Genomic DNA, 53,091 nt, shown 5'->3' with positions numbered 1-53,091 from the left:
ATATCAATGTATAAATTTTGAATAACAGGCACATCTAATTGTACTCCACACTAATGGGGCTATGAGTCATGTGCACATCTCTGAAAGTGCTGGCCTGATTTCGATGAAACCTGGGTGAATGATGTGTCTTCCCATTGAGATCTAGCATTTGCATAATTACACTCATTGGCTTTGCTATAGCAATTAAATGAAAACTTTTAACAAGTACATCTCCTGCCTTTATGGAGCAACTGTCACTAAATTTTATTCATATCAGCAATTCATCACAAGAAACAAGTTTTTCATCAAGACAGCTCCTTCAATTACACTTTCCAGAAATTAATAATTTTGCCTTCCATGTAATGGAAATTTTAATTGTTGTCACTGATTGGACCAAAAGGACACTGCATCATTCATGGGGCTCCAAATGTTTACTGAAGGTTAGTTTAAAAAAGAAATCAGCCTCTACACTAAATTCTCAAGGGCAAAAAAAAACATCTTACTCTTTGACACCCAACAGGTTTGTGATTATGTCTTTTATAAATTGTTCTAATTCTATTTACTTTTACTTTGCTATAGTAAGTGAGGAGGTGCCATCAATACATCTTAATGGTTGTGGTATGAACTTGCCATTAAAACACTTGACCATAGTGGTATTTGAGTCTAGTCCTTAGATGGTATTTGAGTCCTTTCAAAGAAAGCCATTTCCTCTGTGTGTGTGTGTGTGTGTGTGTGTGTGTGTGTGTGTCACCACCATTGCCTACATCTATAATTCAGGCTTCTTCTGCCTCTTGGGGGAAAGGCATCGAGAGAAACATTATCATGTATTGTCATTATTTTCTGCCCTCAACACAGAGACATAAAAAAAGAGAGAGCGATATTCCTGGCAAACGACAGGGTATGATCAGGGGAATCAGGTGAGTTTGGAATACCATATGGCAAAAGTAAGCAGCTTGTCAGAAGTAAGAATCTCTGAATGCCCCCTAGGATCCAGAGACGACGTTCTGTCTGTTCTCCATCCTGCAGGTAAGCCACAGGTGGCTGAGGGGAAGCAGTCAGTGCTGGAGGGCTTATGGGACATCAGGCACACAGAAAGTGGGACTATAGGCAGCCAATTCTCAATTGAAAATGAATTAGAAATCCTGCCAAAGATGAGGCTTCTCTTCATTGGCTATCTACGACGAACTGACAGCATTGGAAAACACGTTTTAGCAGAAAAACAGTTTTACCGGAACAATGTGTGTGGGTGTGAGATTTGTGTTTACCACACAGCAAAACACTACACTTGTGGATAAATGTCACTGTTAATTGTTTTCTATGAGGATGTTTCTGAGTTGTAGCTCTGTTGCCATAGTTACAAGTCATAAACCGCATATTTTCACATATCCCTAGACATCAGACCATAGGTGAACATATAAACTGAAAAGGCCTGACAGAATCTAATTGCTTGCGGATGCAGATGCAAGTTTAATCTTTGCCCTTTTTATGTCATGCTTGAATGCTTTGACCTATGCAAATAGACTGGCTGACAAATATATTTGTTTCCATGTACTGTGGTCCATGTGTGGACTAAAAAAGCCTTATGATGAATAAAGTTATAACTATGGTGGAGCTAAAATGCATTTTTATACTGTGCAGGTACTTACTGACTACTTATGGTTGCTTAAAATGAACCAGTAATATGTAATATAAAAAATAAAATGCAAGGAAATGAAAGATTCTTTCACCTTTAACAAATGTAAGTATTATCTGCGTAAACAGTGATTTTCTAACACTGTCCACATTACAGGTACAATGTCAAAGCTTCTCTCAATTGATGTGAGGCTATCTTTCTGTTTCTCAGTTTAATACAGCAAGTTATTAAGATGGCCGGCTTCTTTTCAGCAGATAAAGGAATGAGGCTGAATATTACAGCTTTCTGTATCTGCCACCTGGATCATCAAGGGCTCACTGGCTGAGCAGCTAGGGTCTCACTACGCTTTTTTCTCTGTAGGGAAATTGTTACATTCAATAAGTATGAACAACTGAGAGGATGTAGACATTGTGACATTTTATCTATTGCAATTTAACCGGGCTTTGACAGTGACAGATGAGGCTCTATAAGGAAGCCTAATAAATCAGATTAAACATTGAAAATGGGTATTGACTGTATAATCTGCTGTAGGTTTAGTGTATTTGTCTTTTGCTTTCAGTAACTTTTTCTGAATTTAAATCTGTTTGCCTCCATAGGCAGACTGTGAACATTATTCCCTTTTCTCTCTGAAGCAGCAGCGATTCACTCGAATGACAGCAGTTGTCAATGAATACGTTTACATGGACAGCAATAATCCCACTATTGGCCTTATTCTAAATAAGACAATATTCCGATTAAGATGTTTACATGGGTTTCTTATAGAAGTATTCCATTCATATTCCTATTTGCATGCACGGTCCGATTAATAAGGCAAAGGAGAAGTCACTGGAGCACAAAGGACAGTTTAAGCCTTTATTGAAGGTGCAAATAGACGTTTTTATACCCACAGCATCTTCATCAGAGTCAAGAAAACACAAAGGTAGTGGTAAGTGGTGACAGTTTCAGCCTCACCTCAAAAATGTTGGGACGTTTTTTTTCTGGTGTCAGTCATCTTTTTACTCTGTAAACAAGTTTGCAACCTCTGGAAGGCAGAGCGAGCGTCGTCAACAAGTTGGATTGCTGCTTGTGTTGCAAAAAGCTGTGAATCCTCCGATAGAGAGCCATAACTCGATTAAGGTATACATGTTTAAAATGCCCTTCAATAACGCGACTAAAAGCTGAATACTCCACATGTCTTAAAGCGATTATGCTTACTCCGACTATGACCTTATTCGGTTAAGGTAATCAGAAAATGCTGTTTACACTGCAATTTCTTATTTAGACTATTGTCTTATTCGGGTTAATATCGGATTATTGCTGTCCATGTAAACATAGTCAATGAATCAATCACTGATTATAATCTTACTTAGTTTAAATGAATGCTGGCTCAAACCTGCTAAATACATCAGCCTAAATGAATCCACCCCAGGTGGCAGTGCAGGGACTCATGTCCCTCACACCTCGGGCAGCGGAGCGGGTGTAGCTGCTATTCATGACTTAACATTCCCCCTCATGCTTATTCAGGATACCAGTTCTCCTCATTCAAGCTCTGGTTTTAGACGCTGGAATTAGATTCAGTCCACCTGCATGCTACAATAATTTCTGATCGTTACTGCATACAGACCCCTGGACTTTGTGACACCTCTCTCACTGATTTTAAAGATTTTCTGTCCTTGCACTCTTGTGCTTAAAGCAGACAAAATTCAGACTGTTGCTGCTTGTAACATTCTAATGCACAGGCTTGCAGACCCTCCCTCCAAAATTCATCTTCACCTAGATTTTGGACTCCACTGTATCTATGACTCAATATGTATATGTATACCCATTCACTCCCATATCCAGTCTCTTAAGCTTGGTATAGATATCATCAGTCTCTATGTATCACCTCATAGTGCTGTTTGGTCTGATCAATACCTGGTTACCTTTGTACCAAAAGCAATGAATAAAGTAAAATCAAAATTGGTATTTACAGTTAGTTCCTCCCTCAAAAGTGACCAATGGCAGCAAACCTATCCTGATGACGGCAGCTATGAACACACTGTGGCTCTGTGAATGCCTGGCTGTGTCAGTGAAGCACCGTCAGGAAGATTCTGAGACAGTAATGCAGGTTGATCAAAATTTAATTACAACTCAAAGGCTGATTCATTTTGTGTTTGTCACAGATAGGTTAACAATAGGACAGATGTTAATGGCTCATTTTGGAATTATAATAATAGTCAGCCTCCTGACCCCTCGCTGAAAATGTCCAACCTTGACACCAGCGACCTGGAAAATTGCGAACCTATCTCCAACCTGCCATTTTCATCTAAATTGCTAGAGGTGGCTGCAGGGTCCACCAACTCACATCCTACACACACTCTAACAATATTTAATCATTGCAGTCTGGATTTAAACTCTGCCACTCCACTCCCACAGTGCCACACTGTTGAGAAAGACATCCTGTGAGCTTCGGGGCAAAACTCCATGTCTGTTCTTGTCCTCCTGGACCTCAGCGCTGCCTTTGATACTATCAACTTCAAGATCCTCCTGAACAGACTTCTTCATCGTGTAGCCCTCTGCAGCTCAGGATTATCCTGGTTTAGTCCTTCCAATGGATTTAGATCTAGCCTATAGATTTCAGTTTGTCCAACTAAATAAAGAAACCCCAGCTACACTCAGAAATCATGAACTGAACTGAATTCCTCAAGGTTCAAGTTTCTTCACCTAATAAGTTCCCTCATGGTAAAATAATCCATACATTGAGGATTTTCATTGTAATGCAGATGATACTCAGTTATACAAATCCATGAATCCTAAAAACACATGAAAACTCTCCCACCTTCAAACATGTGCCTCAGGCGTAATAAAGACAAATCATTTTCTACTCCTGAATGCAGATAAGACATGATTATTATTGATGATTGATTAATAATTGATAGGCTTCCAGAAGCCCAAAAACATCATGTCTGACATATCTCTTAATCTAGCTGCAATGTTGTCCCAAGTGCCAATGTTGAACATCTTGCTCTGTCTTCTCCTCATGCATGCACATGCAAATATTTTCAAAAGAGTATTCTCCCAACTTATAAATTTGTCAAAGTTCAGGATCTCTCTTGCTCTTTCTGTATATCTGTCTGTCTCTGCCTATCTCTCTCTGTCTCTGACTCTCTTTCTTTCATTCTCTACATAGTTTTATTACCTGTGGTACATTTATGTCAAACTGGAATTTACACGTCTATATTGGCTTGAAGCATGTCTAGTCTAATCTACTCTCAGTAAAAGACCTTATTATGAACATAAAGCAGCATGTTGAGTGTCGGACAAAATGAGTTTGTCACAAGAGACTAATATCTGTGTCAGAAAACAAAGCGACCTTCAGTATGAGATAACACGCCTGTCTTAATAAAAAGACATATGTTTTACACAGCTGAAGAAAAAATAAAAATTGCATTTGAAGTGAAACATTAAGTTTAATTACGTTAGAAGGAATCTCTCATATTGTCTCAGTTGAACCCCACTTGAGAGTTGTTTTTATGATACCATGTGTTTGATCTTAGAAACTACTAACAAAGACGCTGACCTAGATGCAAAATTAATCATTTCTGGCAAACAGCATCTGTCAAGCAGATGGAGACCAATAATCCAATGGTATGTACTTTCGAAGGAGAGAACCTCATTTCTATGACCACCTGGCTCTGAACTTATCAGGGCTGCACACAACACAATAAGCTGAAATCCTCAGTATATTGCAGGGGAAAATCCATCAATAGCCTATTTCTGAATGGCCTTAAAGGGCTCAATTAGACGAGCTTCATAAAACAGATTGCTTGCCATATTAAAACTCACAAATGGGCTTCTGTCTAACAGTTTGGCATCATATTTACTTTTGAACCTCTTTTCAGTTTATTCCATGACTTTTACCGAGGCACAACCATGAAACAGCAAACCCTCACCAGTTCTTTTTATGGTTTATGCCGCAAGTCTTTAAAAATCCACTTTCTGTGAATCATACATTTATTGACAAAAGAGAGGCTACACATCATTTGAGAAATGGAAAAATATGACTGCTCTTTTATTGCAGGCGTAATCTTTCTAGGGAAATATTGCATAACCAGCACACATTTTTGGAGCCATGTGATCACTACAGAATTATTATAACAAGCCTGAAGATTATGTTGTCTTTACTTGGCTCCATCGCCCACTTGGGAATCACCAAGCAGCTAATTTGTAAGCATGAAACAGTACTCAATGCCAGAGGAGTGAACAGCAGACTTGCACTGGACAGCTGATACAGTGGGTTTAAGTGTTTGACTGCGACTTGTGAGAATCCATTAGCTCAGTTGTGTGGAGCACAGAGGAGGTCCAGCTCCCCATTAGAGCATGACAGTTTTCTCAATGGGGGGGTTGAGGGTGAGAGGCAGGCCAGGTCAGATCACTACCTGGGCTGATGTTTTCATGCAGCTGAGCTAAGGTTTACGGTAATTGGAAAGTGAACAGGGAAAAGTCAAGAATGCGTTTGTCAGCGAATCCCTGTGGTCGGTGTCAAGTAGGGATCACAGCAATGATACGGGGTGAAAAGGTGTAGAAGAGGGACACGCCCCCGAAAAGAGCAAAGACAGACAGTGCACCAAGTACAGCTATAGGGTTCAGACAGTGATGATCAGCCCTCGTCTACAGAGGTTTAACCAGCTGCCACCAGCTTATCTGTGTCAGCGCTACGACTGCAAAAGTGAATTTGCGGACTTTCGAAGGGGAATCGATTTTCTGTTCTAATTTCTGAAATTCCAATCACAAAAATGGGTGAAACTAGGTCACTAAGTGGGAGTTGTTTTTGTTTTCTGGTTTAGGTTTGATATCAGCTCCATGCTATTACGCTCTGCAATACAGGACTTATCATCCTCACCACAGTAAAGTAACTGGAACACAGAACTTAGATTAGAGCAGACAAACCTGAATGCCACAGCCGTTTTTCCACACTAGGCTACCACAGCTTGGTGCAGGGGAGGGATGATGTCGAGAGCCTCATGATGATACATGTTTATGATATGACAATCAAAAACATTATGAACTTTTCTTACTTGCTGTCACATACAAAAGGGGCCCAATTATACAAATTTACATCTTCCTATATTTATATAGCAATGTGATCAAAATTGTTTAATGAAGATGCTGTAAAAATGTCATATTGTTTCACTGATTTGATCTTAACTTCAGATACAACTATAGACTAACTCCCTCCCACTGCAACTGTATTAAACGTACCAAAGGTGGGTTGCAGCATATGAGTTCCTTCTGGATTACCTCCACTCCAACAGGATTTCAGCATTTGAATCACAGAAGCTGGGACTGTCTGCCAATCAAGGCTCAGTATTTTGATGATTCTGCATGTGAAAGTTTATTCTTCAAATTCATTCGACGTTTGCTTGCCGGCTAACTGCAACCCCATAAACCATGATGTGTGTGCGTGAGTGTCCCCTCAACTAGACCAGTGTTTCTCAATGTGAGGTGCGGGGACAACCAGGGGTCCTTGAAGGGGTTCCAGGGGGTCCCCAGCAAAGTGATGAATTGTTAAACTTAAGCATTATTTAATTTACAAGAGGTTAACAAAATTAGAGTATGTAGAAGAATGACTATGTTGGTCATAGTTTCACTGTTATTGCTCTACCTACAATACAGATAGTCATGGAATTCTGAACAAAATCATATCTAACAATAAAAATATTCTCAGATTTGGGTCCAAGAGAAAATCTCATCAAATGGGGGTCCGTGGCTCTAATGTGGACTAAATTTGGGGTCCTTGATATGAAAAAGGTTGAGAATCACTGAATCAGACTCAAAAAAACACAATTGAAAAGTAAACCAAGGCTGTAGAGTATCATGTCTAATGTCCCTGCACCCACATATGTTTTTTTCTGACAATGCCACCTCCCCCACCTACTCGCCTGCTTTGCATACTGCGCATGAAAAGGTAGATCCCATCGCATTACGGAAGGAATGCAGACAGCAAGAACACAGAAAGAACAGGTCTAAATACAAAGGGCGTGATGAGAATGTTGATTATCGGGATAGTATATCTGGACACAGATCGTATTTTAATACCAGGTGTAAATGGGGCCTGAGAGCCAGCTGGGACACCTCAAACAAGAACAGAGAACAGAGGAGGGCAGAATCATTCAGTCAGCAGCCAGTGCTTTAATATGTCTCTCATTTTGCCATCCTCACTGAAAACAGATAACCCGAGCAGCATGGACTGTTAGCACAGAGCATCTCTGATCTTGTGTCCCTGTAAGAAGAGATGTGACAGACTGTTAGATGCTGAAATTGTTTGAAATGCTAATGATGTCTGTCAGGAAAAAACAGGAGGCAAATAGAAGCCTGATTGGTACTGCTCAGGCTCAAAATCTCTAAAGTCATGTGCATTGATAAACGCCCACACGAGTGCATGTAGAGTATGCATGCACAAACTCAAATGCACATACACACACATGTACACACTCACACAGGCACAATGCCCACAAGCACACACCTAGCATAAAAACTGTGCAGATGAGGTCAATAGTTCGGATGGCCACAATCGAGTACACTAATTTGAGACTAAAATGAGTGCAGATGGAGAATGGCCACCTGCGCTCTCTCAGTTTGAAACATAACTGAGGGCATCGACAGCATGACAAACCATTATATGAGTCAAATTTGCATTTATGGTGAACAGTCTTACTTGCCACCATCGAGTGCACTACTTAGTGACTGAAATGACTACAGAAAGTAGGGCCATGCTTCAAATTATAGTGTTTCCTTTTGGTGACAATGGATTTGAGACATATGGGCAAAATCAGGGTCTATTGACAAACCTAGGGTTTCCAAGCTGCATTTATGACTTGGAAATTGTATTTTTTCTAAATAGGAAGCTCATATTTTCAATCTTCTCCATATGACATGAATGCAAGTTTAATCCAGTTATTTTCCAGAATAGTTCTGCCCAGGAATGTTTAGCCTGACTGTTGCTCATTAGTTAAAGCAGCACTAGCCAAGATTTTTATGTAAAACTACACCCGCCTTATGAGCCCAAATCAGTAAGTGGTGCCTCCCTAATTGAGACTCTGTCGATTTGCTATTTGCCTAAGTGAAATTCTGGTCTTGTGCATGGTCAGTGGCAGGAGATATTCTCTGCACACAGGAAGTGACAAATCAAAACGTACCAGTGAAATACAAAGCTGTCTCCTACAAAGCAGCAAGCGAACGCTTATCTGTCCAGAGAAAACTGGACTCACCAACAATAGGTCTGTTGTCTTTCTCATCCCTTTGGTATCATTTGATATAAAGCAATCACAGACCGAGCATGCTGTGGCAGTTTATTGACATCAAATTCATAGCATGTGAGTGGAGCAGAGCAGAGGCTGAGTGGGGTCTGGAGCGGCCACATATCAACTCATATATAAAAAGTTTAAAACATTGCTGCTCCGACCCGCTCCATTTCACTCCAGTGCCGCCACGAGCCATCTGCCTCCTGCAGACATTCCTCCGACCCGTGATGCCCCATGCAGAGGCCAGCTAGCCAGCAGGTGAAAGGATGGAGTATGAAGAGTATTCTGTGAAAGTTAGTGCCAAAACTTAGATTCAAGTTATTGAAAAAAAAAGCGAGGAGCAGGAGGAGATAGAGAAAGAGTGCAGCAAATGTAATGCCATCGATAAAGACTTGTAATGTATCTGAAAAGACACATCTTGAGAAACTAGGATGCCATTTATGCATGCATGCCAGAGGTTAAGAAAAAGGTAGGCATAAGCTTGATTGGGTTACCGTTGAGCTCCAGCGCTGCGTCGAGTTGCTATTGTTGTGCCAATGTGACGTTCTCCCTGCTCCACAGGGTGCGTGACGTTGTGAATGGATACACCAGAAAACAAACAATATCAACTTTATTTCTCTTTATTTCAATGAGGGAGAACACATGCATCAGCCATCGAGAATTGAACCTCGGCAATTGTTTTGTTTGTACGTAGCCATCCAACACAACACAACGCAAGCGCAATGCGAGCAATTTAGCATCTTTCAGTGCTTTTAAAGGAATCATTCCTTTGATGGCTGACAGCCGATGGCAGTAGTGGAGCAGGGCCGTTAGGCTAGCTTAATTTGAAGGATGCTAGGTTTTCATTAACTCCTTAATAATCTAAATGCCAACATCTTCAGTAATGTTGTTGCCTATAGGCTATAACTGAATCACAGCCAAGGTGGCATGCACTCGTTTGACAAACGTTGTCTTGTACTTGGTTAACAGTTAGTGGGTTATTGAAATGAGAATCTGTGAACATCTAAAGGCTGTTAGATTGTAAATTTTGTAGACCCTTTCTGTCGTGAATGAGCAGACTGGAATTTGTCTTCATAGAGAAAGAAGCACAGCAGGGAAAAAAGGACAAATTTTAACATTACATTTTCTGAGTCCATTTTCTCAGTCGGTGTCCAGTGAGAGGAAAAGAGATCTGAAGGAGGCTTTTTTCAGAATGAAATATAACTATTATGAGCGAGAGAGGGTATGAACCACTTTGCTAATGCTGCCCAACCTGGCTACACCACACCTTGCTACAACACAGTATGGGACACCTTGATGCCAAATGCTCTTGAGGAGATTGAGGGCAAACTGAGACGGCTGCTACAGCTGCTACTGGCTTTGTGTTGTCACTCGACATATAGATTAGCAGAAGAAGACACAGTTTTCTGGCCATCACAGCTGTATGTTCACAGCTAAACCAGAGAGCGGAGAATATATTCCAGAAATATACAAAAGTATTTTTTTTTAAATTGTGCGGCAAAGGGTGATAATGGCGGTGACACACAGTGCCAGTATTCAGCTTCCTGGATTTGCAGAAGAGACAGATGAGACAATGGACAAGGAAAGGAGGAGGAGAAAGGCCCACCTGCGCTCTCTCAGTTTGAAACTCAGGGCATTGACAGTATGATAAACCAGTATATTACAGTCAGATTTGCATTTATGGTGCCCGGTCCTTCAGCTTGCAAGGATGCCATTCACACGCATAATGGTGTGGATAGATTGCTCCAGCGCACAGCCTGACAGCCTGAAAAACTGTCAGGAAAAGCACGTTAAACACACAGGAGGCCAACAGACTGGGTGTGCGGCCCACTGTAGCCTGTATTATAAGTCAGTTAAAAATGATGGAGTCTCTGCTCAAAATGCTTCAGAAGGGCCCACTGTGGCAGAACAAGCTGGCAATACCGAAACATGGAAAATTGACTTTGAATGACGTGCATCAGCTCCAGGCTCTGGCTGATGTGCTGTCACCGCCGGCAGATCTAACGGCTCAGATGCAAAAGGAACTTGGCAACCTTGGAATTATTCGGCACGCGTCGACCGAGGTAAAGCATGTTATAAACCAGTGCGGCCAAGACCCTGCACATCTCCACCGCTGCTTTTGCCGAGACATTATCAGCTAATGTTGCCGCTCGCTTCATCTAGCGTTATACTGACAAAACATCTGTTTTTGGCAGGTATACTGGATCCTCGATTCAAAATGGAGCGGATCATTAGAGATGAAATGGTGCGCAACAGACTCGGGGAGATTTGTGAGCTCCTGATCGAAAAGCTGATTCATGCAGCACGGCAAAGTGAGTGGGCGAGGCCGAAGCAGCTCCAGATGAGGTCACAGCTTTAGAGCCAACTCCACACAAACAGCAGTGATGCCAAGGGGGAAGTAGAATAACGGCTCAATGAGAAAGAATCCCCGGGAAGATGTCATTAGGTTTTGGAGGGACAATGCAAGTTCTTTTCCCCGCTTAGCCAAGGTTGCTCACAAAGTCCTCAGCAGGCTTATACCCAGTGGGTCTGTCAGTGTTGTGTTCACTGCAGCTGCACAGCTTTCTGGGTACCATGAGCCTAAAGCCCCAGGTTATATCCAAACCTGTGTTCATAAGAGAGAACTCTAAATCTCTCCAGTAGGCCAAAACTATGTTGTTGGCATGGTTTGTGTTTTTTGAGTGGCAAGTTTTGCTCCTTAGTAATTATGCTGTTGTTATAGTGTTGAATAAGTTTCTGTAGAGTTTTAATTTATGCACATGTTTTGCATTGAAATTTCACTGAGAACTGCTCTCATAATGATCTTGCATATAATTTTGATTTTGGAAAGTGACCAACAGCATGTAATTAATTTTGACAACAGTTTGCATTTGGCCTAAATACGCTAAAAATGTACCCAGCACAAGTTATGTTAAGCTTTTTCTCAAACAAACACATTTTGGAAGGAGCCATCAAAGATGCCATGGTTTATAGATTTTACTGTTTGATAAATATTTGTTAAAATCAATAACATTTCTAATCAAATGACATTTCTTTTGTGTTTATTTAAACAGCTATTCTTGATATTAAAAAAAACAAAAAGTTTGCAGTAACATTATCATCCAACCATCTGCCTGTCAGGCATATGAACCATCATGACCAATATATCCAACACCTGGAACACCCACTCAGTCATGTGGAAAATGGTTTAGCCCAGGCTGCAGCGTCTGCCGGTGTTTAAATTACCTTTCGCAGGAGAGACGACTCTGTCACAGCAGGTGTGATATGTTGTAATGGGGCCCACAATTTGAAGCAGCCCCGCTTGCCGTGTAAACACGATCCAGTAAAGATGTACTTATCACAAACAATATAACTATATAGCCAGGATCCAGTCACAGAACTTGAATGGAGAGAAAAGACACTTCCTAGTGTATCATGGTAATTTCCTTTGGGTCCACCTAACATGGCTTCCATAGAGATTTAATGATGTTGTCATGTGTGGACAGAACATGAGGCTCAGAAAATTAGAATGTTCATCACAACTGACAATGGAATGTTCATCCAAATGATGTTGTTGCCGTGGTAACACATCAGCTTTCTGAGTAGCATGCACCAAGTCAACACTGATTTCCATGACATTATCAAGCATTCTGTGGCAGCCATTGTAAGTGTAGTGCCAGCCAAATGACCGTTCAAGGGTGTAGATTTGAATGAGAATGACTGTTCTATTTATTCAAAGTCTGTGGATCAGATATTTGTCCCAGTCCTTAGCTTCTTGCCAGGTTGACACTGCAACAGCAATATCTGCAATTCTGTTGGAATATTACCCAAGATTTGTCAAGATCAAGAGTAGCTAACAGTTTGAGGATAATTATAGTGAGGTTTTGTTGAACCAATAGCCAGGCTGGTGAATTCCAGTGCCGTATCAAAAGTAGAGGAGCAATTTGCCCAGTTGTCTCTCTAAAGAACAGAATGAGGATTTGATAAGCCTGTAGAGTTCGGTTATGGCAGTATGAGTGCTATGTATCGAGTGCGGGACTGATCACAGCCGTCTTACATTTCCATCCAAGTTCAGGATTTGTTGCTGCACTCTCAGGTGTTGTGAAATAGGAGTTCCTTCCACCTTTTTTATTCCCCCAAACTCCTTTTTCTCCAGTTGAAGTGTCTGGTGAGAGAAACAGACAGCAGTCTCTCTGTTTCTGCCTGCTCCACCGCCAGGATGTCTGCAGGCATGGAACATCTAGAAAATCAGGCCACTGCCAGCGGTATGACAACTCAGTGCCACACCACTCCAGCAGTATAACACAGTGCCTGGGAACAACTTCACATCCTGTCAAACACTGTGCTGTACTAACTGAACTCAAAAGGATGAGTAAGACAGAGTCTGGCGCGGTTTACTTGATAGCTATCAAAAGTGACACAAAATCTTGCCTTGCACAATAGCGTCATTGTGAACCAAACACAATAGCATTGATCTCAGGCTCACTGTATCTTGTATGACAACACCACAGCCCACCACAACTCCCCATTGCATGCTTTTTCCTCAGCACAGCAGCATGGATATTAATAGTTGCTCTCTGTTCACTTCTCACCAAAAAAAAAAAGTTCTTAATTGCAGCTTCCTAGACATTTAGGAGTAACTAAACAATATCTAATGTGATATATTTAATGACATGAGATAAGTCACCTTTTTTTTCCAGAGAAAGAAGCCTAACTCTTTAGGAATTTGATTCTGGAAGCAAATTGAGCATATTCAGCACTTCACTGCACAGTGTAGAGGAGAATAGTTGAAGACAGGCCACCCAAGAAGCAACACCAGAAACTTCTCTGCAATCTCATTTGAATGTAATGTTAGTGCATATCAGTCATAATCCCAAGGAAGCAAAACCAATGGAGACTTGGCAAAGCAAATTGAGCTGAAAGAGAGAGGGGAGAATGAACACATTTATTCACTTTTAGTGTCCCATCAGGTTGAATAATTGTTGAAGTATCCCTGACTACAAAGAGTGCTACATAGCAAGTAAGCTGATGTCATGTCTGAGAATACAGATGAATGGTTCTCCTCAAATTTGAAACCCTGAACCATGAAAGAAAAAAGTCGGTTACAATGAGGGGAAAGATTTGAAATATAGTCATTCGTTAATTCTTTGTGTCCTTTGTGTGAAGTTAGAGATATCTGTGTAATTAAATAACTAACCATTGTGAAACAAAAGGATCACATTGTCACTGTGAGAGAATAATTGAGCACGAAAATGTATCTTCAACATCCCGGTTACCTTTATAAGCAGAATTCAGAAGTAATTTAAAGGAAAAAAAGACAAGTTAGTGTATGTATGTGGCAGAGAAGTCTGTCCATTGTGCACTGAATGACAGCTTAATGTACTAAAGATGATAGTCGCATCTATGTGGAAGCCAGAACAAAGACGAAATAGTGGATAGTTCACGGGAGGTAGAACACAGTGTGAAAGCACAGATAATTTGTAATTTCAAAAATAGCAGATAATGTGTTTTCTTTCATCTGCAGGGGTTTTCTCTTTGTTTCCTTTTGTTGTCTTTGTGCTGCAGTTCCCATTTTTTCCTTTGTGAATGTTGTTAGACCCATACAAATACCTTTTATGCTGTAAAACAAGCAATCTTTTGCGACAATAACTGCCATGCATTCCACAGTATCTTGTGTTAACATTAGTGTTAATGTTAGACACTAGACATAAAGACATTAGCTGACTCTGAGAAATTAGTCATTATAAACCCAAATTGTCCAAGCACTGAAAGCCAAATCCTAGTTGCCTTTGTGTTCAATGAGTCTTACTTTTAATATCTCCCTGTCATTCATGTCTTGAGATCACTGAACAGTGTTTTCCCACGAGGTGATGCTGATTTATGTTGACTCTACAGTTAGTATTAAGGGAAACAATTGAGTTACTGCCCAAGTTACTGTAGCTGGACTGACATTGAATCAGTCCAGCTACAGTGAACATCAACACATATAGACAGGGAGGGACAAACTGAAGATCTGAGTCTGTAGATGTGGAAACGATTGTCAGAGTCTCCTTGATTATTTAATGTCAGTCTGATCTTAATGACTCAGCCATTTAGTGATGACAGAAAATCATTTGATATGAAGCTGGAAAGTGGTTATATGCTGTACATGTCATATACTCTAGATAATAGATAGAATTTTTATTTAATCACATCACCTGTGATGTATTTTGTGAAACAGGTTTTGAGACTTTTTCCCCTTCATGTGTGGTTGTGCTGTAACCTTTGACAATAATTCCCAACCACAGCAGCCCTTAAAATAATAGCAGGTTGGTTATGTGTTTTGCTGGGGCAAAAAGTAAATTTGGGTCCTGATCTCAAGCTGCTGTGTTACAGCTAAATCTCTGAGGTTCCAGGTAAGTTTCAGGCAGGGCTACAATGACTCTGATCTGTGCTGACAGACTGCAATTGCAGCGGGGGCTAAAGTCCTTCCCAGAGCGGACTGCGGGAGCTTTAGCGCACAGGCAGACAGACAGGCGCTCGACTCCCCCTGTGTCGAGCAGACGGTCTAAGACCCAGTCACATTACCTCAGCTTGAACGGAGCTTGTCCCCCAGCTGCTCAGCTGAGCTCTCACCCTGCCACTCTACTCTACTGGGATCTATCCCTGTCTGAGCCTATGCTGGGTGACATCTGTCAACATGTGTAGCACACTCCAGGAACAAAACTGAGCCCTGTGCCATGTGGGAGTCAGCTATCAGTGTCAATACGTCTCAGCCCGCACAGAGAACAAGGGTGGGTGATATGGAGAGAGAGAGAGGATATGCAGAGAGGGAGGGAGGCATGGAAGGCGTACAAAAGATTAAGGAATAAATGTTGAGGTAGTCTAGTTATTGCCATGAAATGTTCACATTATTCTTTAGAGGTAATTCAAAGAAATTCCATAAACTACATAATCCTAATCTCAACATAACAGACATTTAATAAATTATATGATTATATGAGTTTAATGTCCTTAGAGGGAGAACATCTTTTTCACATTTTAGTACAAATTAACGTAAATACATGTACATGCAAGGTACAATAAACACTACTGAGAAACAAAACAGCTAGTGTGCAAGGTTTCTGAACTAATTTTCTGAAAGTGGATAGGGAAACGGTAAGTGTATAACCTAGCATATTTCTCAGTAATGTCAAATATACAAATTGAATCCAGCGCTATTTCAATCCTGCCATATACTAGCATCAGCATTATTGGTGATTCCAATGTGTGCTGTATGGATAATGAATATTCAGCAATTTGGTGAAAAGACCTTCCAAGAGAGAGGGGAGGGGGGTGATTGAGTAATGATCTGACCCTGTCAATGGCCTGAAATCTCAGCGCTTTTTGAAAAAGTTCTGCCCGCTTCTATATTAGTTAATGCTGAGTGGTTCAGACATTTGATGACGTAGCCTGTGCCAGATAGGCAGAATAAATGACAACACATCTAATTAATTGGCTGGTGTTAGCACAGGTACCTCGTCCAGAGCAGACATGCAGTATAGACTTACCTGTTGTACTCTACTTTCTCAGATGCCTCACTCACTGGATAATGAGCAGCAGAGAACGGTATTGAACAGTAGTTTCCCATTATTAATATTTAGCTGTTTGATTAAAATGCTTAAAATCTGTGAGCGGAGGCACCTTTTCCTTCTCAACAACACAGATTCTGAGAGTTACACAAGCACACAGAGTAGGGCTTTCTACATAAAAAAAAAAAACTATGAGTACACGTCTTTGAATGAATAACACTGAGCTTCTCCATGTTCTCCATATCTACTCCGGAGTAAAGTTTACTCATAAGTGGATCTAGGGCTGATGACTCACCTCGGCGTGGAAGCAACTTGACCGGGCTGTCAAAGTAAAACCCTCAAGTGTTTGGGTTTTTTTTTACCTTATGGGTACTGTGGGAAGGAAACACTGCAATGCCGATTTTTTTTTTTAAATCACCAGATATATTAAGTACTCAAGTATGGGTGTTAAAAGGATGTAAATGAGGAAATGGCGCTGCTCTGGGGATCTGATGACCTGGAGATTTTTCATCTTTCCGTAGTTTTTTCTTATTTGTGGTTCGTTTTTTTTTTTAGATGTTCTACAATTTTTTCAAGAATGCAAATGATCTTATATGAGAGCTGCTTGTTCGGGTACAGTCCATTAATTCTTCATGCCTTTTAATGCTCTGAATGCATGTGACATATTACTTCAAAAACAGATTTCAGCTCTACACATCCTGTGGAATCAAGCCAGGTTTTTTTTTTTTTTATAAAATCCACCAAGTTGAATGTACAGTGACCTGACCGAGTAAGCAGCAAAATAATAACAAAAACACACTAAATGTACAAAATATTAGGGACAGTTGCTATTTTCATGAAATAAACTGATGAGGTGAATCCAGGTAAACACCATTGTCCCTTATTGATTTCCCTTATTAAATGTCTAGGGAGGAGGTGTAGATAAAGAGAAGCAGACGAGTTAGAGAAGGATTTTTAATGTGTGAGACAACTGAGATGCAGACTGTGCAAAAGGAGCTGCAACTCAATATCAGTAAGAAGTGCCTAATATTTTGTACATTCAGTGCGTATAATAACTCTCATTATGTGCCACAGCGAGCCATAAATCTAGCTCTCAAATATGTTACAGTTATTATAATAGTTTTGAAAGTTGGCTAGAATTGCCTTTGTTATGAAAGGGGATTTGGTTTTGCGTAATTAGTCTCTTAGAGAAATGCAAGAAAAGGTGCAAAATCCCATCAATGATTTGCATTTAAGGAGGGCAGTGCTGAGGGCTTAGGCAGTATATCACTGAAAATACAATTAGCCATTGTGACATTATTAAATACACTAGACGTATTAAGTCAGGGCATGACAATATATAAACTCTGCATTCTCTTAAATGTAGACTGCTTCCTCTATTTGCACCGTGCCTTTGTTGAACCGTCATAGGAAACTAGCAATAAGCTTTCATTACGAACCTAATACACCTGTATTCCCCGCATCCTGTTCAGACTCAGAATGGAGCATCTAGCTTCACTGCCGCTGCCACTGAGTGATTTTGATAAATGACTTTATTACTTGTTCGGAGGTTGAGGGAAGATGTTTTTCAGTGGCCCAGTACATTTGGTCTTTGTCCTTACGGAATGTTTATGCCAGCAAAGAGTTCACCCAAGGCAGACAGTACATTACACTGACTGATTTCACACAGAAGAAGGAGAACCTCCTCTGTTTTTCTGGGCCCAAGGAAATTGTCTGTCACACAATGATGCCTTGGGGCTATGTGCTGTGCATTGTCAACCGGATTAGTGGGTTATGCTATTTCAGGAATAAGCACTAGGCCACCTTTTGGCTGCAGGATGGCTTGATGGTTAAAGAAACTGTCCCAAAACTGTAAAGGTAAGACCCACATGACATGTCAGTGTCCATCCCTTTCAAAATGTCCTTGAGCAAGACTCTCTACAACTACTCTGGCTGTCGCTGCACTATGGCCCCTCTAGGGAATCACATATACTGTACATGAAAGATCCATGTGTTTAATTGAGTGAGTTGATCAAATGAGCAGCCAGTTAGATAGGTACAGATACATAAACAGGTGTATAACTGCTGCTTGTATTCTGTATGTATTCCATTAGCTGTTTGCTAAAGCAGCAGCTACTCTTCCTGCGGTCCGTGCAAAAACTAGAGACCACAAAAATCAAACATGAAGTAGCAAAAAATACATACGAACATACAATACCCACATACCTACCTACAAGACAAGATTGCATTCAATTAAAAAATAGACAATAAAAAACAAAGCAATATCTTAAAAAAGGAAGCAATAGTACATGACTACACAAAACATGCTTTTTGTTGCTGCTGTGGTGATGTGATGAGAGTTCCATTCAAACTTTGCTTTACACATAACCACCTTTCATATTGTTGGTCTTTGTTCTGGCTATTGTTGTGGCCATTTGTTGCATGTTTTGTTAAAAAAGTATGAATACTATCATTGAAAACGAGTTGTTTATACAGATAGTCTGGTAACTGTGACTCACAGATGTTCCTGAGGGATATAATAAGAGAGCTTATCAAAGTTCACTTGATGCAGTTTAAGGTGAGAAGTGCGGCTCTGTTTGATATCAACTGAAGCCTTTTCAGATCGTTTTTTGCTGCACTTGAGCTGGGCAGTAGTCAAAACTAGGGATAAAACTAGTGTTTGAATTACATTTACAGTTGCACTAGGTGCTTAGAACGTGTCTGGTTGAAAACACAGCAATGAGGGAGAAATAAAAATGCACTTACACTCTGCAACAAGAACACCTAGATCTGGGCCACTGATAAACATACTAGAGTGCATTATACAAGAAATGGTTTTGTAAAGTAGAAGATTGGATGTTCAGTATGTGGTCTCTTTTACTCTTTTGTCTTATTACAGAGATAAAAATTTAACTTCACCCCAGGGAGCGGTCTCTCCCTGTTCTCCAAAAAATCTCATGCTAATTCCATCTCCAGCCCGCTCCCCCAGGTGGAGCCCAGTCAATGTGTAAGCATAGCTGGAATCAGACACAGGGCTTGTCACTGATGACTCAGACAGTCCCTCAAGCCCAACACAATTTGGCGCGTCAGACAGCCACCATTGCTCTGCCTCAGCATATCCTTGCAGCGTGTGCACAGAATGTTAAACACACAATCAGCATGAGCGAGGTTGGGAGTCCCATATGTTAATCAGCAATAATATCTCAGTCCGCACACCCGCTCTGCCATACAGCTTAGCATGTATGAGCCACATCAGCAATCAAGATGAGCCAATTAGATGCCCCGCAAGGCAACCCGCATGTAGTGAATGAGAGACATGTGGTGGTCTTGGTTTAAAGGTGACTCTCTGTTGAGAAGCGCTGCAGTGGGAGCCAGTCAGGGGAACGCTTTGAGTTTTCAACACAACCTACATGGGCAGGGGGGGGGATTCAATAGGCAAGTATAAATGAATAATTCAGCTAAGCTACGTTTGTTCTTAATGTGATTCATGTTCTTTATGCTGAGAGTTCAGTCAATTAAATTTGCATTCCAAAGAGGATTCTTCCCCTGCTGTCCCGATTCCTTAATGGATGATTTCTGAACTTGTTGACCCACTCACCATGGAAAGTACCGGGCTTAACCCTGAAGAGTTTGTGTAGGGACGTCCCGAAAATGCGCGCGTGTGGTGTGTATGTGTGTGCCATGGAAAGGGGGGCAAAAGAAACAGAAAGGAGAACGAAATATAAATTTACACATTGGTCCATTGAAACAATAATTTTTAAGTTTTTCCTGATCGTCAGATGGTTCTTTAGCCTGAGAGCAATCTAAATAGCAGTGAAACTGGAATGCATGGTTACATCCCGCATTCACAGACCTGTACTGTGTTTGTGTGTGTTTGCATGCGTGTGCGTAGGTTTTTCATGTGTCTGTCTGTCCATCAACTTATCTTCACAGCATTCCAGGAACAGAAAAGCCATGAAACAAATACCAGTGGGTCAGAAATGAATCCATTACCTAACCACAGTTGGACTAAAAGGGTCATTATACTTGAAGATCACATTTTAACAATTTATATGGTCATAATTTCCATGCTGAGGCTTGAACCTGAACTTGGCACATACATACACAAGACATTGCTGTAAAAATGTGAATTGGACAATTAAATTCTGCCATGATGTGTTATCCATCACTTTGAATTTTTAGAAAAATGGTATTTCCCAATCCAAGCCAAAATGTGTACGTACCATTTTTGGACAGACGTACACACATTTTCTAGAAATGGGCCCAATCTGACAAAATGGCCCCATTAACCAGATTATTTGAGAAAGGGCATGGCCTATCATAAAATTTGGTGACTCTAGGCAGGACAGACAGGATGTCTGCAAAAATCTAAAATCTGCACCACAAATTCCAAAATGTGTATCTCTTCATCTGGTCAATCAGATTTCATCAGATTTGGCACAGGTTCTAGGGTTCAGTATTACTCAAAATGTAAAGTTTAGTTTTCATTGGGGAATATAGCCATGATTTATCACATAATGGCTCATAACTCAAGGCGCGGGTTTGGACTTTGAGATATAAGTCAGGACCTCTATTTTGAACCTGCATACTAAATTTCATGCATAAGTTACAAGACCTGTGGTTTTTGTAGTTTACTGATGGCTTTGTTGGTGCTCAAAATTCATATTCAAAACTCAAAACATACTCAAACTAATGCAAAATGAAAGTGACTCACATATACATGAGCCATACAACAAGCACAAAGTGTCACAAAGTCATGCTAATTTAGTGTAAAACAAAGTGTTATTGATTTAAGGTGACTTGACTTGACTTGATTATTATGCATCAAGTTGCAGATTCCCAGTTATTTTGCATTAGATGATAAAATGTCGCTGATGTTTGTGCGGCAATTAAAAGAGAGGCAAAACATGCATCCCAGTTCCACATGGCTCACAGACTTTCATGCCAATCTGAACATCATATAAAAACAGGAATTATCCATATTGTTATTATAATCCTTTAAGCTTACTTTGTGTGTAATCCAATGATAAAAGACTGCAATTTTTAAACGCAATAGTCACTGCCATAAACAACAGTGACAGAGTCTTTATTTAAACAATACAGAAAGTCCTAGGAAGCTCTGTAGCACCATCTACTGGCATTTTGCTAAGGAACTAATGCAGGTATTCAGTAACACACAACAAATTTCAAATTTCCATATTATGTCACTTGGTCATTCCTACTAGCTCTTTAATTCTTTTATCAATGGTTTTAGATTTTCTGTGCCTGGGCTTGGCAGAGGGAAATGGAAAAATAAACTGTCATGCATTTACCTGGATACCAACTTTTACCAAGATACCAACTTTAATATTGCTCTCACAGTACTTTTCATTTTTCTGTTATGGCAAAAGTAAAATTCTTAATTTATTCCTTGTCACAATTTATGCATGAATTCTCATGGAAAGTTATATGACAGTTTGGAAAGTTATATGACATATAGCCTATACAGTATGTCTATTCCTGCATTTCTGATTGGAATGTGCAATGCCTTCAGAAAGCATTCAACTCTCTTCACTTTCTCTGCATTTTGTTGTGTTGCAGCCTGAATTATAAATGAATTATTTTGTCAGCAATCTACAGAAAATACCCCGTATTGGAAATGTGAAAATATGTCTGCAGAATGTTTTGCAAATTTAATGAAAAAGAAGTATAGGAAAATGTATTATATCTATCTAAATATCTATCTTTAAATGAGTAAGTCTGGGCTTTGGCTGGGCCACTCAAGGACTTTCACATTCTTGTTCTGAAGCCATCCCAGTGTAGATTTGGCTGAATGCTCAGGGTCACTGTCCTGCTGGAACATAAATCATCACCCCAGTCTAAGATCTTTGGCACTCTGAAGTATGGAGTCTACTTAGGAATTTGCCTGTATTTGGCTCTATTCATTGTTCCCTCTGTCGTTACAAGTCTCCTCGTCCCTGCCGCTGAAAAACACCCTCAGAACATGATGCTGCCACCACCATTAATATTAGAGTATTATAGAGACATCTTATGGATATTCAAAGGAATTTGGATGCACCACAAAATCCTAATTTAATCAATTTTGAATTCAGACTGTAACACCACAAAATACAGAAAAAGTCTAGGGGGCTGAACTCTTTGTGAAGGCACTGTATCACTATCCAAATAATCAATTATTCAACTATAACTATTAGGTGGGTAAGTTTGTGTGCCCAATTCTTCTAAATGGCCAGTTTTGCTGTAAATAACTTGAAGCTAAATAAACAAAACTCAAATCTCAGCCAGGCAATGGAAATGTAGTTTACGCTCATTCATAATGCCCCAAGGCAGGATTTTTCAAGTGTGTAGATTATGAATATATGTAGGAGGAGGACTAGAAGTTACTAATGCAATATATTTGCAACTCTCAGATTCCAGCCAGAGTGCATATCCATTTTATTCCAATATTTACAACACAAATGTAATCCAGCAGTTGACAGTCTCAACGTACATTTAAAACTGTGGCATTTTAGCTGTCACATACTGTTATACTTTGTAACAAGAGCTCAGTCAATACATTTGAATGAGAAAATGTCTTTAAGATAACACAGACAGACATTCTAACCCATTCATTGAGCACCATAATCTAAGATTTTTCACATACCATAAATGCACATTTAGTCCAATACTGAAACAAATAATGTGTAAAATTATAATTTACTTTCAGTATCTGGCTACTGAATATTAAAGGCCCTAACAAGGTCCAAACAACATTAATAGATTGCTGAAGCCTTTATCAAAGAGAAACAAAGCATACCACTGCAATGTACTAATACTGACTTCTCATCAGCTCCAACTGGAACTATACTGCATCCACTTGTGTGCAAGGCTAGCCTACGCTGGCTTTATTGGCACACTGGGCCTTATTAGCTTGGAGTGGAGTGTTTACTGTCAGACAACTGGCTTCATTTTGCTTTTGATGAATGATTGATGCCCCCCAGGGGTAAAGCAGCAGGAGAGTGAGGGCATAGAAAAAGCTCTACCACTCCCTAGATGAAAAGGAAAACGGAGTATGATAAAATAAACAGACTATGGAACAAAAAGCTTTGAAGGTAATGGGATTAGGTATATTAGTCGGTGTCAATAAGAATAACGTGAAAGAGAGATTTTGTAAACTTCACTAAAAGTGATAAGCTAATGTAGACCTAATGTGTAGATGCTCACTGCTCCATATGAAAAGGTGCTGAAAGGACAAGACAGTCTCTCAAAAAGATTGCATCCTTCATTGATTTCATTCAATTCTTATTCTCAGAATGTCAAGTCTATCGTCATCTATTCTAGTAATAGTGGACTTTTGGGCAGTGAAGTTTTCATCAGACCACAAGGCAGCATCTATCAGTGTGGAATAACTCTTACTCAGACTGACTTCAGTTCCCCAGAGGTCTTTCCTGTTGCATGATACATGTTCACGGTTTTCATATCTGCAAAATCCACTACCCACTGCAGCTACTTTTAGGTGATGTTCCGCCCAGCAACATCACCACTGAAAGGACTCATAGTGTGTGCAATCTGATGAACAGAAAAGATTATATGAAGCACTCTTCCTTTTCACTGTTTGTGACTACCGGTTGTAAAGGGACTCTTGATTGAAGTGTCTTAGGTATAACTTGCCAGGACTTTGTGAATGGATGAAATGCAGCACTCGGAAGAGAGATTATAACAAGTACGTGAATGTACAAAGTATTAGGGAAACTTACTGTTTTTATGAAGTACACTAATGAGGTGAATGCATGGTGAAAGCCATTATCCCATATTGATTTTCCTTATTAAATCGATACCCAAATCACAAAGGAGGAGATGGAGATAAAGAGAAGCAGATGTGTTAGAGAAGTATTTTTTAAGCTTTGAGACATTTGTTGTGGGTTGTGCAAAAGGGGCTGCAACTCAATATCAGGAAGATGTTCTTAATATTTTGTACATTGTGTATTTCACATCAGCACCCAGCTTCTTCTTGACACATGAATATCCTACTGCCAGACATAATGCAAAAACAAAACAAAAAGTGTAGAGAGAGGTCTGCTATGCAAGACTAACCATGTGACAATTCAGTGGAAATGCACTGGCTTACAATTTCATGTTTTGTATCAGAACCATGTACTCCTAGCATTGCCTTTGCACTAAAATTACTCATAAGCACTATAATAATTTATAAGTTCCACCAGCAGACTTTGTCAAACCATTGTAATATCTTAATATCTTTGTCAAACCACGATAACACCAGATATCTTTGTCATGATAGTGAATGTTACAATATCTCCTCTATTACATAATGGGTGTATGGGTCTCAGTGTAACCTGAGCCACAAAGAGGCGTTGCTCTTGCCCTACAGTCATTTACTGGCAGATGGAGGAACTGACTCACTGTGCCAAATCAATGTGAACAATAAGATGGTGTCACATTCTCAATACACACGATCCAGGGAACTTCCTTGTAAAATACTCAGTAGCCCCCCCCCCACAACTCCGCCTTCTAGTCGACTGTGAAATAGCCTTGGCAAACTTAGATGTGTTTGGTAACTTAAGAACAAGCTGAATCAGATTATGCTCTCACAGAGCTCCATGAAAACACAGGGCCTATAGTGAGAAGTTTTTTACAGCCTGTGTGTTGAGAAGGAAAGAAGGAGAAAGAAAGGTGAGGACCAGGTCAGAAGTAGAGGGTTTCATTATTTCATCTCTTGTAGGTTTGCATCAACAATGTTGCCTAGCATCCCGTATTAATAACCACACGTGTCCATAAAGTTAAAAATGGGGTGGGAGAGTGGGAAGTCAGCCTATCAGTCCGAGTGGATAAAGCTCAGACACTTTTTGGGCATCAGGGTGGCAAAGTGCAGCGCAGTGGTCTTCAATCCTGATCCTCAGGAACCGAAGCACTGCTGGTTTTCTATCCAACCAGGTAGTTAATTGCATTCACCTGGCGTCCCAGATGTAAAATAGTCCCTGATTAGATGGCTAGATTGAAACCCAGTAGGGCTCTGTGTCATGGGGACCAGGATTAAAGACCACTGGTGTAGGAAGACTGTACTAAAACTGTAAGACCTGGGTTCAAGTCCCGTGTCAGCAACCATCCATCCTGCTGCAGTGTCCTTGAGCAAAAACGCTGAATCCCTACCAGCTCCAGGGGCGACATGTTCTGTAGTTGACCCTGTGGCTCCGACCTTCCTGTGGAGGAAGGCAAACAAAGAGAGTTTCAAAATCAAAACAAAGACATGCACATCCAAAAGATAGGTGCTGGATCACAGAAAATATCAAGTGAAATACAACAAAAGGCGTGCACACAAAAATGCTCCTGTATTTGAAGAATTTAATAAAGAAGTGAGGTGTTGTATTTCACTAAACAAAGAGAGTTTCCCTAGGGAGACTCACTGGTGAATTTACAATCACTAGAAGGCCCTATAGTCACTCTTGTTCTGCTGTTGTGTAACGTTATTTACTCCGTGTCTAAAAAAAAGAACCGTGCCAGTGAGTGTCTGATACAGTTCAGTTCCCTAGAAATTGTTCACACACACATCAAAGGTGGATTAGGACATATTAATGTGAGTTTTATGAATGTGACGTGACCAGGGTGCGGAGGATGACGTTAAGCCAACCCCCACACACATAAAGCAACACCAAGTGACGTAGAGGAATAGTCAGCATTCTTTCTTCACTGTACCGGTAGCTCCGAGTTCCGCCTGGCCGTGCTTCTGCTGCTTAACCACGACTTTTCTAGCTCTCTACTCTCTCTTTCTTTTTATTTTTTTTCTCATCGTCGACAAGACAACAATAACGCTGACGTCCCTTTGGTGAAGGTAAGATAGTTTACTCTTTCAGTGTTTTCCTTTGTTTTCCCTGCCTTGTCGGGCTGCTATCTGCTCGCTAGCTAGCCGGTTGGAAAATGGCCTCAGTATTGTTGATGTCCGAAGCTGGCTAGCTTAGTCTGCTAACGTTAGCTAACCTACATCCATGAGGTAAAACGCTAATCTGCATTTGCTAGCTGAAGTAGACGAACTGTGCTGAACTGGCATGTTCGTGTTACTATTTCCAACGCTTAGAAAATACAGGCTAATTAATATCGGGCACACGACGCAGCTAGGGAGTGTCACAAAGCGCTAGCTATGCTAGCTAGGCTAGCTCTGTAGCTAATTAAGTTGGTGGTAGGATGGCAGCCATTAAATTTGACTTTTGATAAAAGCTCACACATTCACGTTAAGTTATGGGTTGTGTTAGCGCTAATGTTCCACTAACTAGATTACAGCCGAAACTGCCTCAAGATGTCGCTGTGTTATTTGCGTCTGGACATTCTGAGTCCGGACAAAGCCAATAAAATTGGGTGTACTAAATTTCCATAACGTAACGTTACCTTGCGGCAAGGAACTCGATGTACATAGAAAAGGTTACACAAATGTTCCATTTCTTTCATCATCTTAGTAAATTTCACAACCAGATAAACTGCGAAAGTTAGATTTTTAAATTTAGTACCGTGCTACCGGCCGTTCCTCTGCGCATGCGCGGGTGTGCGCCACCATCTGGCCGGAGCCCTAAGTACAGGTTTTCCGTATAAGAACTACTCTGCTATTGACCCTGCTGAATGGTTGCATCTTGAGGTCGGTCAGGTTAGTTACAAGAATGTTCATGAACTGTTGGCAGCTAACTAATTTGTTGTTACACGTCTGTCTCCACTTTTAGGTCGCTGTTGCCTGTCCCACCCCTAGAACATTATTCTTTTCAGATATTCTTTGTCAAGCCGCCAAAGTGGAGAGTGTGGTCGCAGAAGGGGGTGCTTCTCGTTTAAGGTATCCAACATTTACATCTTGTTAAATTATTTATATTGGAAACCTTCTCACACACCTCACCTTACTGACTTAGCTTCAACATGTCTCTGTGGACTCTCGCTTTTTCTTAATTCAGCTCTTAGCACAATAAATGTCAAGGTAATTACTTTTCCCTCTCTTTTGTATCACAGTGCTTCTGTAGGAGGAGGAGGAGGTGGGGGTGCACCCCAGCACTATCCCAAGACTGTCGGCAACAGGTGCGTTTTCAATTTTTTCCTTTCCCATGGAACACCCAGTCACTAATCTTGATTGCATAACCATTAAATCTCTTCACTGATCCTTGTACACACATTTACATATCAATATCATTGTCTTGCATCAGCACATCTGGGACAAAGGGGCATTTGTGACTGAATAACATCTACTGCCAATGAGCTGTGTTTGTAGCAATGGAGTAGCCCCAGAAAACCAAACTAGTGTTACTATACACCTATGGAGTTATGCACCTTAGGACATTAGGAGTAACCTATTTGCATTTTCTGATTGCAATAAATGGACATTCCTCAGGGATTATGTCAGATTATGTGGGAGCTAAATTGGTTTTTAGTTCTTGATTTTTGCCACCAATCTTGGTGGCATAGCTGTGAAGTGTGTCAAGGCCGGTGTAACTCAACCACCAAGGATCAGTCTACTACTTTTAAGTGGGCTAGAGAATAATCGTATCATGTAATGCCTTTGTGATGAATATTTCTCTAATATCAGCTGTCTTTTTGTGTCTGTTGCAGCGAGTTCCTGGGGAAAACCCCAGGATCTAGCGTTCAGAGATGGGTACCTTCTCGAAGCACTAGACGAGATGTCAGCTCCTCCAATGACAAAGAGCAAAATGATTCAATCTTCAGGAAAGTGAGAGGGTATGTTTCCACCCAAATACAGTAGAATTCCATATTTACTCCAATTACACCCGCATACTGTGTACATCTCATGCAAAGTATTGCCTATATGTAAATCTTCACTGGAAATCAGTGTCTGTGAAATGGTAAATTGGTGGTTTTAGTGGCATATTGTTTTGAAGTGTGCAGTTTTTTTTTTTAACCTTTGTTCTCTTTCTCCATTAGCATACTTAATAAACTGACCCCGGAGAAGTTTGACAAGCTATGCCTTGAGCTCCTGAATGTGGGCGTAGATTCAAAACTCGTCTTAAAAGGAGTCATCTTGTTGGCAAGTACTCTCTCTAGCTCTACTCATGTATTCTACTTGTAATTTCTTAAAATGGGCACCTTGTTTATTTAGTATTTGTTTTCCTTTTAGATTGTCGACAAAGCCCTTGAAGAGCCCAAGTATAGCTCGCTTTATGCGCAGCTATGTCTGCGCTTGGCAGAGGATGCACCAAACTTTGACGGCCCATCACCAGAGATTCAAGCACCTCAAAAGCAGAGTACCGTAAGTAGGATTTGTGCAAGAATATGGTCTCAACACCACTATTGAATGTTAGGTATTTTCTTAATTGTCTGCATTTTGAACACATGCTCTGCTTTACAGACCTTCAGGAGGCTTCTGATTTCCAAGCTTCAAGATGAATTTGAGAACCGCACCAGAAATGTTGAAAGTTAGTGAATTCTTTTAAGATGCATTTGACTTTGTGTATATTTGGTCACTTGAATTGTTCCTTATTTATATTATAATTCTGTTTCCGTAGTCTATGACAAACATGACAACCCTCTCACCTCTGAGGAGGAGGAGCAGCGTGCTATTGCCAAGATCAAGATGCTGGGCAACATCAAATTCATTGGGGAACTTGGCAAACTTGATCTTATCCACGAATCTATCCTTCATAGGTGCATCAAAACAGTAAGTTCAGAGCTGTTAATCTTAATGATTATCCAATTTGTTGTTTTTTTTTATTAAGTGGGGGTTTATTTTAAGCTTAATTCAGATTTCTTAATTTGTGTAATTTTCTGACATGATCACGTGATGAAATATGCTGTTCTACATGCTTAATTGTGTAAAGACCGAGGTTTAAGCATATGCCTTTGATAAGGGCTGCCCAAACATTTTAACTCCAAGGATTAACGGCCAACACATAACATAGGTGATGCCTGGTGGGCCAAATGATGTGAATGGATGTTTTTTTTTGTAGCAAATGGGCACTAATTTTTTGTACAACTAGTTGTTTTAAGCCAGGTATCTCAAAATCACCCCTCAGACAAAAGTGGATTGTTTTTAAAATGGACCAAATAGAAATGTTATCACCATCTGGAATTAGTGACGCCAAACTCCTGGCCACATCATGGGAGAATCCAAGGGAAACTGTATTTAAAGTTTTTTTTGTGTGTTTTGTTTTAAGCTTTTGGAAAAGAAGAAGAGAGTCCAACTTAAGGATATGGGTGAGGATTTGGAATGCCTCTGTCAGATAATGAGAACTGTCGGGCCTAGACTTGATCATGAAAAGGCTAAGGTAAGAATTTAGGACATAATTTGAATGAAAGTCTCATTTTGAAATTCCTTTGATCCATTTTATGACAAATCATCTCCCCCCCCCCCCAGTCTTTAATGGATCAGTACTTTGGCCGCATGCGATCCTTAATGAACAACAAGGACTTGCCGGCAAGGATTCGTTTCTTGCTGCAGGACACAGTGGAGCTGCGAGAGAACAATTGGGTGCCTCGCAAAGCTTTTATCGACAATGGACCAAAGACGATCAACCAGATTCGTAAGGATGCAGTACAGGTTAGTCTCCCTGAACACTTTGTAATGGAGATCCCATCCATTGATCCATCAGTCATTTGACACTCTGTAAGAATCATTCATAATCACAAACATTAATTGAACTATCCAACATTTTTTTATTTAAACCACTATGTAATAATTCTGACTGGACAATGATTTTACACAGATTTTATTTTACTAGTTTAGCAGTCCACCTGTATTCTTGTTTTCTGAGTGTATTCCAACATGTACTTTGCAGGATTTGGGTGTTTTTATTCCATCAATGTCCCAGGGAATGAGGACTGACTTCTTTATCGACAGCGCCTTCATGCCAACTAGGATCAAATTTGACAGGGAAACTCTTGGAGGGTTGGCTGATATGTTTGGACAAATGCCTGGTATGTCAACTGTAACAACGACAGAAAAAACTGACATAATTAAATGCATGTGCTACTGTTTAAGTTCTGGTTTTAAAAAAAGACATCATATTGAGTCCACCAGAAAATGTGGTAGAACTAATAGTCTTTCTTGTGCTTGTTCAAGATAGTCAGATCTCTCTTTAACAAAAAAAAAGGTGATCGTATTTTGTCCTTGTAAAGGCTGGTCTCTAATGTTGCTTTTCTCTGTTCAGTGGGAAGCGGCATTGGTACAGGTCCAGGAGTCATTCAGGACCGCTATTCCCCTACCATGGGACGTCACCGCACAAACCCACTCTTCAATGGCCATAATGGACACACCGCCCCTTTACCCCAGTCCCAGTTTGACATAGGAGGCAAACCTTTCATGAAATCAAACCAAGTACGTACCCCCTACAGTGTGACTGTTCAGTATTTTGACATGATGAATCTAGGCAACTGGCATTGCAACCAACCATTTTATAAAATCTCTTTCCAAGGGGCAGAATCAACCGTTCTACAACCAGAACCAGAATCACTCAATGCAAATGCAGTCTCAATCCAAGGATATGGCGCCACGATTCATCAAGAAAGGACAGCTCAACGCGGATGAGGTACAACTGCCATATAGCTTCATACAGTACACTGATATGGAAAGGTTAAATTTGTATGTATTTTTCACTCCATGACTTTGTATTTTGGGGGTACTCCATGATCCATTGTACCGGTTTATGGTGATTAAAAGACCTGCAGAATAATGGGGAAAATGTTGCTATTCAGTTATTAAGGTTTGCAAAAGTATAGAATGTTGAAATGGGAAATGTATAGGAATGCTGTTCATAGCCCTGCTTATAGCATTATAACATTTTGGCATACAAGCTAACTGGAACTGGCATTCTATGCTTAAGACTATGGGTAATGGATCCTCTAGTACTCTCATTGCTTCAAGAGCGCTAGTGGTGTTGTAATGTTAAGGACCGTGGGTCAAAAAATGTGGACAAACCCTTTGACAATATTATTATACACTTCCCTTCTTTACCATTCTAGATCAGTCTAAGGCCAGCACAGTCATTCATTTTGAATAAAAACCAAGTGCCAAAGCTGCAGCCACAGATACCAACCATGATTCCTCCAAGTGCCCAGCCTCCACGCACACAAACTCCACCACTGGGACAGGTAGCACTTACTATTTAAAAAAACAATGTTTAATTGATATAGTAGCACCAGGCTCTAAGAATGATTTGGACATTTTGCTTTCTTTGTTTAGACTCCACAGCTTGGACTGAAAACCAACCCTCCTCCAATTCAGGAAAAACCTCCAAAGTCCAATAAAAAACCGCCTCCTGCAAAGGAAGAATTGCTTAAAATGACTGTAAGTTCCTCATGCTCTGCACTTCTTTCATCAATATACATGTGAGTGTGTGTGTGTGTGTGTGTGTGTGTGTGTATATATGTAGTGTGTCTGACGGTCCTTTCCCTTTAGGAAACGATAGTGGCAGATTACCTGAACAGCAAGAACATCGCTGAGGCTGTGCATGGTGTGAGGGAGATGAAGGCGCCCAAGCATTTTCTGTCTGAGATGTTGAACAAGATGGTGGTCTGTTCCCTTGAACGCTCAGATGAAGATAAGGAACATGCCAGCACCCTCATCCATGCACTCTGCACTGAGGGCCTTGTCACTGGTGAAAACCTAATGCAGGTCAGTCTGGTACCCTTTGAGCATGTAAAGTTAGTCGATGTATATCAGTACCCAGATAAGAATGTTTGGTATTTATTAGTGACTTGCATTTGGAAGAAGGTTCACAATTGAAGTGGTCTGCATTCATATTAAAATGGACAGAAAAGGTTTTAAGATAATTTGAGTGCAACCACTACGTTTCATTATTATTTGAATATCAAACTACTTTTCAGTGCTAACCTTTTGATCTTTTTTGATAGGCCTTCCTGAGTGTTCTGGACCAGTGTCCCAAGATTGAGGTCGATATCCCACTGGTGAAGTCCTACCTAGCCCAGTTTGCAGCACGCGCCATCATTGCTGAGCTGGTGAGCATTGCGGACTTGGCCCATCCTCTGGAGAATGGCACCCATTTCCCCCTCTTCCTGCTCTGCCTGCAGCAGACAGCCAAACTGAAGGATCGTGAGTGGCTGACTGACATGTTCCAGCAGAGCAAGGTCAACATGCAGAGGATGCTACCTGGTACGTCCAAGCTCCCTCTGTCAATGTGTTTGTAATGTGTTACTTGTTTAGGGTAGGGGTTCTGAGTTGCTTTTGTTTTGAGAAGCAGATTTGACTTTGTTCATCAAGTCACAACTTGTATAATGTGAAGATATGAATCAAGTTGTTTGAGAAAGATCAACTAAGAAAACACATAGGCCATATGAGAATGATATGAATTTATGAATTGTTGCAGTTACTCATTGAAAAGTGACAGTAGAAACCATTCTCTAACATGAGACTATCCTGCACCTAAATTGACCAGGTGCAAAAAGATTCCAGGAGGGAGGGCAAGTAAAAGGGAATGTCCCTATAGGAATCAATTAAGTACCACAGTATTATTATTGTTATTATTACAGTCAAAGTTATTACAATGACAGGTTTGGATCCCCAGACTGCCTGGGGAAGTCAGGGCAAGTAACCCAGTGCTGTTTTCCCCAGTCTCATATGGCCTCAACAACTACTGTCAGTTGAGCCCCAACTGCTTCAACCTTCATGAAATTAGTCATGTTTCCATTTCAAAGTCTCGGCCTTTTGCTACTGCTGATGGTGTAATTTTTTATTTTTTTTTTACTCCTGTAGAAATCGACCAAAACAAGGACAGGATGTTGGAGATCTTGGAGGGCAAAGGCCTGAGCTTTTTGTTCCCCCTGATGAAGCTGGAGAAGGAGCTGCTGAAGCAGATCAAAGCAGACCCCTCTCCCCAGTCCATCTACAAGTGGATCAAGGACAACATCTCCCCCAAACTCCACACCGACAAAGGCTTTGTCAACATCCTCATGACCAGGTACAACAGTAGACAAAGTATCAGTTTCTGCTGATAAAATTGACTTGCTTTGTTTCTCCCTACTTTCTTGATTAATCTATTCCCAAACTAAACAATGTTGCTTGTCCTTTCTTTGTCAGCTTCTTGCAGTACATTGTTCATGAGATCAATGCCGATGAGGAGGAGGACCAGCTTGCAGTACCCACTAAGGAACAGCTGGATCAGGAGAAGCAGCTGCTGCTGGCTTTCAAGCCAGTGATGCAGAAGTTTCTGCATGATCACATCAACCTGCAAGTCAGTGCCCTTTATGCCCTGCAGGTCCACTGCAATGCTAAAGCTTTCCCCAAAGGTATGTGCACACTTGCAGTTCAGGCTATAGTAACTTAAAAAAGTAGACATTAAAATGATTCACTCAGGCTAAAGTCTTTTTTGTGCACAGATATTCTTCTCACAGTAACCCTTTTACAGATGTGTTAAAACAACTAAACATTTCATTGTTACTGACTTCCAGGCATGTTGCTGCGCTACTTTGTAAACTTTTATGATATGGAAATAATTGAAGAAGAAGCCTTTCTTGCATGGAAAGAAGATATCACCCAAGAGTTTCCTGGAAAGGGAAAAGCATTATTTCAGGTGAGTTTATTTACATTGCTAATGAGTTGGGTTGTTAAAATTTGTTTTTACAGTATCTCACATTGGCACTAGCAGGTGAACAGCAACTCTGCCTCTAGAATTTGAAGCCCATTTCTATGATGCACTTCCAAATGGCTTCACCTATGATTGGTTCATCATAAATGGCTTCACCTAATGCTGATATTGTCTTCCGGTGCAGGTGAACCAGTGGCTGACCTGGCTGGAGACGGCTGAGGAAGAGGAGTCAGAAGATGATGGTGACTGAGGAACCGGCCGAAGCCTTGTGGTGTGAAGATGCAATGAATGATGCAGCTTTTTTTTTTCCCCCTTCCTTTGTCTCCTTGTGTCTTGTCTTGTTTCAACCTACCCTCCCCCTCTCTTCTCATTGTAAGCATTTCCTAACCACTGTTACAGTTCATTCCGCTATGACATGTTAAGCCAGCGTCCCCACCCACTTGTTTTCTTTCTTTTGGCAAAGCAGATGTTAAACCATCATTCGCTTAACAGCTTGAATGAGGCCTGTAGTAATAGCAGCTTGGAATATTTTTGCGTCATTGCGAATTAATTGTAATATGGTTTATTTCTAACGGTTTCCAACAGCCACTTAAACGCGAGTAGACAGGTCCAATGCGCATTTTATTTTATATGTAGATTTACTTATGGTTTTATATTTACAGTTCTCAGTGGCAGTGGGCAGTATAGGCTATTGCAGAAACGGATGAAGATGATGAATTATGAAGCTGAAAACTGATACACTGTTTTGTTTTCAACAAAGTTCAAATAAAACAAAACGTGTATCAAAGAATTCCATCAAAACGATCAGTAAAAAAGAGTGAAATTGGAAAGGCGGTTAAAAACTGTTTCTTCTTCAGTGTCTTCAACTGGATCAAACAGCTGGCAAGGCGCCAAAACCTGACCCATTTTATCTCCCGTTACATCCAGGAGGTGTTAGCATGGCCACTAGGTGCTGCCATTATTCAAACCATTTACACTATTTACATTGGAGAAATGGCTCAAACATATTGCAAAGGGCCTTTTCACGCTGCTTCACTGCATTTGTGTTAATCAATTTGCAACACTGTAGAGATGCACTTTGCTCAACATAATCATGTTATGAGTCGTTGCAATATTCATACACACACATCCCTTGATTTGTTACAAAGAATCCTAAACTGTAGTCATTGGTTGCCATAATTATAATGGTAGTTTTGGTTTCTACCTCATTGTGCTTGAAGTTGAATTATTTTGTCTCATTTCAAATGAAATTGTGTTAGTCTGGATTTGTGCCCAAATAGCCTGTTTGACTAGCACCATCTATGCTGATTGTAAGTACCTGAATTTATCCCAATGATTTAAGTGCTTTTTGTCAGTGTATGAAACTCTTGCCGGAAGAAATGAGTCTATGCGGCCTTTTTAATTTATCAACCCCTGTTGCTCTATACCTCTCCTGTATGTCAAACTATACTTGAATTCCTCATTTATAACATGTTAACATATGGCCACAACTTGGTTTCTTCCGCTGTAATAATTTCCATCTCATGCTACAAAAATGTAACGTGACTTTTAATTGATTTTCCACCGCCTTGTGTGGAAATTTTATGTCTGTTTGCCATATTTGTCTAGTCTAGATAATGAGTTTTTAATTGTATCTAAACTTTCATCTTCATGAAATCACAAAGAATGGATCTGTACAATGAAACTTTCTATTCAAGAGTGTTATTGTAATGTTCTGTAAGTGCTAGGAAAGTTAAATGTACAACTATGGCTCAACTTTCAATAAAGTTACACACTTGACTTTCTTGTCCTGAGGATTTTTCTTAGCACTTGTCACAAGCTATCTGCTAACAGACAAAGCACAAAGTAAAGTGCTGCAAAGTGCTGTTGTGCTGAACAACTTTGATTTCGGCTCGGCAAGTGTTGGTATGCCCAACCTGGAAAATTTGGATAATTCAATCCAAAATAGGCCTAATACCTTGCTTCCAATTATCAGAAGCAGCAAGCAATGCAATGATTGTGATTGGGAAGTTTGAGCTAAAAAAAAAAAAAAGGGCCATGGTCTATCAGAAGTGCTATAAAATGAATGTGACAGGGATATTCTACATCTGTTTTGAGCTATGTGTTTATGTATAGAAGCCTAGGTTTTACCTTGCTGAGTATTCAAGATAATGGTACATGGGCTAATTACTTATTCAATCATATCACCACGTCCCATCTCACTGATGTTCACTGATACATTTCTTGCAGTGAAAACAAGCAGGTTTTGAAATTGCCTTTGAAAATGGCCAACCTGTACCCATCTTTCATTTCAGTAGTAGTGATTGTGAATTGAACTGATAAATATCACATCTTAGCCTTCTCGTTTACTTTACCCCCCTCCATATCAGACATCGTGTTTACAGAGAACTGGACAGCTGCTAGAGCACACAGAAGCAAAGACCTACAGGAATCTTACATGGTAACTATGGTGACCACTGCTGACATCACTTTCTGAAATATCCTATGTCCCTCCTAGGCAGCACTGAAGATGTCTCAGTTTTACAGTCTAACGTGCTCTGTATAGTCACTGTAGTAGGATGCTGGGGTTGGAAGCCAACTTATTGGACATTAATTATCCAAAAGTTCCATGTGAATAACGCACAATATAGTTTAAGTATGTTGCCAAAATAGCTCTAGTGGAATGGCACATTCACATCTTAAAGATCTTTTCTGCACTTTAACCTCATCTGTGTAATTTGACACCCAAAGTAATTAGAGACAAAACATGAATCAGTGTGTTGCTGGCCAAACTAAGCTCACAGTATATTCCTATAAGGGAAAAGTACAGTATGTGTAAGCATGATATAGGAGCAGAATAGAACAATACACATCTCGCACATTTTTTTAATTTTTAATGTACATATTTTGATGAACCATCAACCCGTCTTTGGGTCAGTGTCTATGTTCTTTTGATCGTCCAAGATAGAAAATAGAGGTTTACACCTTTCAGATAGTTTACTGTAAACCAGCTGATTTATCATTAACAAAAAGACGGCGAGGCACAGCATCTAAGAAAAGACATGATTTAACAGTCTGACAACCAATAAGTAGTGAGGAATACGCCATATTACTGCGCTACAAAACTACACTTTTCTATGCTAATTCCAAGATAGGACACGGACAGAAATCCCTGCGCTTAATTGACAATAAAAATCCAGATGTAGAGAATGCCTTTTCATCTTTACAAGAGACAAGTCTGTTAGGGAGTTTTGAAGTCTCAGTCGCTGTCTTCCTCGTTGTTGGACCGCTCAGGCTCTGAGCCGTTGTTGGAGCGGCGTGGGGAGCCCTCGTTGTCCGATCCAGGCTCAGAGCCTCGGTCCGACCCCCGGTCCGAAGCTGCGGCGGGCGAGCCGCGTCGCGACTCGTCGTCCGATCCCGACCGACTCCTCTTGCTCTCGTTGTCCGACTGCTCGGAGTCGGACTGCCGCTGCGGTCTCCTCTTCTTCACTGGCCGGTCGCTGCCGGAGTCGTCCTCGTCGGAGCCTGCAGAGCGCCGGGGGCTGCCCGCCTCGCTGGCAGAGCGGTTCCGACCTCCGTCGGACTCGCTGTCGGACGCAATGCGCTTCCTGTGGCCGCCCTCGCCCGCACCCTCACCCTCCTCTTCAGATCCTGAACCACTGTCTCTTTGGTGTCTACATGGGAAGAAGGGACAATAATAAAAAAATCTAATTAAGTAACAGATACAAACCCTTTTTTTTAATTAAAATTTGTTTCAGTGTAAAATACTGTATGAAACAGTCTATGTTTTTACCTGTCTTCAGCGATTTTCAGGCCATCCTCATCTGAAGAGGATTCAGACGATGATATGATGGCCTTAGACTTGATCTTCCCTTTGAGGGAAGGTGGCAGACGCTCAGGCTGGGGCTAAAAAAGACAGAAATGTTAAGAAATTAAGCTTGAAAAAATATATATCAATTAAAGAGCATTAATGATTGCAGAAGAACAAAAACAAAAAGGAACCTTTTCAAACTTCTTGCGCTCTTTGGGTTTACGTTGCTTCTTGGGTCGTGATCCTCCCTCCTCCTCATCGTCGCTGCCATCATCACCTCCCTTGGTAGGTCTAAAACAACAGGACAAAAGTTTACTGTAAGCACACAAGTCCCTTGGCCAAAATAAACTACAATTAGCATTCTCTGCAGCAGAATCACCTCCTCCTCTTCTTGCGTGACTTCTTCTCTCCATCCTCCTCCTCCTCCTGCTCACTACCACTGCCAGCCTTTCTCTTCTTCTTCTTCTTCACTGGCAGGTCCTCATCAGAGTCATCATTGACAAACTCATCCATGTCACCAGTTTTCTTACGCTTGGATGGAAAAAAACAAAGAGTTATGTTATTCACATTCGCATTCAAAGCAGTTCAGTGTTTCTACCGATTTCCACACAGTTGTACTGTCTGTGCTAAAACTCACACGTCCACTGCCTCCTTTCTTCTTCTCCTTGGTCGTCTCCTTCGGTCCATCCGCGAAAGTGAGCAAGTTCTTGGTCTTCTCCACATACATGGCTCTCTGCTCCAGAAGCTTTTTCTGTTCCTCAGCCACCTTGTTCCGTTTTTCCTCCTGATGAGTTTTGAGGGTGACAAGTCAACCAAATGATGAGAAGCAGTTTATTGTGGCTCAAAATAGAAGCAAAATTGTCTGTCAAAGGTTTCAAGTTTTTTTGTGGTCAAAAACATACAGACCTCCTCTTTCATCAGCTGCTGGCGCAGGAGGTCCCTCTCCTGTTCCTGTTTTGCCCGAAGCTCTTTCTCCTCCTCATCCTGCTTCCTGGCCCGTGCCACATGGTACTGAGCCTGGCTGAGCAGGTCAGAGCACTGCCTGCAACCATCACCCACAAACACACCCATAAGCCCCCCATGATATTACAACCCACACTACATGAACACAGCTCCAACACAAACTGCACAACACTGACATTGAATGAATTCTCATGATTGTCCCTTAAAAACAACTTCAGCCTGAGGTAATCTAATTCTAAGCTGTAGGTGTGTGTGTGTCTGGGGTGGGGTAGAGGTAAGTTCAGACTGACCTGGCCTCAGAGGCAGCAAGCGCTAGATCAAACCTCATCTTATCTCCAGCCTTGCTGAGGTAGCTGAAATACCTGTGTGAAAAGGAGGGCGAGAAAGAGATGAAATAGGAGGATTAGGTGGAGGATAGCAGGGGGATCAGACTAGAAGGCGTAGAGCAAGGCGTATGCCGCTACCTGTGAGCCAGTTCCAGCTCTTTGACAGCGCTGAGCACAGCCTTCAGGTTGCTCTTTTCGTCCTTCAGCACCAGAGTGGCCAGCCTCTGAAGCACCAGGGCCACGTTGAACATCAGCACTGTGTCACTGGGCGCCACATGACGTGCCTTGTAAACACCACATCAGAAAGAGAGTTAAAGACAGTTATATACCCTTATATTGTAGAGCAATACAAGAAAAGCCTTTTTCATTTTGTTTTACCTTCAGCAACATCTGTTTGCACTCCTGGAGTTTGCCACATTTGAAGAGTGCCCTTGCGAGGTACAGCAGCACCTCGGTGTTCTGATGCTTGTAAAATTTCTTCAGGCAGTTCTCATACTGTGGAGCAGATCAAAACATTGAACTGTATAGAAAAAAAAAACACTGAATAAAAGACAACGGTTTTAAAAGGTCATCACAAATAAGGCCCTTACCATTTGCACAGCGCTGATGTATTGCTTCTGTTCTACGTAGATGTGAGCCAGATTTAGCCAGACGTCACTGATATCTGCTGTGGCCTCCCTCACCTGGGCAAACACGTCACGTGCCTCTCTGAAGTAGCCCTTATGGGCCAGGACAGCACCTGGGCAAAACAGATTCAGGGTTAATACACCATACACACAAGCTAATGATTCCTTACTATCAGTACTGATAAAAGAAAGAAAAAGAAACAAACCAATGCCATTGGCAGCGTAGAGGTTCTTGGCATCATTTCGCAGGACCTGTTTGTATATCGCCAGGGCTCGATCCTGGTGTCTCTTTTCCTGTCAAGACAACAACACTGTCACTGTATTTGATGTATTATTTTTTACCCCCATTCAATGATGTCATCAAGTATTTGGCAATACCATTAAAGTGTGAGAGCTAATCAATACCATTTATTCCATTTCATAGAAGTGATCTCCTGTGCTACATTTATAACTGTGCTGTTTGTAATTTCTCTCTTTGTTCTGTACCTTCTCCCGGTCTCTGGTGGGCTGGTGCAGGGTCTGCAGCCACACGTTACCCAGAGCGAGCATGGAGTAGGTGTCGTTCTGTGTGGACGGCTGCTTCAGGATACGCTCAAACTTCTTCTGGCCCGGCCCCCACTCCTGTTTGGCCAAGTGAAGGTTCCCTATCAGGGACCAGGCATCCGGGTGATCCTGCGTCCAGCAGAACATGGTGGACATCAGATAATGTGGACAAAACTCACAGTACTACACAGTATAGAAAACCTGTATTGTATACCATTATCACTATTTATACTGTATACCAACATTTGAACATAATCATCATTTGGCATCAGATTATGTGGACTTCTGATGGAGTGATAATTACACTATCAAACAACAGGTGACAAAAGTACCTGGTTAATCTGCAGGGCTTCTTTGAACCAATCAGAAGCTTCGTAGAAATTTCCTTTGTCACGAGCCATAGCTCCGAGACGCAAGTAGCCTGTAGGTAAAAATTTAAATTGCAAAAAAATGTGTGTATTTCAAGAAGTACAAAGCCATTTTTGTTATCTGCTATCACATTTTTCATGTAGAATGTTCTAATGCATTGTTTCGTATGCTTACAGTCCACATAGTTAGGATGTTCCCTAAGGATGTTTTTGTAGAGTTTCTCAGCTTCGTGGAATTCACACATGGCCTCATACAGGCGGGCCAGGTTGTAGGAGGTGGTGACAGAGATGGCGTTGTAGTAATGCTCATCATGCTCTCCCTCGGCTTTGGCCCGGTCCAGAGATGCAAGAAAGTATTTCTATAGAAGAGAAGACACAATCCAACCTTGAAATAGTACAATTGCTTACTAGGATCTGCAGTCTTCAGTGCACTTCATCATGGATAAAACTACTCCTGCTACCAGTGTGAAGAACTATGTTATTCTGCTATGCTACATACATTCTCAATTTGAATACTATCTACACAGTTGATGCAGTGGCTGATGATTTCCCTGATCAATATAGCTATTGCAGGCTACCAGGTTAACTCCACCCTCCAGAGGGGTAGCGAGGTACCTTGGCCTCTCCCAGGTTGCCCAGTCTGAAGTGGAGAGCCCCCAGGTTGTTGAGGATCTCGGGGGGAACATCGGCCTGCACCTTCTCCTGCAGGATGCGGGTGGCCGTGCCATAGGCGGACAGAGCTCCTTGGATGTCAGTCTGCTCCAGGATCTGAGCCAGCTCAATCCACGCCTCCACATCGTCTGGGTACTGCTCTGTTACCTTCTTCAGATGACCCTAGGAAAACACAGCAACATGTCTCCAAAATGCAAATTTGCTAAATATCCCTGAAAGGATCATAGAATACATTACTGTATAAACTGTGATAAGACAATCTGCGCAGGGTACATACTTTGGCAATGTCTCTCTTTTCCTGATCATCAGACGTTGCATAGAGAGACCCCAGGATTTTCATAGTTTCATAGTTGTTGGGGTAGGCCTTTAAAACCTTTTCAAAGCACTGCGCTGCGTTCTCCTTGTCTCTTCGATACACGTACATCTGTCCCAGTCCGAAGAAGGGCAATACAAAGGTGGACGAGGCAAACTGAGTGGCCTGGTAGTAGTACTGAAAGGCTTGGTCATAGTCCTCCTAAAGAAAGAAAACAAGAGCAGAGATATCAGACGCATCCATATAAATGAGTGTTATGAAACATACAGTAATCTGGCTCAGGATTGATCAGGCTCTTACCTGCACATGGAAGGAGCGAGCCAACTGGTAGCAGCTCTCAGCCTGCATGGCTTCTACCTCTGTGTTATGGAAAGCATGGAGGGCCAGATGCTGCACTTTACTGTAGTCCTGGTAGTGAAAGTAAAGCACAGAGGTGTGAATGTAATAGTTAAATGACACTCAGGTTTAGACTTGTGACAGAAACCAGGTGGTACAAGCATTCCAAGTGCCACCAGACCAGCGGCTACCTTTTTGAAGAAGAAGTGGTTGGCGAGGTGGTTGAGCACCATGGGGTTGCTGGGGTCGATGGTGTACGCCCGCGAGAGGAGCTGCACTCCGTTCTTGATGGAGTCTGCCTCCTTGTTGTTGAGCTCGAGTACCGCCAAGCCGACAAGGGCTCCCACACACTTGGAATTGAGCTCCAGGGCTCGGCCGAAAGCCAAACGGGCCTTCTCCAGTTTATTGAGCTTGACAAAGCAGTGGCCCATCCCAAGCCTTACTTCAGCTAGTCAGTGACAGAGAACGGTATGTTAGAAATAATCAGGAATACAGGGATCTAGTTTTCAGGATGATATAAGTAATGTGTTTACCTGGACAGCCTGGGTTTGTACGTAGAGCCTTTTTGTAGTATGCCAGTGCTCCTCTGTAATCCTTTTTATTGAAGGAGATGCAAGCTTTACCTGTTGAACAACATCGGTGTGGTTATTCCTGTGAATCAATCATAGAGGCCGTGATCAATCTTTCATTTTTATGTTCAACTTGCCAAGTAAAGCAGGGATGTTATTGGTGGACTGGTTGAGGACGAAGTGGAACTGGGCATCTGCCTGGTCCATCTTATCTCCTTCCAGAAGGCAGAAACAGGCTCTTCCCAACAAATGGTTCTGAATAAGACAAGAGCATGTTATATTACTAACATATCACTAACATGCATTTTCAGTTATATATAACTGAAAATGCAGCTATCCTTGAGCCTCTGGCTGATTTTCCCCATTATCAACTATTTTGCCAGACATTTTACTTACCTGATCATACATAATGATCTTGTCTGCCATGGTGTAGAGCAGAGTAGCCTGCGTGATAAGCTCCTTCTTGGCATCTTTGTTTTTTTCTTTGCGTGCTTGCTGGACATAGTAAGCTGCCAGTGTGTCCAGACAGGTCATCTGGTCCTTCTCATGGTCTCTGTAGTCGAGGTTTCCATCAATACGGGCCGCCTCCAGCAGCTTGACAAAATCCTCTGTTTTGCCCTGCTTGTAGTACTCCAACTGAATAGAAGAGAAGATACAAATACTCTTAGAAATGTGAAACTAGGTAAAGATTTGATTTGTTAGTTTGAACCTGTTTTAATAAACAAGGTTTGACATCTGGATTCTGTTAATTTTATTTATCTTTAAGATTCTATATCTGCCAGCATTTCCTTTACTTAAGTATATACCTTATTTTCTTTTGATGCATAGGGCAGAAGATACACTCCTCCGCTTATGATGATCCAAATCTGCTACATTTACTCACCGCCAAAGCAATCCATATGTGCAGCTGCGTGTGTTCCTGCTTCAGGATACTGATGACTTCATCTCCTTCAGGCAGCTGGTCAAAATCAAGCTCAATAACCTGCAGGATACAAGTTATTAAAGTCGTGAGCAGTCAAAATCGAGCCAGGTGTCTTATAGTACCTTTAATGTATTGTTAGTTTTGTTGAGAACCTATAATTGAATTGATGATTGCTGATGTACAGTAACAGCAGATAGTATGATGTGGAATTTAAAAGTTTACCTTAACTAAGACTAACCACCTGATGACTACCTTAACCAAATAGATAGAAGATAAATAGACCTTTTAAACCTGTCAACAAGCTAAGTTGCAACTTAGCTACCTACAGTTTACGTGTGTAAATATTGTTATTAGCAGCATGACACAAAACATCAGTAACTGTTGTAGGTAACTAATGTTTCCAACAGTCTGCACCGGTACCTGATCTCATATCTTCTAGAACAGTACAGGTTGAAACGAAAACTGATTACGCTAGTTAGCTCATGTTAGCTAACGTTAGCTTACAGGGCTAGCCACACAGGTCTCACTCTGCCAAACATTCACAACAAAGCAGGTTTCCACATTAGATGTCTTTTACCTCATCTGTGTCCCGTAAAGGGATTTCAATAGAACCCCGAGACATCTTGGAGGACGAAAAATCCACTTTCTGTTGTTTTTATTCAACTTGCTCAACAACACCCCGTGGTTTAGAGTCCGCGGCTACTTCCGCTGAGAAACAAACATACTCGGTGTTCCGGAAATTATGTCCGGCCAGCTCAGTGCACATCACGGAAGAGTCCCCCCTGAAGTTAGAAAAGAAGACATGCAGCAAAAAACATTGTGGAGATGTTCTCCTAATGCACGAATGAATAGAAATTAAAAGAAGGAAACAAGATCAAATAAAAGAGCAAAGAGCATCTTCAAGTGGGCATTGTTTACAAGCAACAGCAAAAAGTATAGTACATCAGTATAATTATAATACTAATAGATTTGCATCTACATATTTTATTTTATTTTCTCCTGAAGTTTCCATAGCAAGCATTCATAAGGTGCATAATAGCTAAAAGCAATTTATTACTTTTTTTTTTTTACTATGGGTGCTTGGGCACCTGCCCCTTTTCCCTTAATTGAACAAAATGCCCCTTCCGATCTAAATGTATTATTTTATTTTAGGCATTTTCCGAATAGTTAATAAATTGTAGCGATACGAGCATAAGTATTTGAGCAACTGCAAAACACAAATGAGTTGTTTGCACAGTGCACAGTGCATTGCCCCTTTCTCTGTCCTTCTCACATGTGGACCCCCGCACCCCCCCTCCCCCCGACAGAGCTGCGCTATCAACAGAATCACAGAGCAGGAGGACAACGAGCCAGGGAGACTGTGATAGGTATCGGTTAGTTTAATAGTTGCAGTCATTAGTTAAACCTGGCAAAAAATCACATATCCTGCAATTATTTCGTAGCATGTAGGCTATCAATGAATCAGTGTAGCTAACTGAAACTTGGACCAAATTGACTATTGCAAACATTTGCAAAACATTATTTTTTCATTTTACATATTATATAGTGAGTGGCTGCAAGACGCCCTCGAAAGCAAGAAGGGCGAAAGTAAAAGAGAAAGTAAAGCAGAAGGCAGCTAGAGGGACTCAACACAACAGGTGAGAGGCAGACTGGGGAGTCAGACGGTGGCAGGGCAGCTAACCTACCTTCATCATGCAAGGAAAAAAATAGATTTAGTAACTTTATCTTAAAATCTATCCAATAAAGATTGTTACATTTTGTTTAGAGTCTTCAGCTTGTGCTATAATGATAGAAATATAATAAGATAATTGAGTATTCATCACTAAGATATATACATATATATATATATATATATATATATATACATATATATATATATATATATATATATATATGTATATATATATATTATTGTATTTAATATTTAGCACAGGCAGACAGAAATGCAGAGAGATGAGGGGGAGAAAGAAGAGGACAGTGAGACAGAAAGACAAGAGATGGAAGCAAATATAACAGATGAGTAAAGTAAAGGGATATAACAACACCGTATTGCTGCACTCCTAAAACACAGAGATTCTTCCACAGACTGTTTGACACTGTAGATGCCCCTTTTTTCATTTGAGCCCCTGAAGAACTCTCTGCACGCCCCTGCTCGGCACTCAGGGATTGATGGACACTTAACAAGATAGGCCTAGTTGCTAAAAACCTATGGCATCAGAAATGACCGCAGAATTGACACAGTCTTAACAGAAATGGCACACTGTGAGCTGCACAAAGTGACTATTGAAGGCATGGCTGCCATTCGGAAACAGCTGGTATCCAAGGCCAACACACAAACCAGTATAACCGGTCGGATGAGTCTGTTTCACTCTTTTTCCACATGGATAGTTTTACATTTTGATGCTTTAAACCTGTCTATTGCCAACTGTGAAACAGCTGTCTCTTGTGAAACATTAGGTCCAGTGATTGTTCTGCATGGATGTATAACAGCCAAGGAATATGAGGCCATTGTACAGCTGGACCGGGAGCATCCTGTGGTGCAAAAACTGTTCCCTCATGATGTTCCCACATTCAAACATATTCCAAGATGCCAGTGCCCCAAATTCAAGAGTGGTTTCATGAACACCAGGGCTTAGTTTTCAATTTTTTAAAATCTGGATCAGAATTATAAAGATCTTTTAATCCCTTTTTGCAATCCAGGATCAGACTGATTTTGCTGATTTTTGGACAGTTTTCAAAAATATTATTAGATAGGATCATTCTGATCCACATACTACAAGATAATCCACATTTGCGGTCTTTAAATCGACCTCTCTCATCTGTTGGACAATTAATGTTACAATATGTTGTCAGGCCAAAAGACGAGTGTGAAGTAAATAATTGTAAAGACAGTTACTTTTATGCACTAATCTTCTGCACAAGTATAAAATGCATAAGAACTTAAAGACAAAATTCAAAGTCTCATTGGATGGCAGGATGAAGACAAACATCTTCCATGGTCTTCCCTTCGATCAGATCTAAACATCACTGAACCTTTATGGGAAGTTCTGGAGCGCAGAGTGTGAAGTAGATTTCATCCCTCAAAGAACTAGAGGTTTTCCTTCTTGAAGAACTGTCCAATATCCCAAAACACACAGTTCAGGACTTGTATTTTGTACTTGATATTCATATATTAGGTGTTTGGATTATTTTGTCCACCCCTTCTAATTGTGTTATTGTGTGATTTGTAAATATCACATCCAGGAAAGAAGTGTTTGCTAAGGATTTGCTGTCAGGAAAAGATGACTTCATTATTAGCTGCACCAAATTGAATGTTTTTCAAATTTCTTTTAATTTGTTCAGTATTGGAGAGACAGCCCATCAAGGTCAGAGATTTTCAAGGTTTAAAAAAAGGCCATGGATAGGATGTCCCGTTTATTTTGGAACAAGCACAAGGATGAGTGAGAGGGTATGCTGAGTGTGTATGACCAAGCTCTCTCACTTTTCATTGATTTGTCTTTACTTAGTGGGCAAGCAAATTCGATTCTCACATATCGTCTTGCAAGTGAGCCGTGAGCACCCTGTCATTCAAACAGGAGTGATCACAGCTTCACATGAAGTAGTTTGCGCTCGGTTTGTGAATTTATGTGAAAATTAAACCATGCTATTGCTATTTTTATATATATTTATATTTATGGATATTTACTGTCACATAAAATAACTTGTTTGTTCTATAGTTTACCATACATTTATGCCAAGATGTTTTACTTGAATATCAAAAACACAACAAATGTTCCTATCTCAAAGTATTTCCATGTAGACAAAGGTAATCTTTTATTTAGAAGGCAGGCATTTATAAAACTTAACAGTCGTCTCTAATGACTTGAGATCTGTCCTACTCCAAGCCAACTCAAGCCTTTTATAGACCTCACTTATTATCTGTAATTTTCATTTCCTAATATAAAGAATATTTGTAATAATTTTTCATTAAGCCATAGCAGGTTTGGTGTTCATTTGTTTTCAATTTGAAATAAAAATTAAAAGTGCAATTCAGATAATAATCTTAGAGGCCTCATTTTCAATAGTTTCTTAATAGATTGAGAGGAAGAATGTTTTTAATGGAAAAAAGATTCTGACATTTTGACTCTTGAAGGAAATCCTCTCTCTGAATTGATTGAAACTGACCCTAAACCTGCATGATGAGGCCTCGTATTTTTAGATAGTTTGATGTTTATCTGCTTGGTCTCTACGCTGTGCGAAATACATGTTTTGCACACTGTCCATTTGATATGTTAAACTGATGAATGTAAATTAAAATCTATTAACTGCCTCATTGTTGCAGACCTGTGCTGGGCATCATTTTGGCAAGAGGAGGAGGAGGAAAGGGGGAGGCAGGGAGGGATGGGGGATGTCAGCTGGTTTTGATGTGAAGCAGTGAAAACAGGCAAGGAATACACTCATTTAAGAGCATTTTGAAGACTTCCTTAGCTAACATCACAGTAACCCAGAGGCAGGTTAGCAACACATTATCTCACTAGAAATTAGACTCCTGACTTATTATGTGACAATATTTGTTTTCTTTCAGAAGAGCTGTCCTGGACTGAGAAGTAAGAATTTATTTTCATGACTTGTTACTCTTTTTAAAAATGTATGAGGTGGCTTTAGACCTATAAGGTAAACTAAACATATTCCTTATAATCTCATTGTACATAATATTGAATGGAAAACTCTCCTCCCTGTATATTTGACACATAAATCTCTAGTATTGGAGATTTGGTCTGAGATAGCTATTGCAAACCTTTTATTCTTTTAATATTTTTTTACATCTTTTTAAGATGAAAACAAGAAAATGAGACATAGCCCACTGGCTGGAACCCACTGCGTACATGTAAGCATTATAAGCAAATCTGCAGCCAAGTTAGTTACCAACATCTTAGATATTTCACTTCACATGGATGCATTCATAAGTTTGAATCTATGGTTTGAATCCTCATGTCTTTGTTATTCCAGTCTGAGTTATGGCCTCGAGGGACTTCATGAATGGAGGTCAGATATTTGATGTTTCGTTGAATCTCAGCCCGCGTAAGAACAGCGACAGTCCATCAGCACCTTCGCTCTCCAGGGATTCAGGAGTCAGCTGCGTGGAAACAAACTCAATGTCTGACGGCAACGACGGTGAGTGTCAGTGTTAATCTGCTCTTCTAAGTATCAAACAAATATATTTAAGCCAAATAACTTTGCTTTGTGTGAATGCACTCCAAGCCTTTCCCATTTCTAAATCTTTAGTGTGGGAAGTGTCCAGCTGTGGGCCAGGGGATGAGCTTGACACTAAGGACACAAGTGGATTCTCTGAACATGAGCTCCTTGATATTACATATGATGCATGTAATACCACCAACACAGGTACAAATGCTCATTTTGATTTCAACAAAACTGACTAAAATAATGATTTTAAATGTTTATCATTAGCTCTTAATTCTCTGTCGTCTTCAGGAGAGGTGTTGGCCTCCACCATCATGCAGTACCTGCAGACCATGACGGCCCAGAGTCCTGAGCAGGACCGGCTGGCTGCCCTGCGCCACCTGCTTGACCCTGATTGCCAGGACCCCCTTGTGAGCAGGGAGACCTTCCACTCCACCATGAGGGAGTGGATCGCTCAGTGCAGCCAGGATAGGTGAGCGAACATTGTGCCGGCGGAATCCAACTCAGCACGAATCAGGATGAGATGTAGGCTGTTCTCTTAAAGAAAGTCTTTAAGCATCAAATCCAGACCCTTAAAACTGCCATATTCCAATTCGCATACAGGCTTTTAAATGGGTATTTCACACTTAAATCATTTTTTTCAGCTGAATACCAATCACTGTTCATATCTTTCAGTGCTGATATGGATGACAGTCACGTATCTTGGCCAGACTCTTCTAAAGTGCCTGTAAACGGTAAGGTTTCACTCTTGTGCTTACACACCGAGTCTTTGTCAGGTTCCAAACCAATTTACTAAATCTGATTTACTTTCAGGATTGGATTTCTCAAGTCTTCAAAGCAAAACTGCTTTCTCAGAAAGTGACCAGTGTATCTGGTCAGTTATTCATCTCCTTTAATCACTTCATATAGTTACTCCATATAATCGATGCATCATCACGCTTGGTGGTTAATTAATACTTCACCTGTAACTGTATATTTGGCCTCAGTGATGCGAAGGACCTGCTGGGCACCGTGGCAGAGCTGAAGCACGCCCACCGCAGGCTGAGTGAGCAGAACAGCAGCCTGTTGAGGACGGTGGCTCAGTGTGAAGACGCAAATCTCCAGCTCACTGTGGAGATCACTGAGCTGCGTGCCAAGCTGGCCAGGTGAAAACCACAATATGCGCAAATGATGAGGCTTTTGATATAATGGCTTCCCTTATCTCTCACTTGATCACCTCCAGTCATAGCGCATATTTGATCTGGGAGAGGTCTTGTTTCACAAATCTGACTGTGTCATATGTCTTCTGAAACAATATTTGGATACAGCCTCAGTAAATCAGAACAAAATCACTTTTCCTTCTTGGTCTTTGCCATTTCAGATATTAGATAGTAGAGATTGATCCTCTGCTTATTCTGTGTAAACCAAGAAACTATGTCTGGTTGTTGGTTTCTGTAGTGCGCAGCGGTCAGCAGTGAGAGCCAGATCCCTGTCAGAGGAGCTGGAGGAGGCCCGGCGGGCGTTTAGGGAGGCCCAGGAGAGAGCCAGCCGCACCCAGGCCAGCTGCACCAAACTGGTACAGGACACACTGAACGGAGAGTCAGCTATACTGCGAAGGAATGAGAAACAAATGTCTAGTTATGGTTATTATTTACGTGAAATGTGTTTTTGTCTTTAGAGCAATGAGGTTGAATGCCTGAAAGTTCACATTCGGAGACTTGAAGACAAGGTAATTTAACCTTAAACATAAGTCTGTAGATTAAGGTATTCATGTTTACTGTGCTCCAGTACTCCACCAGTACAGGTGATACAATAGTATTCCTCATGTCCACACAGAATGAAAAACTCACCTTTGAAAGAACAGTCTCTGAAGATAGCATCAACAAACTGAGGAACGTTAGCGCTGAGTTGAGGGTAAGAACAGATTATAAAAATACTTCTCTGTCCGTCTCTGAGTTATGAGTCCACTAAAGTTAAACCTCTGAATGTTCACAGGCAGAACTCGAGGAAACCCTTGTTATGCTGACGCTAAGAGACAGAGAAATCACAAAGGTTCGTCTGTTGTTGTTGTCATATGTTTCATTTCTCAATTCATCACAAAAATCAGTTGGTTTTATTTGTCTCTAAGTTTATTTGTCTGTGTTCATATGTAGAAAGACATTCTCATGGATAAGATTAAGAACTCTCATGTGGAGAATCACAACATCATTGAGGTATGTTTATCACACAAAGTATGAATTTCAGTAATGTAATGGCACAACTGGCACAACTACAACTCAGTATCAATTTTCAGAGCTTGAACTGGATTTTGCTGATATTAAATGTATAGCTTACTTGTGTGCTGTGCCAACTCAATTGACATCTTAAAATATAAAATGAAAAGCCAGCGTAGGTACATTACACCAATCCTGAAAAGAAACCAATGCATGTTGAGCATGTTGATCCTTTTAAAAAATACCAATATCAGAAGCCAAAACTACTCAAATGAAGTTTGCCAATACTCAGATCAAGCTTTGCAAAATGGACATGATTGAAATATTTAGACCATCAGCTATAGGCCTACTCATTACAAGCAGCATGATTTCAGGTTGTGTGATGAAAAAATTGAAGAATTGAAGTAAGACCTAAAAAATCCTCCATACGCAGTCAAAATGTCCCACATATGTTCATTTCTTAGTAAATGTTTTGACATATAAAGGGCTGTACTTTGTGACTGTCATGTACATGTAATACCTCTGTTTCTGTCATTGAAAGGGTCTGCAGTTAGAGCTGATGAGGTTACAGGAACATTCGCACCAAGTTCTTCTGAGGTAATTGTAACTGATGTCTAAATCTAATTCTACTGTCTAACAGGAGTAAAGCTGCGTATCACAAAGATTATTGTACTTCATTTACCAGAACTTCATGTTCATCCAAGGAGCTTAAAGCTGAGCAGCAGAAACAGAATCCTCCATTAGCACAGGGGAAGTGTCAGCTTACATAGTTTTGTAGGAAAGTTAAATGTCAGCCATTTAAATGCTATTCCAAAGAAAGAGAGAGAACCACTGTAACATAATGGGTAATTATTTAGGAAATATCGCACTAAAATGATGCATTAATTACATTATCAATATTAAACATTTCAGGGCTTTCTATATATCGTTTTTCATCTATATTCCATCAGTGTTTGAGTGTGATGTCTCCGTCTGTTACTGACAGCTATGACAGACACTTTATCAGTCTGCAGAGTCTCTACAGTCGGACTGGAGATCCTCCAAACCATCGCTCTCTGCAGAGTGAGATGCAGGATATGCAGCAGGTAGTAAACGCTCAGTGTCTAGAGGTTGTAGTTTCATGATACTGATTTCCTATCCTGTCCAGCCTAGCGATGATGACAGTCTTTTGACAATGAATTGTTCCAACTTCTGTGTCTGCAGCAGCATCATGGAGCTCTGGAGGAAATAAACATCCCATCCCTTCACACACACAGAGACGGCATTCAGAGCATCATTCACAGGATCAAGTCTGCTGAACTAGCTCACCTTCTCCACACTAACTACCCAGACAGGGTGAGGAGAGAGCAGCCAAGGCCTAAACACACAACACAGGATGCTAATTATGTACAACAAGCGTACATGGCAACCCATGCAAGAGCTTATAGTCACTGTCACGTCCCATGTATGCAAATATACGCTATCTCTCCTCTGTCTTCTCACACACAGGACTCTGGTTCTGTTGAAACACAGGAGAGGGCTTATCCTCACAGTCAGCAGCAACAGGCAAGCATCAAGCAGCAGCTTGTCAATGTGTATGTGAGTTTTTACCTCCCTTTCTCCTGTTATGGTAACAGACTGGATTTCGTTGATATTAGTTACTATTCCGAGAATCTTCCTCCGGCTAATAAAAAGAGAGTCTGGTTTTTTGATGTTTGACAATGTATTTATGGGCATCTCTATTATGCAATCAATAGGAGTTACTATCTTGTGTGTCTCAGAAGCTATCAGGGATAAGTGCAGTTTTAGGGCCCCTTGGTAACTGCAGACATAACAGTGTGTAAGGGAGTTGTTTATAAAGATGAGGTGGTGGTTTCAGGCTGCAGGAGCTGGAGCTGCAGAGATCTGTGTGGGAGGAGAGAGGAGAAAAGGTGGAGGAGCGGCAGAGGGCCCGGGAGCAGGAGCAGAAGCAGAAGCAGAGCCAGTCTGAGAACCAGACTCAGATCCAGGCCCAGACCCCAGAGGCCAAGAAGGTGGCAGTGGTGAACTGGTGGAAGGCCCTCAGGGTAGAGGGGGCAAAGGCCAAGCCCAGGACAGGAGACGCCCAGTCTAGCCAGGCCCTCGCTGAGACACAGGCCAAGCTCCAGCGAGCAGAACAGACGATCACTGATATGAGGGAGCAGGTCTGCCACCTGCAAGTTGCTTTGAGAACTGCACAAGAGTGTGTCACGGAGCAGAAAACCCCTCAGGTCGGCGGGGGAGTTCTTCATATAGACAAGGGGACCAACACTGCCAGAGAAGAACCTGACCGGGTTGAGGAGAAGGTAGTGAAGGATCAGAGGGATGCAGCTGTGGCCACAGATCCTGTGGATAACACAGGCGGAGCAGCCACACAGGAGGAACAAACCCA

General features: G+C 41.0%; 3 protein-coding genes across 3 annotated transcripts in view; 2 read left to right on the top strand and 1 right to left on the bottom strand.

Moving 5' to 3' along the window:
- Positions 1-15,270: 15,270 nt before the first annotated feature.
- Positions 15,271-35,680, top strand: eif4g2a (eukaryotic translation initiation factor 4, gamma 2a). The gene is made up of 22 exons (XM_078284019.1): positions 15,271-15,517; positions 26,054-26,208; positions 27,086-27,192; positions 27,363-27,428; positions 27,957-28,082; positions 28,287-28,389; positions 28,480-28,611; positions 28,711-28,777; positions 28,868-29,019; positions 29,516-29,626; positions 29,716-29,898; positions 30,137-30,275; positions 30,509-30,675; positions 30,773-30,886; positions 31,320-31,448; positions 31,540-31,644; positions 31,756-31,971; positions 32,211-32,469; positions 33,070-33,274; positions 33,394-33,602; positions 33,765-33,886; positions 34,086-35,680. Exons 1-22 carry the CDS (start codon positions 15,271-15,273, stop codon positions 34,149-34,151), a joined length of 3,180 nt encoding a protein of 1,059 aa, XP_078140145.1. The 3' UTR covers positions 34,152-35,680.
- A 1,077-nt stretch (positions 35,681-36,757) lies between these two features.
- Positions 36,758-44,039, bottom strand: ctr9 (CTR9 component of Paf1/RNA polymerase II complex). Its single transcript, XM_078284573.1, has 23 exons — positions 43,907-44,039; positions 43,291-43,389; positions 42,804-43,043; positions 42,545-42,662; positions 42,372-42,461; positions 42,030-42,286; positions 41,803-41,910; positions 41,467-41,703; positions 41,133-41,351; positions 40,693-40,876; positions 40,482-40,570; positions 40,093-40,278; positions 39,813-39,900; positions 39,571-39,719; positions 39,359-39,475; positions 39,119-39,264; positions 38,945-39,016; positions 38,598-38,733; positions 38,329-38,475; positions 38,071-38,222; positions 37,883-37,982; positions 37,674-37,786; positions 36,758-37,554 (listed from the first exon to the last, which is right to left on the bottom strand). The coding sequence occupies exons 1-23, from the start codon at positions 43,949-43,951 to the stop codon at positions 37,140-37,142; spliced, it is 3,507 nt and encodes a 1,168-aa protein (XP_078140699.1). The 5' UTR covers positions 43,952-44,039; the 3' UTR covers positions 36,758-37,139.
- Positions 44,040-52,148: 8,109 nt separating this feature from the next.
- The window catches only part of LOC144539389 (uncharacterized), a 6,997-nt gene continuing 6,054 nt past the window's right edge, over positions 52,149-53,091 (top strand). The window contains exons 1-2 of the mRNA XM_078283998.1: positions 52,149-52,276; positions 52,561-53,091. The exon at positions 52,561-53,091 is cut by the window's right edge and continues 235 nt beyond it. Of these exons, the coding sequence (XP_078140124.1) occupies positions 52,149-52,276; positions 52,561-53,091 (659 nt within the window). The remainder of the gene's footprint in view (positions 52,277-52,560) is intronic.

The sequence above is a fragment of the Centroberyx gerrardi genome, chromosome 1 (assembly GCF_048128805.1).
Source record: "Centroberyx gerrardi isolate f3 chromosome 1, fCenGer3.hap1.cur.20231027, whole genome shotgun sequence".
NCBI classification, from domain to species: domain Eukaryota; kingdom Metazoa; phylum Chordata; class Actinopteri; order Beryciformes; family Berycidae; genus Centroberyx; species Centroberyx gerrardi.
The sequence above is the reverse complement of the archived record's forward strand: the minus strand, read 5'-3'. Positions and strand labels throughout refer to the sequence as shown.

Excerpts from the sequence above, each read along its gene's own strand:
- eif4g2a (XM_078284019.1), top strand. The coding sequence starts at position 15,271 with ATGACTCTGATCTGTGCTGACAGACTGCAATTGCAGCGGGGGCTAAAG. Across the intron at positions 28,612-28,710 it reads CACCTCAAAAGCAGAGTACC|ACCTTCAGGAGGCTTCTGAT; the intron begins GTAAGTAGGATT and ends TCTGCTTTACAG. Across the intron at positions 29,020-29,515 it reads TTCATAGGTGCATCAAAACA|CTTTTGGAAAAGAAGAAGAG; the intron begins GTAAGTTCAGAG and ends TTTTGTTTTAAG.
- ctr9 (XM_078284573.1), bottom strand. The coding sequence starts at position 43,951 with ATGTCTCGGGGTTCTATTGAAATCCCTTTACGGGACACAGATGAG. Across the intron at positions 43,044-43,290 it reads ACATATGGATTGCTTTGGCG|TTGGAGTACTACAAGCAGGG; the intron begins GTGAGTAAATGT and ends TCTTCTATTCAG. Across the intron at positions 40,877-41,132 it reads GCAACCTGGGAGAGGCCAAG|AAATACTTTCTTGCATCTCT; the intron begins GTACCTCGCTAC and ends TCTCTTCTATAG.